General features: G+C 41.5%; 1 protein-coding gene across 2 annotated transcripts; it reads right to left on the bottom strand.

Annotated features, from left to right (window-relative positions):
- Positions 1–1,253: 1,253 nt before the first annotated feature.
- Positions 1,254–36,952, bottom strand: LOC114655876 (myosin regulatory light chain 2B, cardiac muscle isoform). Of its 2 annotated transcripts, none has more exons than XM_028807161.2 (7): positions 36,856–36,952; positions 31,619–31,708; positions 31,003–31,078; positions 25,887–25,991; positions 18,887–18,965; positions 10,309–10,357; positions 1,254–1,547 (listed from the first exon to the last, which is right to left on the bottom strand). In XM_028807161.2, exons 1-7 carry the CDS (start codon positions 36,856–36,858, stop codon positions 1,443–1,445), a joined length of 507 nt encoding a protein of 168 aa, XP_028662994.1. In that variant the 5' UTR covers positions 36,859–36,952; the 3' UTR covers positions 1,254–1,442. The 2 variants fall into 2 exon arrangements, with proteins under 2 accessions (XP_028662994.1, XP_051786760.1); XM_051930800.1 differs by lacking the exon at positions 36,856–36,952 and adding an exon at positions 36,807–36,830.
- Between the last annotated feature and the right edge of the window lie 35,137 nt (positions 36,953–72,089).

The following is a 72,089-nucleotide window of genomic DNA, read 5'->3' on the forward strand; positions in this document are numbered from 1 at the left end:
TTTTCTTTAAAAAGGAAGTAGAATGTCAGGCAAAGTTCACATAAAGTACCATATCTGACTCAAGTAGCAGTCTGGTATTGAATAATAAGTTCTTCATACTGTAGCCTGAAGAAACTTAATTATTCAACCCTGGAAAGTGATTCTTCGAGACCCGTTAAATATTTACAACATTAAAAAATTAATGAAGTAATTGTTGTTATGCTGAATGGATTCACATTGACATCAACTTTATTGTTTCATAGAGTACTAGGGTGTTGTACCGTGTTAGCTATTATGGATGTAGTGAGAAGTTAAGCACAATGACACCTTTTACTGGCTAAACTGAAAAGATTACAATATGCAAGGTCTTGGGGCAACTCAGGCTCATTCTTCAGGCAAAATGACTCCATCTTTCCTGAAGAAGGGGCCTGAGTTGCCTCGAAACCTTGCATATTGTAATCTTTTCAGTTTAGCCAGTAAAAGGTGTCATTTTGCTTGACTTCTTGTTTCACAGAGAAAATGGTGGAGTTAAATTAATCTGATTGTGTGTCTCTTTAAGGAGAATGGTGAGCCCTGTAGTGTATACTGTACATACAGAATAACATTGTTTCTTTTAAAACCTGGAATCAGTACAACATTTTACTCATCAAAAAGTCTAAATCCTCAGAACTTTGCCATAAATGTTGGAATTTAGTGAGGATAATGAAAAACTATTTAAAGAAAGAGCTGCTCACAGCACAAAAAAGGCAGATTAAAGAGAGAAGTAACAACCTGGGTAACAGAAGAATTTTAGGTGACTTTTGTGTCTGTTTCATGTAGTAAGTAGTACAGTGGAGAGTGAAGTTCTTACTTGAATGTCTAACCGACTTTCAACACATTGCCACCTCATGATAAACACATGGCATCGTTAAACGACAGACGGTACAGTCACTACCAGTGAACCCAGTCTCAAGTACAGCACTAGGAACATCAGACAAAGACAAAACTTGAAATGAACTGTCAGTCTCTCAGCATGCTTCACCACTTTATTCTGGCAGACAATTCTCCATTGACTGTGTGAGGGAGTCTTCTGCCAGAAAATACATTTAAAAGTTTTATGCCAAGAAAACAACCAGAGAAGTATTTTTTCTCAAAAAAAAAAACTTGTTCTGAAGAAATTATAGAGGTTGCAAATCAAAACAGATACAGATACGCAAGTAATTTGTTGTGTCTAGCAGTTTATATTGTCCACATCACCTCTTCAAAAGTGTTAATCATTTCAGTTTTACCTTGAAGAGCAAACTCATGTCTAATCTTTATAGTCTGATTTTATCACATACAGTACTGACAAAAAGTGCTTCTTGCAAAACATGGTTTATTTCCACAAGTTTCCTGTCACTACATTGACAAAGTGTTATAGTTTCTTAACACCTTCCCCCATGTGGTTTCCAAGAGAGCAGCTGGAACTTTGTATCCGTGTCTGTTCATTCTCGGTCCTTCTCCTCTCCATGGGTGATGACATAGCACAGATTCTTGTAGTCAAGATTACCCGAAACATCTGGAGGGAATGCTTCAAACATCTGCTTGATCTGCAGAGGAAGGAGAGTAAATAAGCAGTTCCAGGCTTGCTGGCTCCAACTCGCATGTATGTCTATCATTGTTTTTATTTGGGTTTGCTCACTTCCCAATGATACCTGGCAGACCAGAGTCTAAAAACATTTTTTGGCTTAGGACACACATTCTTAGTAATGGATGTCTTGATATATAATGCAGCATCGACAAGCAGAGGATTTAATGTGAAACACTGTATGCTGGTGGGATTTAATTTATTGGAAACTAAAAGGATTCCACCTGACATGAATTAAGTCTGAAATATCAAGTCTTATCTCCTCCGACATGGAAAGAGAGAGAGAGAGAGAGAGCCTCCTCTCCAGCCCAGAACAAGTAAAGCTGAGCAGGCCATTGATTATATTACTTGACAACTCTCAATTGTGTCAGAGTCTATGAGAGAGCAAGAAAGTGTGTGTGTGCCCTGCAAGGACCTGGCACATTCTGACCCGATGTGAGGGCCAAGACAGGTTGTCACATTCCACAGCCTGGCCATGGACAAGGCATGTTCAGAAAATGGATGGATGGGCTGAGTGCGTACTTCATCTGGAACACTTTCTCACCACAGCGGTAATGCCTTATCTTTAAAATGAGGACAAAAATGATATGTGCAAAAAGTATGAATATGAAAGGTGGGGTGCGGACCTGGCGGAATAGGACTTAGTGATGTTGCCCTATTACTAAAGGAAAGTAGGTATGAACTTTGGCTTGGGCATGTACTGCATGTGGTTTACATGTCTCCAATTTCTGTGCGAGTTTCAGTGCACCTTGAATTGATGGCCACAGGCATGCCCTGCACTAGGCCTTGGTCTCTTCTGGTGCCTTGCAACCCTAAAGTAGTTTAGGTGGGCTCCATGAACATAAAAATAATTAATGTGTATGTACAGAAGGCAGAATGTCAAGAGTCCACAGTGTTGTAAAGGATACATAGTAAGGTCAGTTGCAAGGGAGGAAATAACTATGTGGGTCTCCGTCAGCAGATAGAATAAGCCAGATCCTCCCAAAGTCAACAAGGTGAAAAGAAGAAAAGGTTGTGGTGGACTGGTTGTCTTCAGACAAGAAAGTAAAAGGTTATGCCTAGATAGAAGAATGTTTGATAGTTACCAGCATGCAGGTTAAGGGGGAGGGCCATTGCATTCAAGGTCTAAAGAAGAAAAAGGCCAGGGTGTCTGCCATTGTGGTTGGAAGAACCAGCCATAATGGCTCATGCTAAAAACTATTATGTTCAGGAAACTGTTTTGGTCCAAGAAAGAACATAACTTTATTTTTGCCACCGGACTCAAACTCATGTTGGTGCTCCATGCAAACTGTGAAGGACTACTGCTTTTATTTTAGAATCTCAATCCAGAAATGATTCTGGATCCCTGTCACCATATAGGAAGGCAGAAGAGCAATGCTTCCAGAACTTTGGTTATAAAACTGGGTAGAAGAAGATGGTATTATGCAGGAAAGATGATGATGACTAGGTGTTATCATGGCCAAGGAAAAATACACAGCTCCTTGACAGATGGCAAATGTGTCTAAATGGAAGCAACCTTCTACACAAGTTGTCAGAACATTCAGGAGATACAGCAGATGCAGCTTATATTGCACAGGAGAAATTGCATTGCTGTGAGTGTTGACATTTTGGTGCATGACCTACAGTGTCTGCGGCTAGAAACGATAGGAAGTTTTTATTGTCCTGGCTCTCCATAGACACAAAGAGTTTAACTCTTTCGACTATATGTAAAATGTGAAGAGTGACTTGTCGTAAAATCCCGAAACCTCTGCACACATCATAAACACGAGCAGTCTGATCCAATAATATCTCAAATGAGTAATCAAGTGACAAATGTATAAGCGAAAGATGAAAGTTGTCTCATAGTTTGGCATGTATTCCCACAGATGTATTGATCACTGTAGAGATGAGCCTTGTACTTAATGTAAGCCTTTTCTTGTGGGTGGTCTGTTCTCTTATTAGCGTCCATCCATTTTCAGAGGCAGCTGTACTAAAAATTGTGCCATCATTATTCCCTCTGTCATGGTGCTTCTGTTGTTGCCCTGGCTGAAGTTTAGTCGTTGTTTAATGGTTTTGTTGCTTTTCAGATATTATTTTACTTTTTTGTTGTTAATTCCGTTTTAGGTTTTGTTTTGTCTTTTTAAAATGTATTTAAAGTTATTGTTTGATCAGTGGCGTAGCTAGAGGCAGGCAGAGGGGGCGGTCCGCCTCAAGCGGCACATTTTTGGGGGGCGACATTATTGGCCGAAAGGCTCAGTACAATTCGTGTGTAAGCAGCAGGGTTTGGAAAAATATCACTCATGAATAAAAAAAGTAACATTTTCTGATTTTTATCCACCAATGGTTCAAAAATAATTTTCAGACTGTCCTTCTGTGATGGCATCAGACACAGCAGTTAAGATTTATGAGGCAATAACAAAAATAAACATTACATCGTTAATAATTTCTAACAATTTATAATTTTGTTTCGTTATCAATCCGAATGCATTCTTGCTCTGCGCAGAAAACATCCCCACCTATCACTTGTACACTACACTGGTTCTGGTTTTTGCAGCGTAATTATATTAAACTAATAATAAGAACACGGCTTATCAGTGCGTCTATACTATATTCTTGTCTAGTCGATGCTTATAAATAATTATATGTGAAATATTATTGCTGTTTCTCTATATATGAATAAATCTATGTAAAATGTATCTTAGTTTTTCTCTATACGTCATTTTAATTTTCTATTTAAACAGGTTAACATATTCAGATATGTTGGAGGGCGGCAAATTGAAGCATGAACTCTAGCTACGCCACTGGATTTGATCATGTTGTAATGTGCTGTTGATTTTTCTATGTTTACGTATCATATAAAGATCTTGTTTTGTATACTGTATATGCTGACTTGTAAGAGACAGTAAAAAGAAAATAAAAATCACGAGGAGGATTGTAAGTCAAAGAACGGGTAAAGGGTCAAAACCAGAAGTCAAGAAGATCTTTTGTCAAAGTAAAAACACGTTTGCAAAATACAGAGTCAAACACAATAACCGAGATTTTAAAAACCGGAAGGACTAAGTAATGGTCATTTAATACAGCAAAACAAGCTCGGATACCCTAGAAACACTAAAGGTGACCTTTGTTTCTGCAGAATTGACATTACAAATGAGTACACCCAGGGAAACTCTGGGAAGGATCTCCATGGAGATGGCAGAAAGAGAAACCTAACATAGTGGCGGCTAAATAGGAAACAAACTGGATTAAATAATTAACTGTCTCAAAAGAAGCCCTGGACAAAAAAAAAACCCATGTTGGAGTCTCACAACCATAAAATCCATTGGATTTTGATAGGAACTGCACAGGAATTTACACAAAAAATGATAAAGATCAGAGATCATAGCAACTTGAACTTCAGGAGGCATTCCCCCTGAGCGCCCTTCATTTTTTCATGCCCTGCCTGTTTAGTGCTTCTTCTTGTCCATCCATTATCCAACCTGCTATATCCTAAATACAGGGTCACGGGGTTCTGCTGGAGCCAATCCCAGCCAACACAGGGCGCAAGGCAGGAAACAAACCCTGGGCAGGGCGCACACACACACCACATACTAGGGACAATTTAGGATCACCAATGCACCTAACCTGCATGTCTTTGGACTGTGGGAGGAAACCCACGCAGACATGGGGAGAACATGCAAACTCCATGCAGGGAGGACCCGGGAAGCGAACCTGGGTCTTCTAACTGCAAGGCAGCAGCGCTACCCACTGCGCCACCGTGCTGCCCCCTTCTTCGTTTTGAATCCTATAATAAATTTATTGACTTCTCTGGCCTGACCTTTGCTCATTTTCTCTACTTTTTTTGTTTTTTCCCATAGCCTCCTTAAAATTATGTTTGCCCTATAAAACACTGAATTTTTTCCAACAAAAAAATAATGTTATTGCATGTAAATACCAACTCGTCAACATAAACACAGTAGGAAAGGTATGTCAGGTGTCCACTGCTGTACTGATGCAGACTTCCTGCACTTCCTTGAGTGTTATGTTTTGAAACAGTCACCAGTGCAGAGCCCGACACCACAATCGGGACAGCAGAAGCGTGTTTCTTTACACACTTTCAGATAATATTTTTTCTGTTGCTTGTGCATGAGAGGGTAGAATGTTGGTGCCTGAACCGCACAATACTGCCTTTGTTACTGCAGGCTACCAAAGCACAAGGTTTAGTGACTTCCACATTTCCTGTGACACAAAAACTGACAGTCACTGGATTGTGAACAGTGCTCAGGGGGCTAATGCATTTCTTGTCCTTCTAATTGGTCTCCATCATTTTGCCATTGTGTCATAACCCAACTGACACCATGGCGAATCTTCAGGCAATCAAATTCACCAGGCATATGATGGTGGTTTGGTCCTACATTGCCGTATTCATCAGTGTCACTATCCGTATCATCATCTGGTGAACAATTCAGTTTGTTCTACAGCTATTTGTTTATATGCCATTGTGTTTTTTGCCTGAATGCACTCGTGGTGGCGGTAGGTTCTCCTGTGTCTTGTGTTTTTTGATCATCTTTGTGAATTGCTTCCTTATACATAATATTTTGAGTAAACGTGGTCTTCATTGGAACTGTCCTGTCTCTCTTCCTGTTTACTCTCAGCACAACAGACTTCCAGCACAATACCAGTGCTTGTCATCTACAGAAGTTTTCAGATGAGTTGTCCATCTTGGGGTGTGTTGTGATGTGAAAATTTTGCATACAAGTTGATAAAAATTTTGTATGTCTTTATTTGTAACTTAGGCAAAGCAATGTAATATTAATGATACATTAGTGAGAAGCATTCATGTTTACCCCCCTTTTAAGAATGAATTTTACGACAGAGTTGGGGGAAGTGCCTCAAACCAGTTTGGCCAATATTTATCTCCTAAAGTCTCTCAGTCAACTCCCACAGGAAAGTCAGGCTGCCTGACTGCATGGTTTGGAGGGCAGGTGTGAAGGTGTTCTATCCCTCCATTGGTCTGAAGTATGGCTGTTTGGAACTGGCTTGTATCAGAAGCCTTTAAGTACCACGACGTCCTATTGGCTCTAGGGGTTGGACAGAAAACCTATACATTTTCTTGCTTTACCTCACCTTCTCTCTATTACCAAACTGATGAAAGACCATCTCACACCATGAACTGAAAAGGACAACACAATGAAGAGCACAGCTTGGCAGCCATATTGAGACAGGCATGCGGCCAGTTCTGAAAAAAGCTGACCACAAATAAACTAGAGACATTTTTAAGTAACTAACAAGTCTGTGTGCTGCCTGAAACTACACATAAACATTTATTAGGTTGTGTGGTTGCCAATATTCAAATGTACTTTCCATATTGTTATTATTTATTAATATTATCATCCATTTTCCAACCCGCTGAATCCGAACACAGGGTCATGGGGGTCTGCTGGAGCCAATCCCAGCCAACACAGGGCACAAGGCAGGGAACCAATCCTGGGCAGGGTGCCAATATTAATATTATCATTAATACATTATTTAATTGTAACTTAACTCCTGCTTGTCTTTTACTACACTTAATTGCCTGAGGTTATAAATGTAGAAGGGAAGGTGGGGAGAGGTTATATGGTACAATACCTTATAAACAGTGGTAAGTCTGTGAGATCTGAGGCATTCTGACAAAGGCTACAAATTAATAATACAAAAGGGGAAAGCAGAGTAATCTATTACTCTACCAAGACAAAACAGGGTGCATTAATAATGGAGATGAGGTAGAGAACTTTGTCTTGTGGTGCAGGGACAACAGCCTGCAGCTGAACATCAGTAAGACAAAAGAACTGGTGGTGGACTTTTGATGTGCTAAGAAGCTTCTGAGACCAGTCACCATTCTAGGGGAGTACATAGAAGTGGTGCAGAGCTACAAGTACCTTGGGGTTTACATAAACAACAAACTGTACTGGTCTGACAACACAGTAGTACTGTACCAGAAGGACCAGAGCAGACTGTACTTGCTAAAGAGACTCAGGTAGTTTGATGTGTGCAGCAAGCTGCTGAAAATGTTCTACCAGTCTATAGTAGCCAGTGTGATGGTCTATGCTGCAGTCTCCTGGGGAAGCAACCTGAGCACAAAATAAGCACAAAGCCTGAAAAAGCTTATCAAGAAAGCCTGCTCCATCACAGAGTGAACCTTGGACACACTGGAAGCTTTTGTGGAAAAGAGGATGGTGGCAAAAATGGATGTCATCATGAAAAATCCCCTCCAGGTGGTGCTCTCTTGAAGCACTTTTAGCCACAGCCTCATTCCACCATGTTGTGCCCACTGGTATCACCAATTAAGTGCTTCCACCCAATATACTTGTTAAGTTTATTTATTTATTGACTGACTGTATTATATGTCCTGTAAGTCTTCATTCTTGTTTGTTATGTTTCTGCTGCTGTATACATTTGAATCCCCCCGTGGAATTAATAAAGTTTATCTAATCTAATTTGAAGTGTAATTAAAGATACCTGAACTATATACTATAACCAGACCTGAGAAATAGTTAGTTGATATTTGTGATTTGCAAGACTAATTATGTTTAACATACATGCATAGAGCTGAAGCAAAGACAATTCCTTCAGGCAGGGACCTCAGCAGGTTATAACCGAGGTACTGTTCACAGATAGCCAAACCAATATGCTGTGTTAGGGTCCATATGCAGCAATTAGCTCGTACCTTGTGTTTGTCACAAAAAGCTCACTGAAACGCTAATCATGTGGGTATTTAAGACTAATCAGGGGACCTCTAGCCAGAAACCTTCTGCACAGATGTAACATCGACTGTGTGCCAAGAAGAACGCCTCATGCGCTCTGCCGAAACGGAACTGCAGTCGTCAATGACCCCCCAAAGTAAGAACCAAACTATGGTTATACTGTTTCAATGGCTTCTCTTTGACTGTTTTATAAGCATAAAGATTATACTGCAATGTATTTTCAGGAACAAAAGTTGCATTATAAAACAAGTTAAATATATACGTACAAACTGTATACAGAGGGGTGGACCAAAGTGGGTTTACAATTGTGAGAATGTGAGGCTGGCAAATTGAAGACTTATGAGATTATACCTAAGTGCACTGTGCAATTGTGACATTCTTTTGAGTTAATAAAGTTAAAGATACTGAGTTAATAAAGCTATTGTAATAACCATAACCTGCATATCTTTTTCCTCACGAACAACTGTAAACCTTCTTTTGCCCACCCCTGTATATCCATTCTTTTGTACCATATTTCTCTTGTCTTGATATTTCTGTCATGGTTGCTGAAGATTGCATATGCTGTCACGCATGTGCGCACAGGGCACAGCTTCAGGGCTCTGATGATTGTAATTCTCTGCCACACAAGGGGTTGGCACTGTGTCCTAATGTTTTCTCTCTTCCTCCCTCTGCAGACCGGAAGATTGGCGGCTGTAACACCACCAACATTACATCTGGTGTCCATCCACCAGGACCTGCCTCTTCCAACTGGTAGATTCGCCATCTTGAGTTCGGTTCAATTGAGGACTTGCATCTGAAAGAACGTCTTCGCAATTACTGCGTGTTTTTTCTTTGTTATTTAACTTCAATTATACAGGGTCGCTAGGGTGGTTCCCCAAGTCTTTTTCATGGTCTGTCTGATCTCTTACAATGCTTAGGTTCTGACTTTGAGTTACATCTCTAAAAACACATTCCCAGGGAACATGTACCCCCTGTTGGACACATATGCTTGTATATTTAGTTAAATATGGCTTTCCAAACAGTATTGCCTAACTCAGTTACTTGAGCAGATCCATCTCTCTGCCCCTGTAATATCACCATGGAAGTACACCTATGGAGTATTGAGCAGTGGCGGACCTTAATTCCTGGAGCCCTGAAGCTTGGACTGTTATGGGGTCCCTTCACAACCACCATTATCTTCTTCAATAGGGTTGTTCCACGACAGATGACCACAAATTTTATTTTTTTGATATGTTAATAACTTTTTTGTTTTTGACTTTCCTTTTAGCGTTGCTGCCTCGCAGTAAGGAGACTTGGGTTCGCTTCCTGGGTCCTCCATGCGTGGAGTTTGCATGTTCTCCCCGTGTCTGCGTGGGTTTCCTCCCACAGTCCAAAGACATGCAGGTTAGGTGGATTGGCTATCCTAAATTGGCCCTAGTGTGTGAGCCCTGCCCAGGGTTTGTTTCCTACCTTGCACCCTCTGCTGGCTGGGATTGGCTCCAGCAGACCCCCGTGACCCTGTATTAGGATATAGCAGGTTAGGAAAATGACTGACTTTCCTTTTGTATTGAATTACACTATGTTATTAATATTATTATTTTTTAAAAACCCCTTCTCGTGCAGCAGACACCCACAATTGTTAAGCAATGTGGAATTAATTCATTCAGGATTAGGGGCCATGAAGCTTAACCTTCATTAGTTTCATAGCAGATCCACCTCTGCTTCTGAATGAATTAATCTTCAGACGAATGTTCAGCAAGCACTAAGTCCAGAATTAAGGGTGCATGCATTGTAATAATCTGAACTAATATAAGGACTGATGCAAATGAAAGTGCATAGAAAGCAAACATTTATAAAATGCACCTCGTGTAACTCGCCCAAATCTTCTTTTCCTGCTTATTCAGTCCCAAGCATATGTGAAATGTGTATGGAAGCTACACAGCCTAAAAGGTGTAGAGCAGAACTGGTGATGTTTTGTTCTGGCAGATACCGATCAGAGTCACATTCTTCCAGGTTTGACCACACGCAGCACACAGAATGTCTTACCTCCTCTTCGTTGAATCTGTCGGCCTGTGTCATTAGCATCTGCTTGATGCTGTAATAAAATAAGAGAGAAGCTTCTTTCAGTTTCCTGTAATGTCTATGGACTGCAGCTGGGATTTGAATTGCACAACTCTTCGGCAGCTTGCTTGCTTTATTCCACATTATGCCTTTTACGATGAGTATAGCAGGTTAAAAGATAAAACAAATAAAAGTGATAATAAGATGCACAACATCCAAAGGTCTACCCTGGGAGCTAACCGGTATGTGAGCCTCATCCCCTCATCAGTTTGAAGGAGATATCAGGGTCACTTGTAATTACAGGTGCACTGAAAGCAGGGGCCGCTAGACAAAATGGGATGAGGGGCCTTTAGTACTTTATAGCGCAGAAATATTTATATGTTTATAGCGCTACGGTGGCTGAAGTGTTTCATTCCAACCAATTTCTTAATTATAAACCAAATCACACCTTCATCTCCTTGTTCCTGTTACTGCATTCCAAATTCTTATTAATGCACATTTTATGTTTTTAGAAAATCAGTTACATTCTGTAAGTAAGACTGTTCACATTTTGTCATCTCGTTTTCTGTTTTACTTTCCTTGTCCTAATATTTGATTGCTTTAGGACTGAACACATCCATGGGCGCATTTAGGTTAGCAGGCTAAATATAAGTTAGTTAGCTGTGCCTGGTAGTGATTCAGAATTGAAAACAAACAAAGAAATCAAAATGAAGAAGGCAATTAAGAAACTGAAAAGATGCCCACCCACTAAAAGCAGTGGCAGTAATACTGAGATTTCAAAGACAAACTACAGTTGCACTATTATTATCTTATAAAAAAAAAAGTTCAGTTAATCACATAAAATTACATGAAATTAAGAAACTGGCTGCAATGGAGGCCTGCAGGAAGAAAGCTGTCTTCGTGTTATTTTCTGTTTTCTAACTGCACCTTTGCAGTTTGGTTCATTTTTTTTTTTTTAGACCCTGAATCCATTTCCAACATTAATTATTTTGGGTCCAGTCGTTTTGGGCATCCTAAAAACATTTTGTTCAGTGGTGCAATTTTAGTTGTCTTTGGCATTGCCAGTTTCTATGGGTTTGTTGAGTGGTTCTCTGAGGCATTGCTACGGGTGACGCTTGGTGCCATACATTGTATGATGTTTGAGGTCTAAAGTTGTTTTTTTTCCATCTTAAAAATGTTGGAAGATTAAGATGTTTTCTAAATGTGAGAAAATGATTTGTGCCTTTATCTCTAGTAGGATTGACTACTGCAATGTATTATTCACTGGCTGTTCACATGGTTCTTTATGCAGCTCTCAGATAAATTTCAAAATGCTGCTGCAAGAATTATTACAAGAAGAAGAAAATGTAAACACATGACTCCAGTTGTTAGGTCCTTACACTGGATCTTGGGTTAACTCAAAACCCTCCTTTTAATTTACAAAGCCTTAAAAGACCAAGGTTGTGTATACTTATGTAATCTTATCATTACTTACAAACCACAGCGCACATGGAGATCTCCAGATGCTGGCCTACTTAAGATTCCAAGGATTGATAAAATTTACAGTGGAAGTTGAACCTTTAGTTAAAGGGCCCCAACGATCTGCCTGCCAATATAACAGATGCCCCTTCAGTCTCAGCTTTTAAATGGAGGCTGAGGACCCACAACATTTGAATACAATACCCTGACTAGAGCTGCTGATTAGCTCTGCATGCTGCATTTCTGTTTGTTAGTCATTTGTACAGAAATATAAGTAATACCATATTTATATCTATCTAACACTGGTGAGGGGACGCTGGCGCACGCATGTTGTTGCCGCTCCTCCCTGTAAACAACACTTCTCACAAAATTCGCCTAATTCTACACTTTCTTACGTTTGTTTTATTTCTTTTATTGTACGTATAGTTCGTGGATACAGCTGACTCGAATTGTATGGATTTGGCTTATATTTACAGATTTTATGGACTCTACTTTGACTGGGAATAGCTGAGTCTGTGGATCACGGGACGAGAACCTTCAAGCATTTCTTTGTGCCTGGCAATCTAGGACCTCGGGATGATCTGTCTCCGTGATTATATTTAATTCGCTTTGCTGATCTGCTCCCGTTTCATCTTATAGTACTATACGACTGGGAACTGATCTGATGTTCTTATTAACCTGGCTTTTGGCTCCGGGGCGATCACGCCTGAAATTACCAAGCGTTACATTTTGTGACTGTGTATTGGAACCTCCAACTCCTGCTACCTCCTCTTGCTATGCTTTCTGCTGATTGCTATGGCTGCTCACCTACGCTACCACACTCGCCTGTCCTACCGGTTCCACTCTGCTGTGCTGCTTCTCCACTGCTATTCAGATAAGTATTACTCAGCATCATGCTAAAATACTCTCATGACAAACTCCTTCTTATTAAACAGTTTGTCCAGAGCAAATGGTCTGACTGCAACATCCTAAAGGACGCCGGTATTTTGCAGCGCCCGAAATATATACATCGCGGGTCAGGTCGCCGCCACCGCCGGGCTGCGAATGAAAAGACTACCGGCAGCATTTGCTCAGGAATACGCCGTCCTTCTCATGACCCTGGAAATAGAATTGTCGGTGTGCCAAATTTGCATTATGTGGGAATAAACCCTGATTGCGGCTCTGTGCAGAAAGAAGCCTCATTATGTAATATTGCACTGTTTAACTCGAGGTCTCTTAATGGCAAAGCGTTGGTGTTGTCAGAACTCATCACTGACACCAAACTTGATATTCTGTGTCTAACGGAGACTTGGCAAAAACCAAACGAATTTGCGTCTCTCACAGAGGCGACTCCAATTGGTTTCACTTTCCACTCAGAGCCTCGAAGCTCCAAGACAAGGAGGCGGGCTGGCAGTAATTATCAGAGAAGACTTAAACGTTAAAAGAATCCCAATTGACTGCCCATTGTCTTTTGAGTGCCTGGCTCTTAAACTAATAATGGAATCAGGTCCTGTCTCACTCATTGTTCTCTATCGTCCCCCAAAATACAATGCATCCTTCTTATCCGATCTGATTGAACTTTTGACCCACCTAAGCTCTTACTCTCAGAGAATTATGCTTCTTGGTGATTTCAACATCCATATTGACACCCCCACATCTAAACTGAGAAATGAATTCCTGTCCTTACTGGACTGTTTTGACTTGACACAACATGTTGATTTTCCAACCCATTGTGGCGGTCATATATTGGACCTGATCTGCACTTCTGGACTATCTGTTGCCAACATTTACAGCACTGATTTGGGACTCTCTGACCATAAAGCAGTATTTTTCACTGTCTCATTACCTTTCCCACCTCTTACCTGTAAACGACAAATTTCTTACAGAAACTTTAAAAATATCTGTCCCTCTATCCTTTCTGGATCCATTTCTGATCTTTTACTGTCTGCACCTATTCCATCAACACTAGATAGTTTTGTTCACCACTATAACACAGCCCTTCACTCAGCATTAGATAAAACAGCTCCTTTAAAACATAAGGAGGTTTCCTTTAAACGTTCAGCTCCTTGGTATAACTCAGAATTGCGATCTATGAAAGCAGCTGGCCGACGCCTTGAGAGAATGTCACGTAAGACTGGCCTCACCGTGCACATCCAGGCTTTCTCTGACCACCAAAGAGCTTACAGAGAAGCACTAACTTCTGCCAAGAACACCCATTATGGCAGAATAATAGAAAGTGGCCATGATAACCCAAGGGTTTTGTTCTCTGTAGTTAATAAACTACTCGAACCCGCATCTGGTCCAACTACCTCTTCTACTGAAGTCTGTGAGGAATTCCTCCACTTTTTCCGTAACAAAATTAAAGATCTAAATAATTCAACCAACATAAATACATCATCTGTTTATATCTCTCCCTGTTTTCCCACTCCATCCAGCTCCTTCTCTAAGTTCTCACCAGTCACATCTGCGTTTGTTAATGACCTGCTTTATAAGATGAGGCAGACTACTTGTGTACTGGACCCCATCCCCACCACACTTCTTAAATCCTTCATGCCATAATCCCGACTGTTACAACAATAATAAACTCATCCCTTGACACTGGCTCTGTGCCGCTCACTTTTAAAATTGCTTCTGTAACCCCAACGTTAAAAAAGTCTGGCCTTGATGCTGACAATCTTAACAATTTCCGGCCTATTTCCCACTTACCTTTCCTGTCAAAAGTTCTTGAGCGTGTTGTAGCTTCCCAACTCACCAATTACCTAACCTCTAATAATTTGATGGAACCCTTTCAGTCTGGTTTCAGGGCGCGGCACAGCTGTGAAACTGCTCTGCTACGGGTAACCAATGATTTGCTTATGGCAGCAGACTCTGGACAAACCAGCATATTAATTCTGTTAGACCTCAGTGCAGCATTTGACACTGTCAGACATGACATCCTACTGTTCAGAATGGAGAACATGCTGGGTATCTCTGGCACTGCCCTCCAGTGGTTCAAGTCCTATCTGACTGATAGGCAAGAGTTTGTTAGTCTTGGCAACAGTAGATCCAGCTCAGCGCCAGTCACACAAGGAGTCCCTCAGGGCTCTGTCCTCGGTCCTCTGCTTTTCTGTATTTATATGCTTTCCCTTGGCCATATTATCCGTAGTTATGGATTGGGTTATCATTTTTATGCAGATGATACTCAGCTCTACTTCAATGTTAAAAGTGGAACTTCATCAGAGCTTTCTCAGCTCACAACCTGCCTTAGTGAAATTAAAACCTGGATGGAGCAGAACTCTTTAAAATTAAATTGCAATAAAACTGAACTCCTGCAAATTGGGACTAAAATGCAACTTAATAAAATGAGCTCCTTCCCAGTCAATCTTGGCAGTGATCTCATCAGACCTGCCTCTACTGTAAAAAATCTTGGTGTCATTTTTGATTCCTCCCTCACTTATTCCGCCCACATAAATCACATTAAGAAACTTTCTTACTTTCACCTCCGTAACATATCACGTGTTCGCTCCTTCCTCTCCTTCTCTAATGCTGAGAAACTTGTCCATGCTTTTATCACATCCCGCATCGATTATTGTAATTCCCTACTGGCAGGTGCCCCTTCTAATCTTATATCACAGCTCCAGCTTATTCAAAACTCAGCTGCAAGAGTCCTTACTCGAGCCAGCAGCAGCGAGCACATCACACCCATCCTGCTCCATCTTCACTGGCTCCCTGTGTCCTACAGAATCAAATATAAAATCCTACTAATAACCTACAAAGCCTTAAATAACCTCGCACCAAACTACATCAGTGACCTTCTCCATCACTATGTGCCTGCCCACCCACTAAGGTCCTCTGATTCTGGTAATCTTGTTGTGCCCGTCACTAATCTACACTCCATGGGTGACAGGGCCTTCAGCTGTATAGCGTCCAGACTCTGGAATGACCTACCGAAATTAATCAGGTCAGCTGACTCCATGAATTCTTTTAAAAAACAACTCAAAACTCATCTGTTCAGGAAGGCTTTTAGCTCTACTTGACTTTATTACCTTTCTCTTAGTTTACTTCTCTGTCAAGATGCTCATGTAACCTGTATGTGTGTGTGCTAGACCATCAATTATGTTGTCTGGTTTTTTTTGTTTTTTTTTCAGAATTTACTGTCTTAATCTTCTTTGTTTATTTATCTGGTTTGTACAATGCTATATACTGTATATTCTGCCGTTCTTTATTTATTCTGTAAGTGCCTTGAGCATGGGAAAGGCGCTATATAAATAAAATGTATTATTATTATTATTATAAAGTGTTAACTAACCCTCCTCTATTCTGTTTCTCTTTACAATATCCTGATGTGGCACTTGGTGCCAATGCACTACTGCCAGGCTGCTCTCCTGCATAAGGAAAAGTCATGCTGGATAAAGGAGCAATGGGATCATCCAATGGAAAGACTCTCTCATCAGACTGGACCCCCAGCAAAGACTCCACAATAGAATGCCCAGGATGGGTAGGTGGCCAGTTGGCCGCGATCTCCAGGACTGCGACTGTGTTTGACCGAGTCTTTGACTTTCTCTTTTACATTTTAATCTCCTCCCTTCTCAATTGGCCACAGTTAATCATTTAATTAATGGGCAGATGTCATTGGTTTCCATTCACAGCGTATCACTTTTTCCACATTTTGTTATGTTACAGCCTTATTCCAAAATGGATTAAATTCATTTTTTTCCTCAGAATTCTACACACAACACCCCATAATGACAATGTGAAAAAAGTTTACTTGAGATTTTTGCAAATTTATTAAAAATAAAAAAACTGAGAAAGCACATGTACATAAGTATTCACAGCCTTTGCCATGAAGCTCAAAATTGAGCTCAGGTGCATCCTGTTTCCCCTGATCATCCTTGAGATGTTTCTGCAGCTTAATTGGAGTCCACCTGTGGTAAATTCAGTTGATTGGACATGATTTGGAAAGGCACACACCTGTCTATATAAGGTCCCACAGTTGACAGTTCATGTCAGAGCACACACCAAGCATGAAGTCAAACGAATTGTCTGTAGACCTCCGAGACAGGATTGTCTTGAGGCACAAATCTGGGGAAGGTTACAGAAAAATTTCTGCTGCTTTGAAGGTCCCAATGAGCACAGTGGCCTCCATCATCCATAAGTGGAAGAAGGAGCTGGCTGGCCATCTAAACTGAGCGATCGGGGGAGAGGGGCCTTAGTCAGGGAGGTGACCAAGAACCCGATGGTCACTCTGTCAGAGCTCCAGAGGTCCTCTGTGGAGAGAGGAGAACCTTCCAGAAGGACAACCATCTCTGCAGCAATCCACCAATCAGGCCTGTATGGTAGAGTGGCCAGACGGAAGCCACTCCTTAGTAAAAGGCACATGGCAGCCCGCCTGGAGTTTGCCAAAAGGCACCTGAAGGACTCTCAGACCATGAGAAAAAAATTCTCTGGTCTGATGAGACAAAGATTGAACTCTTTTGTGTGAATGCCAGGCGTCACATTTGGGGGAAACCTGGCACCATCCCTACAGTTAACATAGTACAACGACCCTAAGCACACAGCCAAGATATCAAAGGAGTGGCTTCAGGACAACTCTGTGAATGTCCTTGAATGGCCCAGCCAGAGCCCAGACTTGAATCTGATTGAACATCTCTGGAGAGATCTTAAAATGGCTGTGCACCGACGCTTCCCATCCAACCTGATGGAGCTTGAGAGGTGCTGCAAAGAGGAATGGGCGAAACTGGCCAAGGATAGGTGTGCCAAGCTTGTGGCATCATATTCAAAAAGACTTGAGGTTGTAATTGCTGCCAAAGGTGCATCGACAAAGTATTGAGCAAAGGCTGGGAATACTTATGTACATGTGATTTCTCAGTTTTTTTATTTTTAATAAATTTGCAAAAATCTCATGTAAACTTTTTTCACGTTGTCATTATGGGGTGTTGTGTGTAGAATTCTGAGGAAAAAATTAATTTAATCCATTTTGAAATAAGGCTGTAACATAACAAAATGTGGAAAAAGTGATGCGCTGTGAATACTTTCCGGATGCACTGTATGTTAATCAGTTTCTACTTTGTGTTATGTGTGTTTTAACAAATCTACATGTATATGTTCTGTATTTAGTAATAATAATTAGTATAATCTAAACTTGGAGTTTAATGGGGAATTGTTCACAGCGCTCTGCACCAGTGAAGAGTGCGATACAAAAAATAAGTTGTATTATATTCTATTGTAACTATGTAAAGGGTGGTAGTGGTTAAGATTTCGAATTCTCCAAATTTATGGCTAAATCCTAAAAATTGTGAGAGTGTACTAAAATAATCTCGAGACCTCCACTATGTTATGGGGTCATTTTGAGACAGAATATGGAAGGTGAGTTGGGCCGAAGTCGTAAGGGTGAGGTGGTGAACAGCAGAAGAGATGTAAATTTGTGGTTTGATGTTTTCACAAGACACTTACAGACTAACTGTTTTATTGCTGGGCTCATTGTGGAAGATTGGATTTTGTTTTGTATTGGATTAATAATATTTCATATTTACCTATGCGTTCATCCCCTCCTTGAGCGTGTTTAATAAAACCCTAACTTGTTCATATTTTGAGATCCTTTATCCTTTTGTAAAGTTTGCATTTCCTCCCCCATGTCTACCTGAGGTTTCTCTGGGTCTCTGCTCACTTCTCACATTGTGTTGACAGCTCCAGGCTGGCACAGTATGGGTGACAGTGTCAGAGAGCCAGTGACGTTTGTCACTTTCCAATGGTGAGAACAGGCCCAGAAGATTATTTAAAATTTCAAACTCTGACTGAGTAAAACTAAAACCAAATGCCAGGTCACACAAGTGAGGAATTGTCCGGATGCATATTTATAATGTGGCATAAATTTTTGAAAAGTGCTCACATTGAAAGGTAAAAAATATGAAATTTCTTAAGTCAAAAAACAGCATGCTGTTTGATCCTTTGGAAGTGTAACAATAATAAATGTTTAAAATAAGGAAAAACATCTGAAATTAATTAAAAACCCAGAATGTGTGCTGGGAAATAAAAGTTCAGGTTTACTTCTCCAAAGGCCCCACACAACCCATTAGAGATTTGAAATGGAGATGATCAGTGAAGTTAAACAAAATGTTATACTTTAGGTTAAGGCCCCAATACTGACTAGTCTGCCTTGATGTGTCCACTGGCCTCAGGGTCAAAAATCTTGAAAGCATTCAGGATGGTCTCCTCTGGGTCAGTACCTGATGGATGTAAAAATAAAGAAGGTCAGCAAGACTAGTGACTCTTCACAACTGTTCAGAAATATTCCTTAGGTTTACTGTTCTTGGAGATGGGCTAATTGCAGGACGTTCTGCCTCATATCTTTTTCTTTCCTTTCATTGGACAGTCTCCTTATGTCAAGATACAGTATGTGCAGTTCATGTTTTCTATCATATAAAACAGTCAGCTTCACCTGCCAAAAATGTAATTAATAAAGAGTTGGTTGGGAAAACACACTCTTTGGAGGATCATGTTAGGAATCCAATAGCTGTTAGGTAAACTGAAAATTGGATTGACTCTGTTTGCTTAGACAATTCAGTCATTTCTGAATTGGCGTCAGTCTCTCCAGGTCTCACTGTAGTCTGTGCGGGGCCAAAATTACCATTACCAGTTTAGTCACAGGGCGAATGGATAACAGTGAGATGGGGTCTAAGAAGTCAAAATGTAGGCCTTCAGCCCCCAGGTCACCAATTCGGGCTCAAAATAGATTCTGTCAAGGCTGAGAATAACAAAGTGCTCATAATTGGTGACTCCATAGTGTGGGAATGTTAGTTTTCCAAACTATGTTAATCCAGCAGCTAAAGTTAAATGCCTCCTGGGGCAAAGGTATCTGACACAGAGGCTAAATTGGACCTTCTGGCCGACAATGAAGTGTCTAGCTTATTGTTGCACATCGGCACTAATGATATCTATATGCAGCAATCTGAGGTAATAAACAAGAATTTCATATCTTTATGCACCAAAACTAAAAGAAACTGCTGGAATTTAATTGTGTCTGGCCCCTTACCAAGATTATATAGAGGAGAGGTGATTTATAGCAAATTGTAGTCCCTTCACTGCTGGTTAGAGACCTGGTGTGCAAATAAAAGTATATTTTTTGTGAATAATTGGTATGATTTTTAGGATAGGCCTGGATTATTCAAGAGAGATGTGTGACAATGCGGGTTCTGCTCCATGCTCCTATTTCTCTTTCGGGAGCCTCTTGAACCCGACACCGTCAGTAATGTAACTGGATGAGCTGGACAATGAGGACACCAAACGAAGCAAGGGTAAGGTGCAAAGTGCAAACAGTATTTTAATTAAACAGACAGTGAAAACCAAAAAGTGTTCAAAACAATACTGCAGCGTTCAAAACAGTTCAATAAATGAATAATCCATAAAATCAGGTGTAATGTGGAGGTTAAAAAATAATTCAATAAATAAATCCAGTTTAAACAAGGTTAAAATCAACAGCAGGCTGGAGGCTGTCCTTTAGAAGCCCGGTGCCATCTTTTAGCTGGCGACTCCTCTATTTCTCCCATCCAGGCCCTGCAACAGTGGAGTCACTTACCTGCAGGTGCAGCTGCCTACTACATTGTTCCAGTAGCCTTCCATCCCCTAGCTCCATACAGCTGATCCCTCCGAACCAAGACTTGGGTTTCCCAACACCTCACACTTGGGCTCAACTTCCCAAGCCTCTGACTTCTGCTCCCTTCCATGGCGAGTCGTCCACTCAAAACCGATCAGCTGGCGCGACTGCTTCTTTCTGCCCCCACCCCAAGTGTTGGCCAAACACACCTTCAGGGTTCTCTTCTCAGCTGTCTGCCTTCACCGGCAAGCCTGTTCTCCCTACTTGCTCGCTCCTACCTTCTTCTCTCTTATCCCCTGTTCTTTTCTTTCCCTCCCCTCTGCAAATAATAGGGACATGGCACAGGTGCGGTGATTAGCAGTTCCCGACATCAATTACAAACGTTGTGCACTTCATTGTGGAAACACTCAAGCCCGTATCGCACCCGGGAACTGCTCTGCCCACACTACCATACCCCCTCTTTAAGCCGCGAATGCATTGATTATTTATTTAAAAACTGGTCTTTCCTTCTGAGCCGCGAACCCACTATATTACATGATGGTCTTCATCCTAACCGGACGGGATCCTTTATTTCCCAAAATATGGCAGCAAAAACGGCCTGGCCGACTGATCAAAGCACAATTCAGGTCGCAGCCTTGTGATCTTAAATCGCAGGCTGTTGTTTTTCCTACCTTTTACATTCCTGGAGCTGCTACTCAAAACATTTGTTGTGGGGTATCTCATAAATGTAGCCTGAAAGCAAAATCTAAATCACTTGATAACCAAAGGATAAAGAGCATAATTAGACTAAGAGTTAAAATGAGATCCTCCAATAGGTGTTGTGAAGTAGGAGTTTGAAAATACATAAGACCCAAAAGAACTTCCAAAAATGCCCAGTATAGAGGAAAATCCCATCAAAAAGCCAGATACACACAAAAAAACGCCTAAAAAATCTTTAGAAAATAAAAGATTTCTTCTTCACAAAAAAGTGTTGTAATGACAACAAAGCTCCATGGAGCACAAAGGCAAAAGGGAATTGGATGTAATATAAAAGCAATGCGAATCGAACAATTCCCAATACAGATTCCAATAGTGAGGTCAAAACACAGAGCAGAAAGTCAAAAATCCAGAAATCCAATAAACACAGAAAAACGATACACACAAGTAAACTCATAGACTCCCAAGCGCATTTACAATGAACTGACAGAACCTTCTGGATTTACAGAGCAGAAGGCAGTTCCTGGCGGTGATTGGCAGGTAGCCCCACATCTAGGGGGACCACCCACAAAACACATGGAACACAACACAGGCTTAAATACAGACACATAAAATGTAAAGAATACTGCAAATCATAAACAAAGGAAATAGTAACATATACAAATAAAGCAAAAACGGACAACAAAAAGACAAAACAAGCATTTGAATCCTAGCCAGGGCTGAGATATGACACTATGGGTACCTGTATAAGTAATTTAATTCAAAATAAAGCACCACTTAACACCAGTACAGAAACATCCTCGCACTTTAAAGTGCTGCTTACTAAACATTTGCTTTCTTAGAAGTAAAGCTGTTTGGTAAACTATATTATTTAAGTACATAATCTGATTTGTGTCTTCTCACTAAAACCTGGCTTAGTAAATCTGACACTATTCCTTTAGCTGAGGTGTCACCAAAAGATTAAACAGTCCTTCATAAATCAAGAAATACTGGTCATGGAGGTGGCCTTGGGATCATTCTGTGTAATGAACTGCAAACCAGTTCTAAAAATTTCCCCTTGGGATTAATAAAGTATCTATCTATCTATCTATCTATCTATCTATCTATCTATCTATCTATCTATCTATCTTAACATTAATATCTATCTATCTATCTATCTATCTATCTATCTATCTATCTATCTATCTATCTATCTATCTATCTATCTATCTATCTAAAAACGTAGGCAAATTTATTTTCTTTGAGATAATAAAAACAGACGCCAGCACGATTGTAGTACTGGTCTATAGACCACCAGGTCCTTATTCAATGTTCATGACTGAATTTGTCAGACTTTTATCCGATTTAGCCATACATTATGATCATGTAGTGCCGAAGAGGGATGTTAATATACACACTGATGTGGAAACTAACACTTTTAGCACATTTTTATTTATTTGTTAAACTCAGTAAGGTTTTGCCAGATTGTCAATGGCCTGACTCATAGTCACAACCACACATTAGATTTAATCATTACTTGTGAAGTTGATTTACAAAATGTTAATATTATGGCATTAAATGAAGTCATTTCTGATCTCTACTTAATTATGTTTGATTGGGTGTCGCCCTTACCAGCACACTCACAGATTAAAACAAGAACGGTGCAACATCTAGAGTGTAACTCTGCATTACAATTTGTAGATATTTCGAGAATCTCAAGCATGATTGTAGAAGGTAATTTGGATTGGCTAACATTAAATTATAATGTGACTTCGAAAGAGACTTTGGATACAGTGGCTCCTATTGAAACAACAGCGGTTTAATGAGAGTACTTAAGATCTTAAATTAGAATGTCAAAACCTGAAACACAGATGAAGAGCAAAAAGCTGCAGGACTTCCAAACCAAATAAGCAGATAAGTGTTTTAAAATATAAAAAGCTCTCTATAGCCCACTCAGACCGCTATTCAAGATTAATACACTGAACTCTAAAGTTATTGCCACCCTCCATGAAAATGAGGTAAAATTAATATACTGTATAAAAGGAACCACACATTGAATGAATGATATGCTGGGCTTAAACAAATGCATAAGTCTCATGTTGTTATTGTCAAACACCTTTTTCGAACAGAATAACATTTTCCTTTATTAACACAAATTTTCATAATAAGGCAAATTCTAAAAATATTAGCACCCCAAATGTCAGTATTTGGTGGAGCCTACCTTGGAGAAAATGACAGCATTCAGCCTCTTTCTGTAGTGTTGAACAAGGCTGGAAAACACTTGTGGAGGGATCTTGGACCGCTCTTCCATATAAAACATTTCCATCTCATAAGGATTCTTTGGTTTTCTCCTGTGAGCGGATCTCTTCAGTTGAGACCACAGATTTTCAATTGGGTTCAAATCTGGAGACTGAGAGGGCCATTAAAAAACGTAGATTCTGTGTTCCTATAACCAATTCTTTGTTGCTTTTGATGTGTGCATTGGATCATTGTCTTGCTGGAAGAGCCAACCACGGCCCAGTTTTAGCCTTCTCACAGAGGCAATCAGATTTTCAGCCAAGATGTTCTGGTATTTATTGGAATTGATTATGCCACTGACTTTAACAAGAGCTCCTAAACCACTGGCAGCAAAACAGACCCAAAGGACCAAAGAGTCACCACCAGATTTTACCGTGGGTATGAGATACCTTGCTTTATATGCAGTTCCCTTTTTACGTCAAATATGGCGATGTTGTGTGTGGCCAAAAAACTCAATTTTTGTCACATCAGACCACAACACATGATTCCAGTTGTATCTCCAATGTTACTTGGTAAAGCTGAGACACTGGGATTTATGTCTTGGACTCAGGAGAGGCTTCATTCGTGCCACTCGTCCATAAAACTTCTGGTCATGGTGGTGTCGTCTCACAGTTGACTTTGAAATAGTGAATCCCCAAGATTCAACTAAACTTTGCAGTTGTAAAACTGTGATCTATGGACTCCTTTTTGCCTCTCTTGGCATCCTTCTCACAGTTTGTGGTGGCAATATGAGGGTGTGTCCCCTATCTGGCAAATTTTCAATAGTTCCATGGTTTTCAAACTCCTTTAATATGGCCCTGTTTGTGTTTACAGATAATTTCATTTTAATACCTATTTTTGTAGAAATTCCACAATCTATGCAGCTCAACTTCTTCTCTCATTTGAGTTGACAGCCCCTTGGTTTGACCTACTGTATGTTGATGGATGACAAAAGGATTTTACCTGTGTGTTACCTCATATTTATACCCAATGAACCAGGAAATGGTCATAGACAGCAGTTCCTAGAGACCAAAAGTTCCTAGACATTAAATGCAACATTAAGAAATATTTTTCTCCATAGATGCAAATTTATTTGGTCTTATTTACAGTATTCTTCAAGGGTGCCAATAATTTTGTCACATAATTTTTGACAAGATAAACACTTTTTCAGAAATCGTTTTTATTAAATAAATAGTCAACAATTTCTCCAAACATTTGAAAAATATTAGAATCATTGTATGTCGTATCTATTTTATGTTAATGTTTTTGTTCAATTTTTGAGGGGGTGCCAATATTTTGGGAGTTGAGAGTGAATAACAACCGTAATAATTCCCATGTATGGTTTAGAACAGAGGCTGAACTACAATGCAAAATACATACAGACATTAGCAGTGCAGACTTTATGAACTTCTTTAATGAGAAATTTGACAGCATGAGATTCCAGAGTCACCTCACAGACTTATTACTAGATTAGCAAATCCTGTCTCATCTTGCAGACACTACTTAAGTAATTTAAATTTGGTAACAGAACAGGACGTCATAACTTCAGTTTCAAAAGTGAAACCTACTACTTGTCCCTTAGTTCTTGTCCCAACTAAACTAGTAAAAAGCTCAATAGATGTTCTGGCATCACCCATTCTTAGCACTTTCAATAATTCATTATTGAATGGCGCAGTTCCTGTTACATTAAAAATGTCAGCTATCAGACTATTACTTAAAAAGCCAGAGCAAAACCCACGTATACTTAATCATAGACCCACGTTTTAAATTTACACTTTCTTTCTTAAATAGTACAGAAACACCACTAACCCGTGTTGTACATGACTTTCTGAAGGAAATTCTGGAGTAATTATATTGTGACATTGTTTGATACCATTGACCATTCTGTTTTACTGTACATGATGCTATACCTCATTGAGCTTACAAGTGCTGAGCTTGCCTGGTTTAGTTCTAATTTATGAAATAAATGTGCTGACAGTACTCCATTATTATACTCGGGTGTTAAATATGGTGTCCCACAGGACTTAGTACTGGGGCCTTTACTCTTTTCGCTTTACATGCTTTCATTGCGAACTATCATTAGAAAACATAACATTAATTTTCACTCATATGCAGATGACACCCAGTTACAGTATATCCTTCCTTTAGACCAAATGATGTTTCTCCAACGTTGTCCTTTATTAGTTTTGTTATTTACTTAAAGGAGTGGATAGATGAGAACTACGAAATACAGAGAATACGGAAATGTTATTACTTGGTGTGAGTGATGTTGACAGCTATCACAATATGCCGTTTGTCCTTCATGTCACAGCGTTTGCCTCCAAGCACATCAGTCAGGATGTCACACTTTTTCTCAGTGCTCATTGCCATTCTGCCCCAAATCTCCTTACTAATCCTGCCTCCTTTCCATTTGAGTTCTCTCTTCACATCATCCATCATTGCATATTGGGCTTCATCAATGCAACCCTTCACATATTTTTCTCACATCATAAAAGTCAGTATCGATATTACTTTATGCTGACTTTTTTGCATGAGTACAGAGGTTAATATATTCAGACTCAATGTGGAGGTATTAAATGAAGTGTGGAGTACCGCAACTCACCTTTGAGCTTTTCACCAAACATGGTAAGAAAGACGGTGAAATTGATGGCACCAGGGGCTTCCTTCAGCATTGCCTCCAGTTCCTCACTCTTTACATTGATGCGTCCTACCAACACAAAACATTTAAGTGCTTTACTTTTTATGCTGTTACCAGAGCTGTAAAAAGCACTCAGAAGTTATATTTGAAAAAAGTTAAAGTACTTAGTTAAATTTGCACTTTCATCAAAGTAAGAAATGCTTCAGTTAAAAAATATTTGAGTTAAAGTAAAGAAGTGTCTGCTTTCAAAAGCACTCAAGTACCAAAAGTAAAAGTGCATTTTAAACAATGAAAAGGAGCAAGGCTTTGATACAGCACACAGTACATTTATTTTACTTTTAAACAGCCCTCGCACAATATTTTTGCTACAGAAATGCACTCCATAATGAAGAATCGAGGCAATAACTGTAGTTGGTGTCAAGTTGATGACCTGAAGTGTATTGCTAGTGAGGGTTTAAACGTGTTCCTCCTCCATTGGAATACGTGGCCATACGTTAGCATTAGCATTAAATGAGGCACCCCTACTGCAGGGAGAAGAATAAAATAAAATACAAAAATAAGAATACTAAATTAAGAGAAGAGCTCACAATCTTATCACTTGAATAGATACACAATATAAAAACTGAGTGAAACTCAACACAGATTGGGTTTATTATACATCACTAGCCATTAATAAAGTATCTATCTATCTATCTATCTATCTATGTGCACCCAACTACGTTGCGCGTGTTAAAGTTGTCTGTGAAGGGCTCCCTGTTTAAACGTGGCTGCCAGTCGTGAACTGGGCTCTTCGTCGCACAGCATTATGATTTTTTATAAGGGAAACAAAATTACAAAACAAAACCCTTGGACATTGATTCGATAGCAACGGCCTACTCTGAATCACTGTCCGAATAGTAATTATGTGGTGGTGGAGGAGCATTTCTGCTTCTCTCCGTTCACAGTCCGTCTCATTTTCACAACGCTGTCGTTTCCTCTCACAATCTCTTCTCAACCTTTCTCCAATCTCGCAAGTTGCTTTGTGGCAATCCAAAGAGTAAGGCAATATACACGGAGCAATGGTTATAAAAGGGGGACACATAGGTATCCAGGCTCTTTAAAGCATAAATAGGGATCACTTCACTGACATGTGAGCAAGCCAGGGTACAACTGTGAGACGCGCAGCACTCGCCGGATACAACGTAACAATAATAATTTCAGGAACGTGCTGTTACGTTGTCATTCATTTTACCTACTGTCTTTATTTCATTCATATGTTACGTAGGCACGTACCTTTTATCTTCGGCAATCTCATTCTCTAACCAGGCCTCAGGAGCTAACCAGCGTAACACTGTCCACCACCCCTTTCGTTATTCCGGCACATTGTTGACATCCGTGAGTAACAACAACGTACTAAACTGGAAGGTGGTCTACGCATGAGTGGAATTCGCGGACAAACAAAGATCAAGATCCAAATGAAGATTATATATAAAGATTAGTTCATTTAAAGCACAACAATTTGTTTAGTTTGAATGTCTGTGTTTTGAGGTGTGACTGGAGTACTACAGTCTTCAGTAGTATAAGCCTGGAGGAGATTCTTAATGCAATGCCTATGTTTTAGCTGTCTCTCTACTGCCATCTAGTGCTTCTTCTTCTAATTCATTCTCGGCCAAACAAAGATCAAGATCCAAATGAAGATTATATATAAAGATTGAACTAAAGACAGATTTTAGAAGGGCTACTATTACATTAAATTATAATACAACAATTTAAGAATTGCTGTTTATCTTTAACAATGATTCTTTTTGCTAAATTTGGTACCCAATTTTATCTTTAAGTTAAACCTTTTAACTACTCGGTACAGTAATCCCTCCTCCATCGCGGGGGTTGCGTTCCAGAGCCACCCGCGAAATAGGAAAATCCGCGAAGTAGAAACCATATGTTTATATGGTTATTTTTAGAATGTCATGCTTGGGTCACAGATTTGCGCAGAAACACAGGAGGTTGTAGAGAGACAGGAACGTTATTCAAACACTGCAAACAAACATTTGTCTCTTTTTCAAAAGTTTAAACTGTGCTCCATGACAAGACAGAGATGACAGTTCTGTCTCACAATTAAAAGAATGCAAACATATCTTCCTTTTCAAAGGAGTGCAAAGCAAGCAGTCAAAAAAAAAATCAATACGGCTTTTTGGCTTTTAAGTATGCGAAGCACCGCCGGTACAAAGCTGTTGAAGGCGGCAGCTCACACCCCCTCTGTCAGGAGCAGGAAGAGAGAGAGAGAGAGCCACAGAAAATCAATACGTGCCCTTTGAGCTTTTAAGTATGCGAAGCTCCGTGCAGCCTGTCCTTCAGGAAGCAGCTGCAAACAGCCCCCCTGCTCACACCCCCCTACGTCAGCGCAAGAGAGAGAGAGAGAGAGAGAGAAAGTAAGCTGGATAGCTTTTCAGCTATCTGCCAATAGCGTCCCTTGTATGAAATCAACTGGGCAAACCAACTGAGGAAGCATGTACCAGAAATTAAAAGACCTATTGTCCGCAGAAACCCGCGAAGCAGCGAAAAATCCGCGATATATATTTAAATATGCTTACATATAAAATCCGCGATGGAGTGAAGCCGCGAAAGGCGAAGCGCGATATAGCGAGGGATCACTGTACTCCTTTTTGTGTCAAGTATACAGGGTTGTGGTATTATGGGTCCACAGCTCTCCCAGCAAAGGCCAGCAGTTTTATTTAAATAAATAATCACTGCGCTCGCAGCTTAGGAGGGGACGTGGTGGCTGTAGCGAGCCGCAGGGCGATCTGCGGTGTGGGTGTTTCTCACCTAAGTGCACAGGTGAGAGACTGCCCACATCCGTGATTGTTCCTGTGGCTAATGTGCTGCAGCTGCTATGTCCTCTCTGCATAAAGGGAAGCGCGAGGCGGTTAGGAGGAGGAAGAGAAAAAGTAAATAAAGAAAGAGAGAACGGGAGGGAGAGAGAAGACAGGAAGCAGGTGGAGAGAGCCGGTGTGAGGAAGGAGAACGAGCGAGTTGGAGAAAAAAGGCAGCTGGGAGGAGAGCCCATGAGTGGAGTGTTTGGCTGACACTCAGTGGGGTTGAGAAAGTAGTCACTCCAGCTGAGTGATTTAGGAGCTGGAGTGACCAGTGGAGGAGTCGACTGACCGTAGAAGGCAGCAGGAGTCGATGAGGCTTTGGACTGGTTTAGCCTCAGTGTGAGCGCCTTGGCCGCTGGGGAAAGGACCAAAGTCTCGGTCCGGTTGGGAGCCCGACGAAGCCAAGGATCGGAGGGCTACTGGACCTGATTGAAAGGCAGCTGTTCCTGCAGGTAGGCGACTCTCCTGTAGAACAGCCCAGATGGGCGTAGCAGGGGAGCCGTCATGGTAACAGAAGACACCGGGCTTTTTGGTTTTAACATATTGCTTCCTGTGACATTTTACCTCGTGGTTTTTAGAAGAGTTTGTCTATTGATTTTAACCTCCACGTTTCATTTTATGGAGTATTTATTTATTTAAGACTTTTGAATGCACTACTGCACTTGATTTGGACACTGTTATGACTGTTTTAATAAAAGCACTGTTTGCACATTTGTTACATCATCCCCTTGTTCATTGTTATTGCCTCACTGTCTAGCTCATTGGTGACATTACTGACGGTGTTGGGTTCAAGGGCTCACTAACAGCCGATGGGAGCACGGAGCTGAACCCGCATTGTCACATTGGTGGAACCCCAAACCTTTTTTTTCGGTCCTTGTTATTACTATTTTTTTTTTTTTTTTTTTTTTTTTAATGCACTCCCGTAGAAAATTTAAATTCTACAAAATAACATTTTCCCCACACATAAGCATTAAACCAAGATGCATTAATATTACACTACAACAATTCAATTTAATAAGACTTTAATATAATAAAACAGCAATTACAAATTTGAAAGTCAAGTGTTCTAATGACAAATATTCTGGACAAGAGTCAGTTCTGTTAAATGTAAATGCTTTCCCCTGAATCATGTAAAAGACTAATAAAAAGGAAAGCTCAGAGTGAAAAAAGTCAGTTTTTGCAATTCAGTCGAATACAGAGTAACAGATGTGCATTATTACTGAATAATTGACCAAGACAAAATATATCACTACTGTATTCTAAGTTCACACTTGCACACAAAACTAGAATGTTCACTTATTAAGCCACCTACAAATGCTTTCATTACTCTTTGTGGCTCTAGTAGTTTCTGATCGGTAGCACAGGGCTCTGTTAGCTTTCCCTGAGCTCAGATTCCATAAGGTAGCAACAAAAATAGTGTACTGTACTGAGAAAGACCCCTTTTATTAATTTGCTCTCACATAACAAGGAACAGCAAGACTCCTCTCAAGCCACAAGATCTCATTGGAACTCATTGGAAGTCGGTCTTTTCCAGTTCACCCAGGACCTTTACAGCCAAACTCACTCTAACGTTTCAATAGTTGGTCTCTTAAGAATCCACCATAATATCTTGTGTATACAATAAATTTATATTTTTTGCACACTAACTTGTGGTCTCAAAATATTACTTGTGCCCATAAAATCACAAGATTAAAAAGGTGCTGCTTTTTGGAAATTCAGTGGCTCCATATAAAACAGCTTAAGAGGGGAAAAAAGCACATACAGTACTTCAACATACTTCTTTCAGTATGAAAGCAAATTCTTGAAAGCAGCAATTTCCTTGAAGGGGCTTTCCTTCAAATAAGACTGTGGGGAAAGTTCACATTCAGTTTCCATTTCTCAACAGTGGGTGAGAAGTATGGGACTGTTCTACCAATTAAGTAGTGGAAGGCACACTCGTGTGCTTTTATTTTTGAATGATAGGCAGCATTATATGGTCTGTGTCTGAGCAAAGCTGAACTATAATCTTTTATGAGTTTATAATAGCTTGTTCTGTGCAACAAGTAATGAGTGCTTACTGAAAAATGTAAAGAGGTAAAAAGTATGCTATTTGCCTAAAAATATAGTGGGGTATGCGTTAAAGTAGCCCTAAATAATATGTACTCAAGTAAAGTACAAATAGCTGAGAAATGTTACTTAAGTAAAGTAATGGCTACAGTCACAAAACTGCGTATGGCCTGGTGACCTACCTACTGCTGCAAAAGTGTCTCGTAGGTCCCCTTTGTCAATAAAGCCATCTCTGTTCTGGTCCATAATGGTGAAGGCCTGGAAGAAAAGAGCATACCAAGTCTGTTTGCAATTGAAAAGCCCATCTTCTTGTGCTTTGTATGTCTGTAGGGTAACTAAAGCAAAAGGCCATTCTACAGAGTTCAAACTCATATCTGCAATTCATTTTCATATTAGGCTAAGTCTCTGCTGAGGGAGAAGTAGCCCTTTAGATTACAGAAGAACTCTTTCAGCCAACTGGCACCATTGCTAACTACGAGGATGCCTCTTATGTAGCCATAGGCTCTTTCTCTTTCTCTCTCAGCTTTACTACGCTTGCCCTATTTGTTAGACTTTTTAAAATAAAATAGCACAAGAGTTGCTTGTAACATGGCAGTGCTACTCATAAACTGACTAAGGGAATCTCTTACAGGTTTTTCTTTATACTGTAGTTTTCCTCTTGACTTACAGACATATTTCATGTTCAAACAACACCTGGTAGTTCTGCTTTCCTACAATAAGGCCAGCGTAGATGCTGCATTTTCAATAACGCTGACAATCTGCCTTTCCATTCTGACATTAGAGGCTGGACACACTTACCTCTTTAAACTCCAGGATCTGTGACTGGTCAAACATAGAGAACACATTGGAGCCGGCTGTTTCCGTCTTCTTCTTTGCTTTTTTAGGAGGCTAATGGGAAAGTGAAGATTAGAAATGATGGCACAGGCTTTCTGAAGAAGAAAGGGAGCAACACACACCGTAGGCTTATTTCATTTTTCTAAATAGAACTGCATAAAGAGCACTTTCCAAATGTTAAAGTTAACAATAACTTTAAGACGACCGCACAATTTAACAAAATACAGCTTTTGTTTAATCTTCTCCAGGCAGCAGAGACTTAAAAGGGACAACAATCATGAATAATGAGGAGTAAATCAAGGTGGGTAGGACAGCCTAGAAACACAAGAAACCCATGTAGTCTTTGCTGAGGCTGTGATGTGTTTTATGGAGAACAGCAGCAACTCTCATTGTTCTTGGATTAGTTGGAAAATGTATTCCACTCTTTTTCGTTATGGGGTATTGACCAAAGTAACAATCTCCCTGTGGATAATAATTTAAAAAACTGAACTGAAGGAATTTAGACGGCAAAATGCACAATTTTTTTTTAGAAAACAAAACACAGAGAGAGATACAAAAAATATATGATAGGCCTGAGAATCATCTCTTTAGGTAGGAGGTGGCAGCGCTAAACGTTGATAAAATGTGCCACCGCACATTCTTGCCCGAGCATTTCTTCAAGACGATGCCATAGGGGAACCATTTTTGGTTTGTGAGGGTTCCAGAAATAACTTTTATTTATTTATAGCTGTTAGCAGACTCCACACAGTAAATAACCAGGAACAGATGGTAACAGATTTGTGAAATACCAATGGGTCATAATTTGAACTCTTGCTGCATACAATAACACAGGCCAAGTTCAGGTTTTCTTAGTCTGTTAGTGGCCTGCTAGGTCACCTACCGTAGAGTAAAGATTTCAGGATTTCTTTCTGCTTATTTGGAAGTTTTTCAAGAACCAACTTCAAAAGCAAAGAAACTTTTCCCAGAATGAAATGGTGCTTTGTCAAGTCAAGCAATGGTTCTAGAAGAAACTATGCAATCCAGTAAGGAACCAAGATTTTTAAGAGTGCAGGTGGTTAATTGCCAATTTAAAGAAATACTCTTGCTTCCATGAGCCTACATACGTTTATTTGTAATGGACTCTGAGCCACATTGCACATACACGAGTAAAGAGTGAAAATCCAACAAAACACGACAGGAACATTAACAGTCAGTCAGTCAGTCAGTGTCCAATCCTGTTATATGCTAACACAGGGTCACGGGGGTCTGCTGGAGCCAATCCCAGGGCGCAAGGCAGGAACAAACCCCGGGCAGGGTGCCAGCCCACCGCAGAGCACACACACACCAAGCACACACTAGGGACAATTTAAGATCGCCAATGCACCTTAGCGTCATGTCTTTGGACTGTGGGAGAAAACCCACACAGACACGGGGAGGACATGCAAACTCCATGGAGGGAGGACCCGGGAAGCGAACCCAGGTCTCCTTACTGCGAGGCAGAAATGCTACCACTGCGCCACCCTCAGTTAACAGTCACCTTTTCACAATAGCTTTCCTACCTTAGAAAATGTCTCATTATTTTCTTTATCATTATTTGACACATGAGCCCCAAAGGGTTGTTGTGCATCTCAGTGGTCCTCAGTGTTGGACACGGTGAACAGAACAACCAAAACTCCAAACTGCAGCTTCAAAACCAAGTTGTTGAGCATGAGCAGTTGTGCAGTTTAGTTAACTGAGGAACAATTAAATCATATTGAGTGTAGTTTGAATGTTCACTCAGGTCATGGCAGGTTTCCTTGTTTTGAAAAGAGAATATGTGGCTTCTAAATCATTTAAGTCATTTGAGGCATTTATAAGGAGTCTGTTGGTGATGATTGATTCACCTTCACACATTGCTGCTTCATCATCAAGTGTTTGTTGGTTAAGCATTGAGTTGTTATGTTTCTGGTTTTGAACAGCCTTCTAGAGTAAAACCAACTTAGTGGTTAGGATGGTACAAGAGCTGTGACGAGCCAAGGCCATTCAGCCCAACCAGCTCATCCGTCCTAGTCACCTAGACTGTCCAAAATAACATTAAGTTGAGATGTAAAGGTCCCTAAAGTCCTATGCCTCCTCTACACTGCCTGGCAGTTTATTCCATGTGTCTGTGGTTCCTTACATTAGACAGACGTTCTAACATTTATGTGAAATCTGCCCTTAATAAGTCTGCAACTGAGCCCTTGTGTGCTTCTTGAAGAGTTTATTTTAAGGTAACAACTGGAATCTCCTGCTCTAATTCATTTCATAATTTTAATGGAGTTAGTTTTGTGGATCAGTGTACTGCTATGCTGCTTTAAAACTGTAAGCACTTGCTGTAGAGGTTCAGGATATGAGATTTGAAAGCACTGAAGTGGTATTTTAAAATGTGCAAAAATAACTCACAAGCTCCATTGTCATTTATCACCCAACCACACATGCATCCATCCATCCATCCATTTTCCAACCTGCTGAATCCAAACACAGGGTCACGGGGGTCTGCTGGAGCCAATCCCAGCCAACACAGGGCACAAGGCAGGAACCAATCCCAGGCAGGGTGCCAACCCACCGCAGGACACACACAAACCAAGCACACCCTAGGGCCAATTTAGGATCGCCAATCCACCTAACCTGCATGTCTTTGGACTGTGGGAGGAAACCAGAGCGCCCGGAGGAAACCCACGCAGACACGGGGAGAACATGCAAACTCCACGCAGGGAGGACCCGGGAAGCTAACCCAGGTCCCCAGGTCTCCCAACTGCGAGGCAGCAGCGCTACCCACTGCGCCACCGTGCCGCCCATCCATCCATTTTCCAACCCGCTGAATCCGAACACAGGGTCACGGGGGTCTGCTGGAGCCAATCCCAGCCAACACAGGGCACAAAGCAGGAACCAATCCTGGGCAGGGTGCCAACCCACCACAGACCACACATTCAGGGAACTTGTTTACTGAAGTTTCAGGCTCGTAACCATTCTGATTTTGGGTTTGTGCAACGTGGCATGCATGAACTGCACCGAGGTTTTGTTGTTCTGTTCACAGCTCTCAGCTACGGACCGAATTCCATTATAATTTCAGAGTTCTGTACAAAATATTTAAGACTACTGTAAATAACTGGACAGAACATCACAAATTTTGCTCAGATAATTTCTTTCAAATAAGGAAACAAACAATCGAAATGCAAATAAATGAGGAACAAAACACTTGGTGCTGATTATCTGTAGCATCTACACAAAAATGAGAAGAGTGTCTGAGCCACAAAATGAACCCAAGTTATTCGAGTTGTGCGGCTGCAGTGCTCACGACTGCAAACAGAGAGTCACAAGTCATGTAAAAGAAAATACCGTAGCACACTACACAAGTGGACATGGAGTCCAGCGCAACCTTTAAAAAGGAATCAAAGTCTACAATAGGTGAGACTCACTCGTCACATTCAGATTAAGAAACAAAGCATCCCAACACCTACATGATGGCAACTGAAGTGTGGCTACCAGTGAAGCCAAGCAACAAGTCACAAAAGTGCACCGCATTGAAAGAAGTAAGCTCAGATACAGGAAGAACAGCAAAGACTAGAAAGGGAAGGAAACGTATAAAGACTGAAACATGCATTATGATGGACAAGGACCGGGAAAGACAAATGGGTGAGCAGCAGTGAGAGGCATGAGGGCAGAGGACGGGCACAACAGATACAGGAAAAGGGATGGTGATAGATGGAAAGCTGGAAGAGCAAAAAGGGAAGCCACGGTAACACTTTAGTTTAGGTAGTGCAAAAACGCATCTGTTGTACTACTCAAGTACTCTTAGGTAACAAGACCTTAACAAACACTTCTTTGGGTCGTCATAACGCTTACAAGGCATCAGTAAAGTGTTTATTCATCTCTCCAACTAACAAGACTGGTGGTCTGAGCTGACTTAATCAGCATTTCACTTGATATTACACATTTGGTATAAGACCTTCATATTAATAAGTCATTTTACCATCATGCCAATACGCCACACTGCACAGCGATGAATGACCCGTCTACTGATGATTTATAAGTGTCATGAAGACCAGAAGAAGCCTTTGTTAAGTTCTTGTTACATAAGAACAAACACGCCTTCTTCTTCCTCTTCATTTTTTCCAACTGCTATGTTGGTTCAATATGCTTCATCAACCTTCTCCAAACAGCTCAGTCCTGCACCTCCTTGCCAGTCAAGCCCTTTTCCTTCAGATCTTCTTTTACTTCATCCATCCACCTCTACTGTGTCCTCCCTCACTTTCTCTTACCCTGTACCTTCATTCCCATCACTCTTTTGCCCACATATTCATTGTCTCTCCTCACCATATGTCCATACCACTTCAGTCTACCTTCCTGTACTTTCTTAGATTTCTCTCCCACTTTTGTTGTACCTCTGATTGTTTCATTTCTTATTCTGTCCTTTTGTTGTAACTCCACACATCCATCTTAACATTCTCATTTCTGCCACATACAACTTCTTCTCTTGTGCTCCCTTTACTGCCCAGGTCTCAGCTCCATACATCAATGCTGGTCATACCACTTTCTTAAAAACTTTACCTTTAACCTTCACCTTAATTCTTCAATCACACAATACTCCTGATACCTTCTTCCAATTGTTTCATCCACATTGCACTTTATGGGTTATTTCTGCATCTAGTTTTCCACCTCAGGATACCACTGATACTAGATATTTAAATCCACTATTTTCAATAGCTCTCCCTGCAGGATCATTGTTAAACCTCATATATTCTGTCTTCTTCCTATTTATCTTCAGTCCTCTATCTTCCAAGGCCCTTCTCCATATAAATGCATTTTTACAATACCTAAAGTGTTACCTGAGTCACAAATGGAAAAGATCCGCCAGCACAGGAAGAAAGAGACATCAAGTCAGACATTTGGATGAAAAGAAAAATACAGACAAATTGACACGGAATAGAAGAAACAGAAAGTATCTTCAATTGAAAGGAAAAAGTCAAAGATCCTGGTAAGGAATAACAAAGGGATGAGCACAAACAGGGAACCACCAACAGATGAAATAAAGGAGGCTAAGAGATGGGGACACTGAAACAGCAGGCACAGACAACCAGACAGGGAAAGCAGACAGAAACTAAGACAAGACAGATGGACACGCAGATGGAATGAGTGAGACATCAAGACAGACCGTGAAAGAGACTGATGTACAACAGGGACACAGGCTAACAGCTCAGTACCATGGTCCTCGAGTCCTGCGTCTCGCTCCACACAGCTCCCTGTCAAACAGACAATGGCGATTGTCTCTCCCATATATATATTAATAGCACTGGTGTTAAAAATACACATCCACTAAGTTTAGATGATACTGTAAGTCAGTGGAAAAGTGTGGTAACTGCATATAATCCAGTATAAGCTCCCCAGGCAGCAGGTGGCTCTTTACAAAACAAGATGTGTAGGCCTGAGCCATGGGGCTGCCAGCAAACACTCCTCGACTACACCTGATGTGCAAAGCCATCTGAATTAATTGCTGCCACAGATTGGTACTTTGAATGGAATCTGGCTGGGGTCTCTTAGACACAATCTAGTGGGACGGGGGTCTCACCTCTGTTTTGACAGGTAGCTTGTTTGGCACTCAAAGGTCTGATTAATATATCTTTAACAGGTCATTGTTGAAATATGATTTTGGTCTACGACCGCAAATAGGTATATGACTCCAGTCAGATTGTATGGATAAAAAAAACTGCAATCATTTCTATACTGGTATTAAACAAAAATGAAGTACCTGAAATGGCATTTGCTGGAGCTGGGAATCTTGGAGCCTGACAGCAGCATGAAATCCTAACAAGGACTCCCACTGCATCAAGAATGGAAAGCAACTCTGGTATGTCACTCAGTAAAAGTAAACCGAGTTGGTGGGCTTCATCCAAAATAAAACCTACTTGTTGAGGGGTGCACGGATCGGAGGGTGACTGCTGTGTGGCACACAGGAAGGTATTTGACATGCTGTGCACTGCGGAATTATGAAGTGGTAAGTGTGCATTTAAAGTCGTTCTGCAGTCTTCAGATTTGTACGCTTTAATTTGGGCGTGATGTTACAAAGTTTTTATTCCTCAGATATCTACAGAAGCTAATCAGAATGACCATAAAGGATGTAAGCTTGTGGTTTTTAAATCTGTATCGGTATTTTCATTAAGCAGTAACTAATGTGAACAAAACAGAAAAAAAAACAATAAAAGATTTGTGGCTCCATTACAAAATTCCGCTTCATGCCATTATGGGAAGTCTAAAGTCTGAAATGGAATAAGTAGCCCTAATTTGGAGTGTTATAAAAAAAAAAAAAAAAAAACAGTTAACTTCATGAGGCAGAAGTACATGATAAATAAGAAGAGTTGTGTCAGATATCTGAAATACTAAAATGGGTGCTTCAGCTTAAACGTCTCAATTGTAATAGAACTTTGCCGTTTTTCACCCTCTGATTGAGGTCCTTAAAAGGGCTAAATCTCTAGGAAACAATCATAAATCAAAAATAACGTCATATCCATAATCACTGACCTTGAAATAGTCTAAAACAACACCCTGCATGATTATGTTTGAAATTTGTCATTTGAACTTTCTGGGAGTGGCTCTTAGACAGCTAGGACCACCAGTAAAGAATGAAATATCAAAATATTATCACATTTGTGATCAGTAACCTTGAAATAGCATAAAACGACACTCCACATGCCTATATTACTGATCTCCAGATTTTGAAGTTTTGTAAAAAAAGGAGTTACTTTGACCCCTAATATGCCATTATGTGGGGCGGTCGATGTGGTATGCACAAGTCCTTCTGACCATTTTTGCTGAAGACACCTATTAGTTTATTCTTTGTCATAAGGGTGTCATTTCCTGCACAGAATGTGGTCTACAATGGCCAAAAAATTAGTTTTTTGGGGTCTAGAGGTCCATAAACAAAAAAAATAACCAAGAAGCTTGATGTCTAGATGTCTAAACAGATTTCAAGATGAGTTGAATTGTATATCATATGCGTGAGTTTTCTCATACCAGTGAGTAAAAGAGGTGCCAGGAAAAAAAACTGAAGTGATTTTCCAAGCGCTTGTAAGTAATTGTTAACAATACTGCCAAGAAGAAAATGAGTGGAAAAATAAAGATCTTTTGCTATAGAAAAGCAAGACAACTTGTCTCATGTTCACCAACACTTAAATAGCTTCACTTGGTGTATTTACTCCTTAGATTTCTTGTTTGGATGTTGCACCATCTAGTCTTAAAAGCTCTTCTTTTTCTTATATTATAAGGACCTTGCCAATGTGTGAACAAAAGAGAGAGAAGTTTAAAGGAGCACCATAACTGTATTCCCCAGTTGGAACATTTGGAGGCTGCTTCTGTGATTTTATAACCATGTTTGTCCAGAGCTGTTTCCTTTCTTGAACCCAGTCCTGTGGCCACCCTGCAATCCTGAATGGGAAGATGTGAGTATTTGTAGAATAATATGGTGTTGTATTAGCATATTCAAGTAAGAATTTCACTATTCTTTGTGCCTGTGACAAAACTGACGCTATATATATATATATATATATATATATATATATATATATACACATTGTGAAGGCTAGCGGGTGCACAAACACACCAACACAGTTCCGAATTCCAAACACCTTGTAATAACAAGCACAAAACAAGTTGTTTCTTCTCCTCCTCTCTCTCTCTCTCCTCTCCTCCCTTTACTATACCTCTCTCCTCCAGTCAAGTGTTGCCTTCCTTCCTCCCAGCTCTGATTCACCTGGACAAGGCAGCACGGTCCCTTTTATTGAGGACCCAGGAGTACTTCTGGTGCCAGGGCTTTTGCCCATTTGAAGTACTTCCAGGTCATGCAGAAGTTCCCAGTAACAGGGAGTGTAACTCCCTGCAGCACCCTCTTGCGGCCATCACTGGACTACATTTCCCAGCATGCCCTACTGGTTTCTGACCAGGCACCTATATCCATGGCTGCTGCCATCTAGTGTCCTCAGGAAATAAAGAGTTCTCAGCGACAAGCCTTCCCTGTGCTTCACTTTTATCCTAGTCAAGGAAGGTACCCCAAATATATCTGACTAGGACACCTGTCCATCTGCCTGGGGCTTCAGTCTGGATAAGGAATATTCCTTACCTTCACCTGTAACGTCCATCTATCCGTCCATCTGAGGATTCTTGTTCAGGTACAGCACCTTTCTCTCTCTTGGCCAGGATGCCTGTACATCTACTTGGAGTCTTCCATCCAGGTAAAGAACCTTCCCTTATCCTGGTCAGGATGCCTATATATCCTGTGTGGCACTTACTATATATATATATATATATATATATATATATAAAACACCAAACACCCTCAAGTCCGGGCCTCTCAAAAGTCCTGCCTTCACCGCCTCCACTCCTTATATATATATAAGTGGAGGAGTTCAAGTATCTCGGGGTCTTGTTCACGAGTGAGGGAAGAATGGAGCGTGAGATCGACAGGCGGATCGGTGCGGCATCCGCAGTGATGCGGGCTCTGCATCGGTCTGTCGTGGTGAAAAAGGAGCTGAGCCGCAAGGCGAAGCTCTCAATTTACCAGTCGATCTATGTTCCTACCCTCACCTATGGTCATGAACTATGGGTAGTGACCGAAAGAACGAGATCGCGAATACAAGCGGCTGAAATGAGTTTCCTCCGCAGGGTGTCTGGGCTTTCCCTTAAAGATAGGGTGAGAAGCTCAGTCATCTGGAAGGGGCTCAGAGTAGAGCCGCTGCTCCTCCGCATCGAGAGGAGTCAGATGAGGTGGCTCGGGCATCTGATCAGGATGCCTCCTGGACGCCTCCCTGGTGAGGTGTTCCGGGCATGTCTAACCGGGAGGAGGCCCTGGGGAAGACCCAGAACACGTTGGAGGGACTATGTCTCTCAACTGGCCTGGAAACGCCTTGGGATTCTCCCGGAAGAGCTAGAAGAAGTGGCCGGGGAGAGGGAAGTCTGGGCATCTCTGCTCAAGCTGCTGCCCCCACGACCCGACCTCGGATAAGCGGGAGACAATGGATGGATGGATGGATATATATATATATATATATATATATATATATAGTGAGAAATGACCGGCAGCTTATCCCGGCCAATACATCCATGCCGCTAGATGGAGTCCTCCCTGCAACATGGAGGTGCCCTGGATTCCCGCAGGGCATCATGGAAAATGGAGTTCGGCTTCACAGCCCTGCTGGATACCATGGGTGCCGCCAGGGGACGCTGCAGGGAGACACAGTGATTTCTATTTTTCCTATAGCCCGGAAGTACTCCCAAGTCACAGGGAATGAAGAACAGAAGTACTTTCAGGCTGAAGAAAAATATGAATCTTCAACCGACCCGAAAGTGCTAGTGAATCACATGGACTGGAGGAAAGGAGCACTTCCGGGTCACAGACTATAAAAAGGACTATGGGAAACCCAGCAAGCTGAGCCAGATTTGGGAGGAAGTGTGACAGAGCTGCTGGGTGGAGAGGAGGATTTATTGTGATTATTGATTTGTGTATTGTGGAGGTGCTTTGTGCACATTATAGAAGAAATAAAAATTATTTCTGGGACTTTTACCTGGTGTCTGGACATGTTGTCTGTGGGTTACACGGGGCAACAGCGACCTCTAGTGTCACAATATATATATATATATATATCCATCCATCCATTTTCCAACCCGCTGAATCCGAACACAGGGTCACGGGGGTCTGCTGGAGCCAATCCCAGACAACACAGGGCACAAGGCAGGAACCAATCCTGGGCAGGGTGCCAACCCACCGCAGTATATATATATATATATATATATATATATATATATATATATATACAGTGGAACCTCTAGATACGAGTTTAATTCGTTCCAGCACTGAGCTTGTATAGCGAATTTCTCGAATCTAGAACAAACGTCCCCATTGAAAATAATGGAAATCCAGTTAATCCGTTCCGCATCCCAAATATATTAACATAAAAATCAATTTTCCTAACAAATAACACTGATAAATTATATATACTGTAGTCTACCTTTAATAAATAACACTGGTAAATAATATAACTGATTATTAAAAGAATCAAAACAGGTGTCCAAAGTGCAGTAGAGCATTCAATAAATCTTTAATCCTTAAAACAGTTGTGAAGTGGAGGTTTAAAGTACATAAGAATAACAATCCTTTAACATGAGGTTAAAACGTCAACAGGAAGCAGTCTTCAAAAAACAGATGACAATCCCCGGTGCTTCTTCTCTGTTAGCGTCTCACCTGCTTCTCCCATGCGGGCTCTGCAACAGGCGAGACACTCTTAATGCAGCTGACCTTCTCTACACCGTCCTGCTTCAGCTGTTTGGCTCGCCTGTTCAGCTACACGCGAGCCTGTACTCGCTCGCTCTCTCGCACCGACTTCCTACTGCTGCGGATTCCTGCCTCCTCCTGCAACCTCCGTTCTCTCTCCTCTCCTCTCCTCTCTTTTCTTTTACTTCTTCTCCCCCATAACCGGCTCGCGCTTCTCTATATATGCGGGGAAGACATGGCAGCTGCTAGGGTTACCACTTTTAATACAAAAAAATAAGGGACGCATACGTATTGATTCAAAACGGGACGCGCAATTTCATTCTAAAATACTGGACGATTCCGTATTTTAAAGGACGGGTGGCAACCCTGCCCAGCCCATCAGCCACAGGACAAATCATGGATGTGGGCAGTTTCCCACCTGTGCACTTAGGTGAGAAACGCAGACACCGCAGATCGCCCTGCGGCTCGCTACAGCTACCACGCCCCCTCGCTAAGCCGCGAGCTATACCCACAGCCTGGCTCGTGGCTCGTTACGTGAGCCAATGCTCGTATTTAGATCTGAATTTTTCGATCATACTTTCCTCGTATTTTGAATTTCTTGTATACAGAGGTGATCGTATCTCGAGGTTCCACTATATATATATATATATATATATATATATATATATATATATATATATATATATATATATATATATATACATTGCTTATGAAAGGTTTTCACCTCTTGCCAGTTTTCATATTTTATTATTATATAGCAGTGAATCACAGTGGATTTAATTTGACTTTCTTTACACTTATCAGAAGGAGTCTTTAATGAAAGCAGATCTCTGCAAAGTGCTCTAAATCCCTTACAAATACAACACAAAATAGCTGATCACATAAGTGTTCACCCCCTTCAAGACAGTGTTTAGTAGATGCAGCTTTTGCAGCCATGACAGCCTTCAGCCTGTGTGCACAGGTTCTATCAGCTTTGCACATCTAGGGTCTAATTTTTTAAATTTTGCACAGATTCAGGTACTAAATATATGTGAATACCAAAAACAAAGCAAATTTATAAAACTGGGCATACACACATTTCTATGCAATTTACCTTTACAAATAACAGTCCTGTTGTAAATGTGCATACATGAACGTGCCTTGAACTCCACCTGGTTGCTGTTTTGAAGGAACCGTACGTAGACCACGCTAAATCAACGTCATACATATGCAATCACGATGCTGCAGAATTTTATTGACTGTTAAGATGGTATCTCTCCTGATGCATCGAGACCCCACCACCTACACTCAGGAATATCTGGCTGTGCTCGGCAATTGAGCATTCAAGATCATTTATGGCATTTTAGTGCCTCTCCTCTGCATTCTGGGTGTCGGGAAAAGGCTTAAGGTGCCAGTATCTGAGTAGACAGCCACTATTACCTAGCACATGTAATGATGTGGTTTCTGCTATAATGAATTGTGAAGGCCACATGAAACACTGAAGGTTCAGCCAGTCACCTTACCAAAAAACCATCCACCATATACAGCATCATCACATCTGCCAAATCTACTTTAAAGAAATAAAAAGAAATGAATCATGGGTTGACACAGGCCACCAAGCCACAATGTATTCGGTTTCATCATGCCATCACAGATGACTTGTGTGTTAATGGAATGTCACTGCTCATGGTTAACGAAAGTAGCTTCATTCTTGCTAGATGTCCTAATGGTAATATGAGTGCAGTAAATTACATTAGGAGAACCAAACACTGATGCAAATCACATTTTTATATTGGCAAAATCATGTTCTGTTCTATGTATGTGTACCTACACCATGCAAAAACTGGTTGTAGCACCTCATTAGTCATTTAATGGCTTCCAGCGCAGCGGACATGATGGAGTGAAGCTTGGCTGAGACATTCCTGGCCTATCAATCAGTTTGACAACAAATACTCAAGATTCACTGACGAAACACCAAAAAGGTTCTTCAGTGAAAATATGCAGCAGTGGCTTTCTTAAAAGGGATCTAAAATAGACTCTTGTGGTATAGCAGGTCCACAGCTCTCAGCAAAGACCAGTTTTAAGTAAATAATCACCGTGCTCGCGGCTTAGCGAGGAGGCGTGGTGGTTGTGGCTGCAGCAGTTCTCAGGGCGATCTGTGGTGTGGCCGTTTCTCACCTAAGTGCACAGGTGAGAGACTGCCCGCATCCATGATTGTTCCTGGGCCTGCTAATTTGCCGCAGCTGCTATGCCCTCTCGATATATAGAAGCGCGAGTCGGCTAGGAGAGGGAGGAGAAAAAGAAAGGAAAGAGAGAAAGAAAGACAGAGATTGCTGGAGAGCACGAAGCAGGAGAGAGAGAGAGAGAGCGTTGGGCCGACACCCAGGAGTAGTAGTAGTGGTCGCTTCCGCTGAGTGATCATGTAGCGGGAGTGACCATTGAAGTAGGACGACTGGCCGGGAAGGCAGCAGGAGTCGGGAGGCTTGGTGGGTGAAGTCCTTGATGTGAGCGTCTTGGTCGTCAAGGATACCAAGTCTCAGGTCTGGGATGAGTGCACGACCGAAGCCAGGATCGGGAGGCCTCCAGACCGGCCGAGCGGAGTGAAGGTCAGCTGCAGAGAGAGCGTCTCGCCTGCTGCAGGGCCTAAACAGGAGAAGCAGGAGAGACGCTAGGGTAGAAGACACCGGGCTTTGTAAATGTTTTAAAGTACTGCTTCCTGCGTTATTTTAACCTCATTGTTTTTTAACCTCTATGTGTTTCACTCGCTTTTAATGAATTATTTATTTATTGAAGACTGTTTTTAAGACACTGCACTTGATTTAATTTGAACACTTGTTTTTGTTCTGTTTAATAAAAGCACTTGACACTTTTTTCACCATCCCCTTGCTATGTTGTTGCCTCACTGCTTAGCTCATCGGTATCATTACCGACGGTGACGGGTTCAAGGGCTCCCGAACAGCAGATGGGAGCATGGAGTCGAACCCGCATCGTCACAACTCTGTATCATATTTGTCACTTTTGAGATTTAATATGCTTGTCACGTCAACATACCTTATGATATAGTTCAATGATATGAATTATTATGTCATTTACCTGGTTTGGCTGCATTTCCCTGCTTGATCACGTCTGTCGTCATTTTCCACTTTCGCCCAAAGGTTGCGTAAGGGTGGATCAGAGATGTTGTAAATATTCATACGTTTCCCCATCAAGATTTCTTTTATAAATCCTGACATTTGTGTAGAAAGCTGTCTATTTGTGTGTTTGATAAACCTCGCCCCTAGACACTGCCACCCCCTGCCACCCCATTCTTCTTTGCTGAACTACTCAAGCTCTTCAGGTTGTATGGAGATCATAAATGAACAGCCTTCTTCAAGTCCAGACACAAATTGAGATTTAGGGCCCAATGTATCAAACTTGCTTACACTTGCAAATGCGTGTAAGTCATTTCTTAGCAAAAGCCAGGATTTATAAAAAAAACAAACTTGGTGTGAGAACTCGCCTAAAGCCATGGAAAGTTTTGACCATACGTACATCCTATGTAAAGTTTATTGGTGTTGGCATTTTAGTGACTCCAGGCAGCCGGACAATGAAGTGAACAGAAACGTTCATATCATTGATCTTTTCACTTATGCTCATTCAGATGTCCGTCTTCCTCTCCATTTTCTAAACCCATCGCTCTAAATCTGTACCAGAGCAGAGGCTGTGCAATTTCTGCATGATGGTCTCTGTAATGTTCACTGCAATTCAACACACATCTCTCAGAGGACGGCTCTAGGACGTCTAAACCTGTGTACAAGTCAGATTTCATCACCAAAAAGGACACCAATATTTAAATGACAGAAAATGTTATGTTTTTTTTTTTGTTTATCTATGTATTTTAATTGCGGCAAAATAAGTACTTTCTTATATCAAGAAGTTAAAAAAATCTATGCACAGTGTAACATTTGGGTGCGACTTGAAAGTTGGACCATATTCTGTTATTTACTTGATTAATCAAAGAGACAGTTTGAGCGCCATAATGAATGGACTGGCATCCCGACTGGGATGAAGTGTGAAACCTTAACTGGTTGGGAGGCCATAATGGATGGACTGCGTGGATGGATTGACCGCCTGGCCAAGATGTTTCCAGTTCTTGTCCCTGTTAGTGGAGACACAAACTAATGGATGGTCTGGGGGCAGACTGTATACCTGAGACAGGGCATCCCCCAGTACGATAGGTAACAGTACTTCTGTCCCAGTTTGGACACCTGCAAGGTTGCATAGGACTTGTAGTTCGAAAGAGCAGCCCTGTTGGGGTCCTTGTGTGCTATCAGGGGGTGTTGCTTGGAGAAGACCACCCTGTTTTGTGGAGCTTGTCTGGAAGTGCAGAGTATAAAAGGAGCCAGTCTGCCTCGTTCAGGGAGTTGGGAGTCAGTAGGCAAGGCTTGCCTGGAGGAGACTTGAGGAAGATCATTGGACTATGACTGGATCTGTGATTGCACTTCTGAAAGAAGAACCTGTAAAAGGTACTTTTATACAATAAAATAGTCTTTATTTGAACCGTGACGGTGTCTGACACATAAAAGAGGAGCATGAAATATATATACCAATTAAGTTGAAATAACCTTTCTCAAGCTAAATCTGAAGCAGTGAACTAACCTGTAATTAAAGAGTATTTCTCTATCTGTTTGGCGATATGCAAGTGAACGTTGCTTTGGGCAGGACAGATTAGAGGATTCATTGATCCATCCATCCTGTAAACCTGCTTATCCAGTGTAGGGAGGCAGCAGGAGTCATGCAAGCAACAGGTGCAGGCAGAAACAACTGTGAGACCGAACGCCAACCCATTGCAGGATGCCCGCGCACGCTCACACATTAGGAAACAATTTAGCATCACCAGTCCACATAACACGTCTTTGGACTGAATCAGGAAACTGGCACAAACACATGTGGACCACACGCAAACTCCGCACACACAAGACACGACTCCCAAACAAATTACTACGAGGCAGCAGCACTACCACTGCATCACTGTGCACCTAATCCATTTAATCCAATTAAACAATTTATCAGTTGATCAACACATTTATTTGCTACTGAAGTATTATGTTTTTGGGCTTACTTTTAGTCAGCTCATTTGTTATAATTCAGAGCCTTCAATTGAATATTTCGGCGGTGGGCCGGCACCCTGCCCAGGGATTTGTTCCTGCCTTGTACTATGTGTTGGCTGGGATTGGCTCCAGCGGACCCCCATGACCCTGTGTTAGGATATAGCGGGTTGGACTGACTAATTGAATATTTTAAGGTTTTAACTGTTGCTTGTTTTCATCACCAGCCATCAGTTAAGAATGAGAGGCAAATGACAAAGGAACCAGCAGCTCTACAGGTAATGTGCCTCATGCATCATCCATCATGAAGTATCCATGTTAATACAAATCTGTTCCAGACCACAAAACATAATGGATAAAGTTCTCAGAAAATGAAAAATCTACAATGTCTTGGAAGAATGAAAGCACTAACAAAGCCGTTAAGTTCTGCTAGGCCTGGCTTCTTATTATAAAACTGGTTGGAATGAAAATCTTCTCCCACTGCAGACCCCCAGGACTTGAGGTGAGTAACCCTATTATAGAGTGGTTTCATTAAAGCGTGTGTTAAATGAATAAGCAAATCTACATTGTTTCGTACACAATTTAAAAATATGAATATTAGACTTTTCAATAAACATAAGAAACTGCAGAGGACCATAAGGTTGCAGTGCTAGTGCCTGTGCCCCCTTTCTTCTACTAATCCCTGAACTCATAGATAAAGATCATTTTATTTAATCAGATGGATGTTTATGGCCCTGCTGAATAATAATGTGCAGAATGTGAAGCCTTTGGACAGATTGCCACTTGACCCGGCTGCACAACTCATGCACACAGACAAAGGCAGTGGGAAGCTGACCAGACTTTATATGAAGGTGTCTGAGGAGCTTGGACCAGATGCCAAGCTAATTTCATTGATTTCTATCTTTCTTCCTATGGGATGGGATCTCTGTGTCTTGTTTTGCCACATTTAAGTAAACGCTGGCTGTTCTCCATGCAGGACGCACTTGACCAGACTGTATTCCTGTTCCTGGCCTCTGAGTTCTTTAGTTCCTATTATAGACCCCCAAGCAGTAGCAGTGCCTGATTGTGGCTTGTGTATCTCATAATCCCTCTTGATGTAAACTTTTACATTTTCTTCTTTTCCTTTTTTTAAAAAGGATGTCTACATTACAGTTTTACACTTTTCTCCATGACCTGCAGCTTCTCTGCCCATTGTTGGGTGTATAAGTCTGCTGTTATAGACAGCGAACTCCACACCCTATGCCCTGAGCTTCTTCTGGAATCACATGAGTACAATCCTCAGGACTGGGCCTGGCAGTCTGAATAGTTGATATGGAATGAGGGATGTCTCATCGTTAAACCGTCCTGTCCTTCCAGGCTTAAAATTCTCCTAAGTCACAGCTGCTAAAAAGACAATAGGCCTTCATTCCACTGGGCTTCATTTCTGGCTTTCTGTATTGTGGGATTTAATTCCAATGGAAATTTTCCACTGCTGAAATGAATGGAGGGCAGCCAGTAAATGTGGGTGCTCAGATGTTGGTGCTTGAGGTAGCAGCTGACAGCCTTAGATCATGATGATCATGATGATGATGAGAGGATACTTACTCTTCTACTGCTCCATTAAGCTCCATGTTTGAAAACAACTTATACATATACAAATATACCATACAATGGTTCAAATATGAAGTCAAGTAGCTACAAGTGTGTGGGGCATCCTGTAACAAGCCCTTTTAGCAAACCCACTTCATCCTGTAGAGCAAAGAAATGAATGTGAACAGTCCAAGGGCTTGATCTCCGTCCAGTACAAGGTGGTCTCAAGAAGGTAAAAGAAAATCAGATGAACAGTACAGCAGCAAAAGCGGCACAGAGTGCTTAGGGTTACAAGGCCTGGCTCACAGATCATCAGACGCTTTTGACCTTTAGACAGACTGTCATACTGAGAAGAGGGCCTCCAAGAGCATTTCTTGCTCTGAATGCATCATATGTGGTCATTTTTTGCAGTGTTGAAGAAAGGAGTACAGTATCCTCAAGTGTGATAGGCTTACAGCAGTTTGGTAGAGTAACAAAGTACTACACTATCTTTGAGTAGGTTTGGAGTGTGGACTTACGTATACGGCCTACTTTCACTTTTACTGCACTACATTTGCAAATACAAATGGCTAGACACATTCACTACTGCAACATTAAACAGCAAACCAATGGCATATGCTCACTCCCTTTATATGAACAACCTGAGATAATTTTGTGCGCTGCAGTCATTCCGAGCACACCTGACAGAAAGGGGCGGGGATGGATGCTGGCGACGCCCAATCCCAGTCTCTTATTTCCACAGCTGGTACTGCTGTGTTCAGATGTGGTCCTCACTGCAGCCTGCCGAACGGGCCGGCACTTGACCTGTAAGGGGGCAGCAAGGGATATTTGTGCGTTCCCATGCTTTGGCTCGCTCACCCTGTCACTTGTGTTGCTCACATGTCTTCTCAGAGCGCCAGAGCAGATTGTGGAATAGTTGGAAAAGCCTAAGAAAAAATGAAAGGCCGTTAACTTGAAAGTGCAACTTAAGTCTAGGTAAGCGATATATTAAACATTGTTTAATGAAGGTTTGTTTGGATGACTATTATTATTAAACTAATTCTGTCATGTTGTTTGTTATTGCTTGAACAAAAATGGGGGGGGGGGGTATGGAATGCCTAAAAATGTGTTCCTTTTAAATTAATTGTAATTAGGTGCTCACGTTAGAAAATGTACCCCTTATGAAGGGGTTTTTCAGGAGCAGATGAAGCCTCCATGTCTCTCCTGCTCCACTGAATGACGGGACAGTCTTTAAGATGTCCGCTTGTGTTGAATGTCACTGCTGCAAGTTCCACACATAATTTGTAATGTGAGTGACACCAAAAAAGAAGACAGCCTCGATTACTTTACGTTTGTCAGAACTTTTTTGACTATATATAAAACAATGATACTGTATCAGATACTTCAAAAGGTCTAATGAGTAAATTTAACTTTTACTTGATTCATTTTCTTTCTACTTTTACTCAAGTATTTTATTTTATTTTATTTTACACAACACTGGCTTACAGAGGAGGTGGCTTTGCTTTGGTCTGTGTACTGCTTCATTGTGCTTGCTGGTGTGCTCATTATACCATAGTTTTTAATGTCTTTGTACAATTCTTTATTTCATTTGTTTTTTAGCTCTCACTAAGAAGCCATCCAGTGCATAACTAGTAGCGGCTGAATAGTGCAAAACAATAATCTTCTTCTTCTTCTTCTTTCGGCTGCTCCTGTTAGGGGTTGCCACAGCAGATCATCTTCTTCCATATCTTTCTGTCCTCTGCATCTTGTTCTGTTACACCCACCACCTGCATGTTCTCTCTCATCACATCCATAAACCTTCTCTTAGGCCTTAGTCTTTTCCTCTTACCTGGCAGCTCTATCCTTAACATCCTTCTCCCAATATACCCAGCATCTCTCCTCTGCACATGTCCAAACCAATGCAATCTCGTCTCTCTGACTTTGTCTCCCATCCGTCCAACTTGAGCTGACCCTCTCATGTACTCATTTCTAATCCTATCCATCCTTGTCACACCCAATGCATATCTTAGCATCTTTAACTCTGCCACCTCCAGCTCTGTCTCCTACTTTCTGGTCAGTGCCACCATCTCCAACCCATATAACATAGCTGGTCTCACTACTGTCCTGTAGACCTTCCCTTTCACTCTTGCTAATATCCATCTGTCACAAATTGCTCCTGACACTCTTCTCCACCCATTCCACCCTGCATGCACTGTCTTTTTCACCTCTCTTCCACAATCCCCATTACTCTGAACTGTTGATCCCAAGTATTTAAACTCATCCACCTTCGCCAACTCTACTCCCCGCATCCTCACCATTTCACTGACCCCCCTCTCATTTACACACATGTATTCTGTCTTGTTCCTACTGACCTTCATTCCTCTCCTCTCTAGAGCATATCTCCACCTCTCCAGAGTCTCCTCAACCTGCTCCCTACTATCGCTACAGATCACAATGTCATCAGCAAACATCACAGTCCGCGGGGACTCCTGTCTAATCTCGTCTGTCAACCTGTCCATCACCATTGCAAATAAGAAAGGGCTCAGAGCTGATCCCTGATGTAATCCCACCTCCACCTTGAATGCATCCATCACTCCCACCGCAGACCTCACGACGGTCACACTTCCCTCGTACATATCCTGTACAACTCTTACATACTTCTCTGCCACTCCTGACTTCCTCATACAATACCACAAATCCTCTTGAGGCACTCTGTCATATGTTTTCTCCAGGTCCACAAAGACGCAATGCAACTCCTTCTGGCCTTCTCTAAACTTCTCCATCAACATCCTCAGAGCAAATATCGGCACCAGTACACTTTTTCTCCACTCCTCAGGCATCCTCTCACTTTCCAAGATTCCATTAAACAATCATAATAATAATAAAATGTGGTACAGGGACAAGTGGCAGGAGGAGACTCTGATGGCAGCAGTGTCTCTAAAGGCTGTGAGTGAATTAATTCAGCGTTATTTAATTTCTTAGTAGTAGGAGCTCTTAAGGTCAGAATCACACAACTACAGCAAAGCAAACACATTAGGTGTACATTAAGTAAATAAATTAATTGAAATTCAGTGAGCCAAGAGCAAGCAAACCTCCTCCCAGTCAACAAGCTTAAGGTAGGCGTGAGCGATTGTGGGCTCTAACAAGAGTCACGTAGACAAGCGCTTATCACATGAAGCTGGACTCAGCCCAGAAGGCATCTCAAAGTTCAGCCAGTACGCAAGAGGGAATGATAACTTAGTACAGTCAAGACTGAGTGAAGTCCAAGGAGTTCAAGGCGGGAGAGCTACTGACGCAGGAAATGTTGAGAAACACCAACTCGGCACAGTTTTCTGCTGGTCTCTGGCATCTAGAAATAGAATGGGCCATTTTATTCTCTCATTGTGAATTACTAGCCCTCTGCAAACATGTGAGACACCTGAGATCATCTCCTACTAGCTTTTTGTGCTGTGTTTATGAACTGTGCGAATGATAATCCATATTTGGAGACCAAGTTCCTTATAGTGTTATGTAAGTGTGTGCAACCAAATTCAAAGCGTCTGAAGTTCTTATAATTACTAATTAAGTAAAAACACAACCAATGTAATAATATATACTGCATTCATATCTCAATTTACAAATGTAGGGAAAACTCAAGCAAAATGACACCTTTTATTGGCTAACTAAAAAGATTACAATATGCAAGCTTTTGAGGCAACTCAGGCCCCTTCTTCAGGGCATAAAGTGCCCACTTACCTGAACATGAAGAACCTGTACTTGAATAAATTTGGGGATCTGAGAGCTTGTAAGAACTAGGAGTTGACTCAATACACATGCATTACTGCTTTGGTTTTCCAGTAACACAACTAGGATAGAATACTAATACATCATTTAGAGAGTGGGGTTCAGTGTTGGTCAGAATTACACTGTAATTTGTACATGTGATAACACCAATATGGCTATTAAAACACCAATATTGACCTGTATGAAAGCTTCAACCTGTACTAAAAGAATTGTTGTGGAGAAGCACTAAACTCTGTGTTAATTTGGTAAAGTAACGCAAGCTTTGATGCACTGAATGATCTTGTCAAAATTGTTCTTTCATTTCATAATGTTTGTCAGAGTCCAGAATAGCCAGAAGTCTACCACAAGGTGAAAGCAGCACACATCAAAATGCATGTGATATTTTAATTAAAAGGACAAAAGGTGAAGAGAAAGGCCAACATGTAAAACAAATACATGATTTGCCTTGCTCTTCAATGGCAGCTTTGCTCACCAATGCACACACAGCTTTCCAGTACACCATCTGGTGCGCTCAACCACAGTCACCTTTTGATGACAGCTGCCCTGGCATGAAGTTTATGTCATTAGATGGCACAGAGCTTTCTTCAGGTGTATCAATCCTCAACCTCAACATCCCCTAGCTGGCATCCATTGGACTATGTAGTGGTGGAAGCATGTTCTTTGGAGTGATGAATCCCGCTTCACGATTTGACAGTCTGATGGATGAATCAGGGTTTGGCAGATGCCAGGATAAGACTGTCTTCTGGACTGCATAGTTCCTACTGTAAAGTTTGGTGGAGAAGGATTAATGGAGCTGTTTTTCAGAGTTTGGGGTGGACCCCATGGTTGCAATGAAAGTTATTATTATTGTTACACCATACCAGAACATTTTAACCAACTTAGCATTTCCAAGTTTGTGACAACTTTTTCAGTTCCAGCATGACTATGCCCCAGTGCACAAAGCCAGGTCCACAAAGGCATGGAGGAACTCACATGGTCAGCATAAAGCCCTGACCAACCACTGGGATGATTTTGAGCACAGAATGCATGCCAGGTCGTCTTATCCAACATTAATACCTGACCTCACCAATGCTCTTTTGGATACAGTGGGCACAAATTCCCACAGACACACTTCAAACTCTTGTGAAATGCCTTCCCAGAAGAGTGGAGGTTGATATTTTAAGAGAGTTCCAAATAACAAAATTTGAGGGGGCAGCTCCATTTTCATGTCCATGGTTTTGGAATAGGGTGTCTGTCCAGCTCATAGAGGTGTAATGGGCAGGTGTCCACAAACTTTTGGCTATATAGTGTATACAAACTATGCAGTTTGCAGATGACACAAAACTAGGTGGAAAGATAGATTATGCACAATCACCTAAATCATTAGAGAGGGACTTGGACAGCATACAGACTTGGGCAGATGTAATTTAATGTAAATAAATGTAAAGTATTACATGTAGGAAGTAAAAATGTTAGGTCTGAATACACAATGGGAGGTCTGAAACTTGGAAGCTGAGAAGGATTTAGCAGTCATTGTGGACTCATCCAGGCAGTGTACAGAAATGATCAAGAAGGCTAGTAGGGTGTTGTGATATCTATCACGATATGTGCAGTATAAGTCAAGGGAGGTTAGGTTGGTGTCATATAGCTCCCTAGTGCAGGCCTCATCTGCAGTGCCATGTATAATGTCAGCCTCCAAAAAAATATGCACTGAATTTTCATCGGTTGGCAGCATAGACAAACTTTTTTGTCCCCAGCGCCCCATGATGTTTTGCAAGGCCAGTGTGACATCAGTGAGCTATAGCAGCCATGTTGGATGGGGATGTCACTACCCGATTTGCGTCCTGTGTGACATTAATGCATGTGTACTGTAAGTGTACTCCACCTAACACTTTATTGAACCACTTTGAACGTGAACTGATAATTTACGGTGTATCCATGCATGCATGATGTCGCTATCGGACTCCAGCTGCGTGTGCAGCCTGCATGGGGTTAAAACAAAATTTTCATTTAAGGGGCACATTAGCTGACTGTAATAAGAATATTATGAAAATACTTTTTGGTTCTGCATAGATTCATTGTGTCTTCACTGCCTGGATCAAACATGCTATGCTCCTCACTATACAGTGCAGATCTAGTAGTAACAGAGACAGCTCCCTCACAGTATATAACGCTAATCCCTAACAGCACAGGCTCTGTGGGTGTTAGTAAGCTGTAGTGATAAGAGCTTGGGAGACGCTGAGAGAGGTAAAGGACTGGGAGTGCTGTGGAAAAGGTGTCTAATTTTATCTCAGGAGGCACAGCGGCGCAGTGGCTAACAGTTCTGCCTCAGAGCTCAGGTCATATTTTTCTCCACAATAATTGCTCCAGTATAGCTGACAGACGCTGCCCTAGCCTTCAGGGTCACTTAAAACACCATTGCATCATTATAATTCACTCCCCATTAACTTCAATGCATTTTAGACTTTGCCAAAATTCTTGAATATTTCGATGTTGTTGCTGAATTTGAGGTGAAGTGGATCTCACCTTGACTATCGCTTCAATGGAAACTGCTCATGCAGGGGAACAGTAGGAATGGTGGTGAGTCACCATCACAAGGTGCTTTACTAAAGAAGTATGACTGCAATATAATAAGGTCTAACACAATGCAATTCATTTACTGGAAACTTCTTCTTCTTCTTCTTCTTCTTTCAGCTGCTCCTGTTACGGGTTGCCACAGCGGATCATCTTCTTCCATATCTTTCTGTCCTCTACATCTTGTTCTGCTACACCCATCACCTGCATGTCCTCTCTCATCACATCCATAAACCTTCTCTTAGGCCTTCCTCTTTTCCTCTTACCTGGCAGCTCTATCCTTAACATCCTTCTCCCAATATACCCAGCATCTCTCCTCTGCACATGTCCAAACTCGTCTCTCTGACTTTGTTTCCCAACCATCCAACTTGAGCTGACTCTCTAACGTACTCATTTCTAATCCTATCCATCCTCGTCACACCCAGTGCAAATCTTAGCATCCTTAACACTGCTACCTCCAGCTCTGTCTTCTGCTTTCTGGTCAGTGCCACCGTCTCCAACCCATATAACATAGCTGGTCTCACTACCATCCTGTAGACCCTCCCTTTCACTCTTGCTGATATCCGTCTGTCACACATCACTCCTGACACTCTTTTCCACCCATTCCACCCTGCCTGCACTCTCTTTTTCACTTCTCTTCCACAATCCCCATTACTCTGTACTGTTGATCCCAAGTATTTAAACTCATCCACCTTCGCCAACTCTACTCCTTGTATCCTCACCATTCCACTGACCTCCCTCTCATTAACATGTACTAATACTAATGCAATAATACTACTACTAATCTATACTAACAAAAGGCAAAGCCCTCACTGACTCACTGATCACTAATTCTCCAACTTCCCGTGTAGGTAGAAGGCTGAAATTTGGCAGGCTCATTCCTTACAGCTTACTTACAAAAGTTAAGCAGGTTCCATTTCGAAATTCTATGCGTAACGGTCATAACAGTCGACAACGTCCGCCATGTAAAACTTTCTTATTTATGCCCCCATCTTCACGAAATTTGGTAGGCGGCTTCCCTGCGCTAACTGAAACCAATGTACGTACTTATTTTGGTGGTATGACACCACTGTCGGCCGCCATTTTGAACTTTCCAACAGTCTTTGTTACTTATGGGCCTATCTTCAAGAAATTTGGTACACGGGTTCCCAACGCTAACTGAATCCTACTTACGTACATATATACGTCCATAGCCTGCAGCTCGGTCGACGTGTGAGGCGGCGTTGGGTCCCCCATCCCCACGCCTCCCATTTAGTTGGCTGCCTGCCTATATAAGGCCGTCCGTCGCGCCGGTCTCTTCATTCCCTTCCTTGCTTCGCCACGGCATTCAAGTCTCCCTGCTGATAACTGCAGCCTTTTTATTTAATCCACGGCTTCTCCGCTGTTTTATTGTTCGTTTATTATGATTATAGTTATTGTGTAGATATTTTAGACTTAGTTTACATTGTTCAGGTACCCATTTCCTTTATCGTTCCAACCATACCCCCATTAACATGTCTATCGAGGTGATCACCATCGATCAAAGAACTGTCACTTACCGAGTGGTTTCCATGCCCGGAGATGGCGACTGCCTTTTCCATTCTCTGTGTTACATATTGCACGGCCATATCAAGCTCACTGTTGATATCCGGAGGAACATTGTGTCTTATGTATTGAATGACTGGGACAGGTTCAAGGTGTGGACTGATGACGGTACAGGAGATAATTATACTACACAGGAGCACTACAAAAGTGAAATGCTTAAGCCCTTCACCTTGGTTCTGCATGTGAGTTGATGGCTGCCGCTGAATTGTTTGGTTGTCGCTTTCAAGTGTACCGAAATGGCCAAATATTTTACACCTTTGGACAACCGCCAATGCCTCTTAAACATCTTAGATTCACAGGTGACGATTTGAGTAGTGGACACTTTGATGTTTATGAATGTTTAAACTCTCAAAAACTGGATGCGAAGTTATCGATGAAACCCATTTCAATTCAAACGCCTCCAATTTCCAGTAAGGCTCTGCTTCGCAATGACAATTAATACGTCTCAGGGACAAACCCTACAAAAGGTTGGCATTGATTTGAGGCAAGATTGCTTTTCACATTGCCAACTATACGTTGCATGCTCAAGAGTAAGCTCAGCGCACAGCTTGGTCATATTACAACCAGAGGGCCGAACTGACAACGTGGTATACAAAGAGATCCTTAACAAATAATTATTGGTATGTTTTCCCTCAGTTTAAAAAGGTTTACTTTTCTTCTTAATAAAAATTTTAAAGCAGTACTTCGCCGCTGCGAAGCGCGGGTATTTTGCTAGTAATGTAATATGAGAGAGAATTATGTATTGTAGTTATTATATAAAGATATAGGTAAGAGGGTGATTGGATTGGATGTTGAAGGGGGAGACCAAAGCTGAGGTGGATGGAATGTCTAAGGATTAAATGGGAACGAGTATCTAGTCAAAAACAGCAACTCCGTATTAAAAATGGGAAAAGCTAAGAAAGAAAAAGCAAAATCATTGCTTCCAAATAGCCATATTTCATAGAATAATGCACATTTCACTAGCCAAATATTCTTAAAGGCTACTAGCAGTTGAAGTAGTTGCATTTATTGGACCTTTTAACATTGAAAATGTTCATCTTGTGTTGCTAATAGATAAATACAATTGTGACTCTCCCTCGCTTGAATGGTTCCCGTTGCTCACTCACACTCTGTAAGCCAGCTAGGTGTATTTCAACTGTATTCATGAGTTAGTGTCACTGCCTCATAGTTGTTGTCGATGTGGAGACTGTATGTTCTCCTAATGACTGAGCTGGGCTTTTTTCTGTGTCCCCAGAACACTTCAGTCCAGTGTGAGAGTGAGTGTGTACTTGAGCAGGCTTTGTGTTGAAATGATGTCCTCACTTAGACCCAATGCACCGGCCCCCTGCTGTCCTGAACTGCTATAAGCCAGTTTAGAACTGTTCACTGTTATTTTTAAGTTTTGTTTTATTTAAATGTTGAAGACGATGGAGAGAATTGACAGATTTTACATTGTCTGGCCAACTTTCAGGCACAAACAATCTCGTAAATGAAAACTGAAATAAGTCACCTCAATGGTGAACTCAAGTAAAGGAGCAAAAATTGTCTTCTAAATAAAAAATGGAACCAAACGGAAGCCAGCTGGAGTTCCACAGCACCAGTTTTCTGAGGCACTGGGTTGAAACAGCTGTACTCAGTTGTGTCTGTGCTGACTCGTGACTTGTATCATATTGATAATAATTACAGTTAATAAGCCAGAGCTGCCAATTAGCATGCAGAGGACACCCTCAAGTCACTGAGAAAAAAAAATCCATTAGCAACAATCCAAATGTAGTAATTACTGTCTTTACATAGCTGGTAATATCTGCAGATCATTTAGCACATACGCAACATTTCTTTCTCTCTCTATTATAAAAAAAATCATGGAAGGTTGGAAGGAGACGAGACGTGACTTTCTCAGAGAGACACTTTCATGTTCTGCAAGACGAGACATTGTGCCAAGAGATTTAACCACACCAGGGGCCGGAAATAAAAGAAAAAGAGTAGATGACAAAGTAGAACGTCATAAAGAATTCAAAAACATTGGTTTGATACACATGCAGAGCAGGTTAGAGATAAAGGAAGTACGAAAATTCTAAAGTCTCAAAAAAATGATAGTAAAGATCACATTAGCGCAAACAAACAGAAATTATTACTCGGTGAAATAACGGAAGAGCGAAATGAGATTGAATATTTTGTTCAAATTTAAACTTTAAGTCGGAGACTTGTAAATCGTTTAACTCATGTTGCCATCAGGGAAAAAAAAGTAGTGTTTCTTCCCAATGAAGAGGTGTATCTGCGACAATTAAAAGATTCCAAAATCGCTGGCGCAATACACATGCAGAGCAGGTTAGAGATAATGAAAGTACGAAAATTTGAAAGTCTCAAAAAAAGGATAGTAAAGATCGCATTAGCGCAAACAAATGGAAATTATTACTCGGTGAAATAACAGAACAGCGAAAAGAGATTGAATATATTGTTCGGATTTAAACTTTAAGTCGGAGACTTGTAGATCGTCTAATTCGTGTTGTTGAGCGAAGTGAGCAGGGGGCAAACCCCCCTAGTCTTTTATAAGGGGATCATGGGGAACAAGGGCCTTCAACTCAGGGCCAGTTTTGAATGACCAGTCAATCTGACCGCTGTGTTTTTAGGATGTGGGAGGAATCAAAAACAGCCAAACAACACGGGGACAGAGTTCAAGTTCCAGAAGGCAAAATCAAAATCAAGTCACTGTGCCTTCCATTTTAAAAAGTGATCTGTCTGCTGACTCCTTAGTTCTTGTTTATATAGCAGCAAGTGTTCTGGCGTGCTATCACTATTGATTATATTCTTGATTGGCTTAAACTGTTGGACTTTCTTGCATTGACTTATAATCAAAAGTATTAACTTCATCTATTATAAAGGAATACAGATTCTTCTGACTGCCTCTGTTCACACTAACAAAAATATTTTATATGTTATAGTCAGTATTAAATTTAATATTTCTTGCATAATCTGCAAAATCATTACATTTTTCATTCAAAGAGTTGACCTCTTTTTAAGCAGACTCTAATGCAGTACAGCATTTGACCAGTAGATGGCGCTAGAGGGCCATGTGCCACTGTTTCCAGTGCTCTTTTCGTCTTCTTTTCAGTTGATTTTATTTTAATGGACTATGAAAGCCGGCAGCCTGCTTACAATCCGTAATCCAGCGGCTTTACTCAGCACAAGTCCTTCGCTTCAGTCTTACCTCTTCATCGTATACGTGTCAACTCAGTGGTAAGTTTTGATTTCTTTGATTTTTTGTGAAGTTTGCTCGATCCAATTCAGAAGAGGATAATGGTAATCTTTTGAATTTCCTGATTCATAAAAATGTTTTATTTGAATACACAATTGAGGTACAACAGAGCCTAGTCTTATAGTATTTGTCACAAGGCAGGAAGCTTTTCTGGATGTTGTGTCATTACAGCATGGGAAAGGCGCTATATAAATAAAATGTATCATTATTATAACACACACATTCACAGAGTGCTGCCAGTAACTGTATCCTGCATGTCAGTCAGATGGCCAATAAAAACATACGTGGAGAGAATGTAAAGGTTCCGAGGTGGGTTTCTAGAACTGTGAGGCAAAGGCTGTGATCACTGCGCCATTCTGCTCCCCCATTACAAATATGAGCAGAATTTTACACGAGTAAGAAAAGAATTTTCTTTATTTAAAAATCCCAAGAAGAATAAGTGCCTTCCAACAGGGAGCAATTGAGAATCTGGACCGATGACACCTGGGCTTTTCCTTGGACCCTTCTGCCGCTCTCTTGGTCCCTTTTACCACTAACGCTAAGCGATTCACTTGTACCCCTGAGCCTGGTCCTGTATTTGCCACGCAACACAAAACATTTCCAGCACATTTTTTTAACACTTGATATTTATTGTTTTTTTTTTTCTTTGTTTCTCTTTTTTTGTCATTTCAGGTAAAGCCAAGGCTGTGCGCGCCAGTCAAGTACCCTAGAGCTACCTGCTGATTGGTGGAGGTCGAAACTTAAGGGCTGTGTGTCCATGGACTTGTTGAGCTGAGGAAGTGGAAGCTGACCGTTCAAGGGGTTCATGATAGTAAGTCATAGTGGAGGGGGTCCTTTACCTGAGAGATGGGGGTATAACGGAGGACGTGCCTCACCATCGGGCGATGCAGGTAGGTGGTTGTTACGTGGCACTGGCTTATTTTGGGTGATTTCACTTAAGTTCAGGTTACAAGGAAAAGTGACGTCATCATGCCTGGTTCAATTCAGTTTATTGTCTCAAGAAAGAAATTTGGTTTATCAGCAGGTTTTACAAACATAACATTAAAAACACATCAACAAAGAACACAGTCATCAAATATAAACACAGTACAAATAAATAAAATCTAGCAGTGAGCACAATACGCATGGTGAAGCATCACATCAACACGAAACCACCGTTTAGACTTGACTGACGACTGATGCAAATGATGTTTATTACAACGGAACCTTTTTAGGAGATTAAAAGCAGTTGGAATGACCGAGTATTTGAAGCCGTTGCTTTGTATCCTTGAAGCGGTGGCCTGATGGCAGCAACTGGAATTGAGAGTCCTGTCTGACAAATGCACTCGACTTGCATGTTGAACAGTTCTGTCACATTGGACTGTTGGCACCTTGTTATTTTTATTTGCTCCATTTTACAGTTTGATTGGTTCTGTTTTTGTTGCTGACAATAAGATTTCCAAACCAGGCCAGCATAACACAAGTTAAGGCAAACTCGATATAAGATTTATAAAAGACTGACATAATGGAAGGACTCGCGTTAGGCAGACTTGGCTTCCTTAAACAGTCATTTTTTGCAAATGGCTTCTGTGTTCCTCCTAAAAATCACCTTTGAATCTATGATTATCCCCAGATATTTTTAGATATCAAAAATCTCCACGGCCTGGACTTTGATGATTGTTTCTTGTGGGTGAAGAACACTCTTTATTCTTAAATCAATTGTAGGTTTCTTAGTTTTTGTAAGGAAAGACTCATCATACCAGTTACCAAAGTCATCGACGACTGGACCAGGACTGGTGTCACTGTCATACAGTGGGCGCACATTCACTGAGTCATCAGCAGATTTTCAGATGAACTGTGACAACCATGAGTGTAGAGGATGTACAAAAGAGGTGAAAGAACAGAACCCGGCCTGAGGGGACCTGTGCGCGAGGACGGCGTGTCAGATCGACAACCACTGACTTTCCCGCTTTGAGTCTCTTCTGTTAAAAGACAATCAGCCACCCATCCAAACTAAAATCTTTTCTACGTCCGTCTCTCTGGGGCTGGATGGAGTTAAGAGCAGCAGAGAAGTCTACAAACAGGAGCCTCGTGCGAGTCTCGGTGCCCTCCAAGTGCCAGTGGCGTCCTCTGTGCCCCTATTAGACTGCGAGGCAAACTGAAATGGATTTAATAAACCCCAGCTTTTCTCTGTTCGCTTCCTCTTTATCAGTTCTTTCAAACGATTTCATAACCAGCGAGGTCAGAGCCCCTGGGCTGAGGGGTTTTGTTTTTTGGCTACTGGAATTATTGTAGTTCGGATCTTCTTCTGTCCTAACAACAACCTGAAAAGAAAGTAAAAAAAAAATGGAGCTGAGCTGCTCGGTACAAGATTTCAAGAGCCTTCCACTAAGATGTGCTGGTCCAGGACTTTTATTTGTTATTCGTTTTCTAAAAATGTTGTCTACATCCTTTTGAACAAAAAATCCCTCTCTCATAACCAAAACCATCTACTTGAAGCATCGCATTTGTTCAGTAAAATCAAACTGTTCAAATTTCAAGCAGTTTTCATGAAACCCATTAGCTAAATCAGCGCTGGAGCAGAAAGCCTTACATGGTTGTTATTTTTGGACGGACGATGGCCTGCTAATGTAACACCTTGCACTGCCAAGTCATACCAGTGCATGTTATGTGTGTGTGGCGATGCCAATATTGACATCACTCAGCGTCTGCGACATTTTGTGCAATTTAAAACTGCAACGCTTATTTCATGCTGAGCCGCTGCAGACTGTGGAGTCGGCCCCACTGTGGGTGGTACTCACGTCTGGCTGCAGTGATGAAGGCAGACCACTAGAGGGACCAGCGCTGCATCTGGGGGAGATTCTGAGGAATTTCTGGGCTGCATTCCTTCAGTTCTTTGAACACTTGTTCATGTTGTACAGCACACAATGACTTTATGCCATTGAACAGGGACAAAACATGCTCGAGGTCAGAATGTGAAAGCCACTTTGCATTTCATTACCCAAAGCTTTGTGGAGGGCACTGGTGATTGTAAGAATTGCCTTGATTTTGTATTTTATGTGCTTGTGATGAATTTTAACAATTATAAAAACTTTAAATTAGCTTGAAGGGCTCTGAAGATGTAAACCAAAGCTAAAAAGTAGCTAGCTGTTCGTGGCCCAAAACTGACAGAGTGAGAATTTAGGCCAGGCTTGTCCAAATCTGATCCTGGAGGGCTGCAGTGGCTGAAGGTTACCATTCTAACCATTTTTTTTTTAATTAGTGATCTTTTTCTACTAATTAACTCTTTTTGTTAATTTATTTAGCATAATATTTAAGACTGGGCGGCACGGTGGCGCAGTGGGTAGCGCTGCTGCCTCGCAGTCGGGAGACCTGGGGACCTGGGTTCGCTTCCCAGGTCCTCCCTGCGTGGAGTTTGCATGTTCTCCCCGTGTCTGCGTGGGTTTCCTCCCACAGTCCAAAGACATGCAGGTTAGGTGGATTGGCAATTCTAATTTGGCCCTAGTGTTTGTTTGTGTGTGTCCTGCGGTGGGTTGGCTCCCTGCCCGGGATTGGTTCCTGCCTTGTGCCCTGTGTTGGCTGGGATTGGCTCCAGCAGACCCCCGTGACCCTATGTTCAGATTCATCCATCCATCCATCCATTGTCCAACCCGCTGAATCCAAACACAGGGTCACGGGGGTCTGCTGGAGCCAATCCCAGCCAACACAGGGCACAAGGCAGGAAACAATCCTGGGCAGGGTGCCAACCCACCGCAGGTTCAGATTCAGTGGGTTGGAAAATGGATGGATGGATGGATAATATTTAAGACTCAGACCCCTTAATTATTTCTTTTTTCCTAGCCTACAAACAACAATGAGATACTAAAAGGAGTCAACATATGGCCAGCAACCTGTGTCGAATAAAATTAAAACATAAGAGAAGATCTCAGTAATGTTGATCTGCTCAGGTCCACAAAACATTTTGACTCTGTTTTAAGAAAATGTCTGCTGCGGTAGGATGAGAGCACCAAGAAGCCATGGAATTAAATGACAGGTTTAGTTAATAACAAGAAATGGCTTCGAATGACATTTTCATTTACATTTTTTTTGCGTAGCAGACACTTTTAATCCGAAGCAACTTACAAATGAGGTTAATATAACCGAGTAAACATCACTCTGGAGGACTGTTTGGGAACAAGTGTTACAGGACAAGGCTACGCAAAAGATCATCACATCTCAAGTGAAGAGCTCAGAATAAAATACAAGCTTACGATTCTAAGGTTACAAAACCGAATGGCTAATATAAGTTAGACAGGAAAGCACCAAATGTCTTTAAACGCTTCCTACACATGTTTTGAGGGAGTCAGTAGTTCAAATGGAGGTGGGCAGCTCGTTCTAGCAGCCAGGAGATACACATGAAAAGTCTGGATTGAGATTTGATGCCACCCAGAGGTGACATCACCAGTCACCACTTACCAGCAGACCTGAGTGGGCAAGTAGGACCTCTCAAGTGTCTCCATATGCACGGGTGCTGACCCACCGATTACTCTGCACACAAGCATCAAGGATTTACCACTGCAGGAGACCAATGTAGTGATGTGAAAATAGGAGTAACATGTGCCCACCATGGCTGGTTGAACAACAGCATTTTGAATCATCTGCATTGGCTTGGTGACACATGATGGTGCTCATGCCAGCAGAGAGTTGCTCAAGTCCAGACGTGAAAAAAAACCAAAGCCTGGACAAGGAATTGCTGTATACTTTGTCAGCTATGGTCTGATCTTGTGAATGTTGTACAGAGTGAATCAGCAAGACAGAGAGACCACAGCAACATGATCAGTGAAGGACAGCCAGTTATTAATCACCACCTCAAGGCTGGCTACTGACTTGGCTGGCGTTAGCAATAATGAGCGAAGCTGAACACAGATGGGGTGCTGAATACAATAAGAACTCTGGTTAATTACGAAACTGGTTGGAGTTTAAGGCCGCAACTTAGCTGGTCATCTGTTGCCTGACCTCACAACTCCTTTTAGTTTGGCTGTCATTTACAGAAAAAGGAAGAAATTCAGAGGACTGAGTCGTAAAAAACAAGGCCATGAAAATCAAGGGACAAGAAGTCAGTTAACAGCAGAAATTGGTCACTAATTAAGAAAGTGGCAAGAAGGAAAACCCCTGATTTGAACGTGGCTGTAGTTGAGGGCCACCAGGGGGTGACAATTCAACTATATCCATTTTGGCCCTCAAGGACCTCCCTTTATATTCCATTCCATTGAATCAAATTTTTTTTAGGGGCACAGGTAGCTAGACACTGTCATGGGTTAAGTTTTAGTTACTTTTTCTGGAATTATTGATTTAAAATGTGTATTTTTTTATGCCCCTGTTTGTTTTGGTGTTTTTTTCTAGTTACCGCAATGTTGCTGTTGGTTGCTGTGTAGGTTGCCATAATGTCATGGTCAGTGGCGTTGCACACTTGCGTCATCTTACCACTCCTATAAAATATGGCAGCATATACAACGTTTGCTGAACAATCTTTAGGCTTACCAGTTTTGACTTCAATCTGCCTTTTTGACCACAAGGTTTGCCAGTCCTTTAAAATGAAGTCTTTTATAGTCCCCTCATCACAAAGCCAAATCAGAGTTACAATTGACACAAGGCAGGAAATAACAGAACACCAGCCGATCTTGAGGTCCGCTCACTCACTTATGTCAGCTTAAGGCCACAAGAAGAAACGCGGAGTGTCCAGAGAAAAGCCCACATAGAGACAGGAGGAGTAAGTCCAAACTCAGCACTAGGGTGCTGGATGTGTGACGCAGCACACTGAGCACTCCAGACAATATGGGAATCACTCCAAAAATTGAAAAATTCAATTCTTTTCTTACTTTGAAAAATATCAGTAGAGTACATTATGTGAAATATGTCTGCACAGTTCAGTCTATTTATTCATTTTTCCAATATTTTGTTTTAAAAATTTGAAGCAGTTATAATGAATTTGAGTTGATACAGCAGTTGTTCACCATGAATGGTAACGTGCCTCACCATAGAGAAGTTGTTCATCGTCGTAAACCCAAGTTACAATAAAACAACAGTACAGGAATAGATTCAAAATGTAAAAATACATTTGAAACAAATCTAATTTCTCTTCTTGCACACTATCGAGACTTCCACGGTGTGGGGAGGTGGTCTGGTTTGTGGTGGACGTGTTTTTGAACAGTTCTTTAAATGATGTTGGTTAAGTAGTTTAAATATAAGCGGCAATGCCCTGCTCACACAAGCTCTGCATTTTAAAGGTGTTGCTCACACAAATTTTATTATGTTGCACAACTTTGAGTTTACAGGAACCCTAATGTCCTTAAAAAGATATGGAGTGAGCTGGATTGACTCCCACGTCCCAAGAGCCAGCTTCTGTAGCCGAGGATCGGACCGCCAAGGTCCTCGCCTTCGGCCACCACCCAACTCTTAGCAGGGTCCTGGAGGGTGCGTGGGAGTTTGCCCAACCAGTCTACATGTGTTTTGTGGACTTGGAAAAGGCATTCGACCGTGTCCCTCGGGGAATCCTGTGGGGGGTACTCCGAGAGTATGAGGTACCGGCCCCCCTGATAAGGGCTTTTCGGTCCCTGTACGATCGGTGCCAGAGCTTGGTCCGCATTGCCGGCAGTAAGTCGAACCTGTTTCCAGTGAGAGTTGGATTCCGCCAGGGCTGCCCTTTGTCACCGATTCTGTTCATAACTTTTATGGACAGAATTTCTAGGCGCAGCCAGGGCGTTGAGGGGGTCCGGTTTGGTGGACTCAGGATTGGGTCACTGCTTTTTGCAGATGATGTTGTCCTGTTTGCTTCATCAGGCCGTGATCTTCAGCTCTCTCTGGATCAGTTCGCAGCTGAGTGTGAAGCGGCTGGTATGGGAATCAGCACCTCCAAATCCAAGACCATGGTCCTCAGCTGGAAAAGGGTGGAGTGCCCTCTCAGGGTTGGTAGCGAGATCCTGCCCCAAGTGGAGGAGTTCAAGTATCTCGGGATCTTGTTCACGAGTGAGGGAAGAATGGAGCGTGAGATCGACAGGCGGATCGGTGCGGCATCCACAGTAATGCGGGCGCTGCATCGGTCTGTCGTGGTGAAAAAGGAGCTGAGCCGCAAGGCGAAGCTCTCAATTTACCAGTCGATCTATGTTCCTACCCTTACCTATGGTCATGAACTATGGGTAGTGACCGAAAGAACAAGATCGCGAATACAAGCGGCTGAATTGAGTTTCCTCCGCAGGGTGTCTGGGCTTTCCCTTAAAGATAGGGTGAGAAGCTCAGTCATCCAGGAGGGGCTCAGAGTAGAGCCGCTGCTCCTCCGCATCGAGAGGAGTCAGATGAGGTGGCTCGGGCATCTGATCAGGATGCCTCCTGGACGCCTCCCTGGTGAGGTGTTCCGGGCACGTCTAACCGGGAGGAGGCCCCGGGGAAGACCCAGGACATGCTGGAGGGACTATGTCTCTCGACTGGCCTGGGAACGCCTTGGGATTCTCCCGGAAGAGCTAGAAGAAGTGGCCGGGGAGAGGGAAGTCTGGACATCTCTGCTCAAGCTGCTGCCCCCCGCGACCCGACCTCGGATAAGCGGGAGACAATGGATGGATGGATGGATTGACTCCCCTAAACTAGCCCTAAACTGGTACGTGTGTCCTGCAATGCCATAAATTCTGCCTACCTAAAACTGAACACCCTTTTAGATGCCATCGTTCTGGAGGAAGCAGGTTTACAAAATAAATGACATGACATCTCCTTCTCAAACTGGAGTAATCCAACTCAGGGTCATGGTGGGCCTTAGCCTAACACCACCAGCAATGGGTATAAGGCAAGAACCAGTTCTGGAATTTACTCCAGTCTAAAGCTGTGTCCACACACACCAACATGGTGCCAGTATGGGGCTGTCTATTAACCAAGCCTGGATGTCTTTAGGGTGCGGGGAAAAAAATATGCAGATATGGGGTGGATGTGCTAACTCCTGGCAGACAATATCCAGGTGTGAGATTCAAGAACAGGATGTCGGATCCATGAGGTAACAACCACTTGGACACTGTGTCATCCTAGAAAAAGAATAGAAAGGTTAAAATAGAATTTATTATTACTGGATTAAAATGTTTGAAATATTTTACTCTGCTTTTACTTTCAGCAAGACAGAGAAAGATTAAGATAACTGCAACCAGGAATGAAGAGGCTTGGCTCTGAAAATGAATGCTCTTAAAATGGCTGAGGATGTCAAAAGAAACCTGGGAAACAAAAACCAAGGCCCTAAACAAAACTCATAGTCAAAAAAAAATTTCTAATAAGTTCAAAAGGCAAGCCAGAAATGTTACCTACTACAACAAAGAAGCACAAATTGAATTCTTTTGAAAATGGTTTGTATCCTAAGGCTAGGAGAGCATGTGCTGCCCATCGCCACCCTAAATAGTGTTGGTAGTTAGTGATGTCACCCGAGGTGTGGCACAAGGCGTGGCATGGCAACTGTGAAAAATGCAAAATAAATCAACGCTGGAAAACAATGAAAAAATATTCTACTGTACTACACAAGCAAAGTGTCTATCCACACTCTCTCGATCGCAGGCCGTGTGCATTTCGGATTGGGGTGCAATTACAGTAACAGGGCAAAAGCAAGTCAAATAATTTATAAACAATTTAAGAACAGAAGGTAAGAAATCTTGAGAAATGATCAAGCTCATCTGTTTAGCTAATTCATAAGCTGTGGAGTTGGCAAGCTTTATGTGGGCACTAGCAGGTCCCATGGACAGGTGTGGACATTGGCACTGCTGTTTGTCACCGCACACCAGAGGAAGGGGACTTCAGCAAGTGAGTCAGAACTGATGGGTAAACTTGACTGTGGAGCTTTCATTTTGCAGACTGTCCTTTGTTCACATAAACAGTTTTCTTGAACAGGTTAGGGTTAGGGTTGGAGTTAAGAAAATCTGGGAGTTAAGAAAATGTCATCTCTTGAGCACAGCTGTTATGTCTCTATTTGGATGTTTTGTAAGAGTGAAAGAAAACTGTGAGTTGGAGAAACCGTAGAAGAAAGCGAGCCAGAATCAGATACCAAAAAACCAAGCCATCGAAACCAGAATCAGCAACCAAAAATCAGAGTGAAAATAAATGAAGAAAAATGTCACACTAACCGTAGACCCCTCACTAACATTAATTCTTGTCTTCTCGATTTGAATTTGATCCACTCTCATATGCATGCTCCTTGGCACCACCATCTCTTTGTGTTGACTGCATGTGGTGGCAACAGCTTTGAGAAGAACTGGAATCAAAAGATGTTGCTTAGTCAAAAAGCCAGAAAAGGTAATAGTTAAACAAACAGTACTCAGAATGTGTTTCAAGATTCGTAGTCTGGAAACAGTGTGGAAAAGATGGTAATCAAAAAATAAGAAGGAACATGTGACCACAGCCAAAATCATAAATTGTAAACCATAATCAAAAAGTAGGGCAAAAAATATTTGTAACTAGGAATTGATAAACAACAAATGATGAATTCTAAGCTGTTTTGGTTGAATTCAATTAAAGACCACTAGATGTGCACAACGCAACTGGACATGTTACGCGCTGCACACATCTGGGTGACCTTGCCTAAGAAAAGCATAGGAACCATCCACAAATACTGCTCAAAATGGCAGCACCCACATGAAAACAAAATGGCGTCACAGGAGAACACTTCTTATTTACAACATTGTTTTAAAAGTACCAAGCAGATGCGACTATGGGACTTCTGAACCTATAAAACCCCTAAAACAAGATCAAAATAACTTTTTGAGGTCATGGAGGAGTTCTAATAAATAAAAAGCCTAATCATGACGCTTGTGTAGGTGGAACAAGACGTCATAGCATGTCAAACGGTCCCCATGTCATATGGTGAGCAAGAGACAGAGCAGCCATAAACAACAATGGTGGCAAAATGATGTCACCATTATAACAAGAGAAATAGCAAAAAATGAGAAGAATAATTTAAAAGTTTCTGAAAATGAGGCAGAGTCCAATGGAAAATACACTGCAGGGGTCATTTATAGCCACCTTAGCATTATGTATATCACCAGAAAAAAGTGAGCCAAAAACTTCACATTTTTTTCATCAAAAAAAGTGTTATTATGTGTAATAGAAACACCTATAATGTAAACACTAAAACATCAGTATAAATACAGTTGGAAAGGTAAGTCGAGTGTCCATTGCTGCACTGATGCAGATTTAGTACATGTCCTTCATGTGACATATTTTGAGACCAACACATCCTCTGATGTTGCAGTCAGGATGGTAGACATGTGTTTCTTTATACATTTTTCTTATAATATTTTTCCTGTTGCTTGTTCATGAGAGGGTACAATGTGAGTGCCTCAACTGCATAATGGACACAACCATTGTGTTATTGCAGGCTACCACAGCACAAGGCTTAGTAACCTCCACAACATCAACAGCATTGTGAACAGTGCTCAGGAGGCTAGCATCACGATCATTTTCCCTTTCTTATTCACAAGATGCTGCGCCCCAATCCAGCGGTATGCACCTGAGGTTGCCAGGCGTATTACAGCAGTACAGTCAAAGAGTGTTGTAGGCATCAGTTTCACTATCCATGTCAACATCTAATGGCCAATTCACACGGACATCGCTATCACTTGATTCAGCTAATGGTTCAGTTTCAGTTTGCTTTTGTTATGTTTCATCCCCAGTCTCCCCCAGCTTATAGGGTCACTCATTTGTGTAGTTTTCCCTTCTTCTCTTTATTATCTTAGGGAATCGTACTGCATAACCCATGTGAAGAAGTTTAGAGCCATATTTTGAAAATACCTGGTGACATTGATCAAATTACCTGCTATGTTATGTATCAATGTCAAGGCTGTGACTCCTTATCATTATACCCCACGTTAAATGAAAATTGCTCAGCTTCACTAGAATCTCCTCTACCTGCTGACAATCAATTGCTTTGCATCATTCTGTGGAATGGTACTGATAGTGCTCAAGTGGTCCTCAGTTAAAATCATGTTAACTGGTTATAATTTATTTTGGAAAATGAAAATAACCCCACCGCCATTATCATTAACATATGATGAACTTTGCAATGGTTTGCTTTGCTGAATGATTTGGTTTTGCTCGTGCTGCTGGGAATTTGGCTGACCACTAAGCTCATATGGAACCTCCTGACTAGAAAATAGCAGATTCCTCATGGCCACGAGCATCTCTGAGAGTAACAAAATGAATGTGAAATTTTGGGTTATTCTGTGTTTTCCATGACCATATACAGTAATTTAATTAAGTAAGTTTGAAAAAGGCTGATACTGAAGATTTTAGCACTGCTGCCCTCACTCCTCTGGCACTTGAGGTTTGACTCCCCATTGCTCACCATCTGCGTTTGAGTTTACTTGTTCTTCTCTTGCCCTTGTGGATTTTCTCTGAACGCTTCAGTGGATTTAGGTTGACTGGTGAATATCAAATGAGTGAGTGCCCCTTGCATTTGGACTGGGGTCCTATCCAGGAATGGCTCCTGCCTTATTTGCAACGCTCCAAGAACAGGCTCCAAAATTGGATGGATTAGGTCCAGAAAACACGTGGAGGATGGATAGTTATTCCTTCAAGGTCAATCAAGCATGAGTAGGGTCATGTCACCAGTGATGCCTGGCGGCCAAAGTAATTTTAAAGTTACTCTACAAGTAAACAAGATTTGTTCTCGAAGTGACACCCACTCTGATATAAAAACAATTGCTTCATACATGTAATGTTGGGAAACCAAGAAGATTTTTTGTAATAGCAAACTTTAAGAGGAAAACTGGGAGATTGAACAGTGCCAAAACAAAAATCAGAAATCGAAGTCAGAAGGACAAAACGAAAAGACACCAACCCAAGAGATCAATTCAGAAAAGAAGACATATTCGCGATAGAACTTTTAAAAAAAGTTTTTTATCCACAACTCGAATAAAGACACAATGAGGTGGGCAGCAGGAAGAACCCGAACACCATACTACTTCCCCCTGTCCCCCACAACAATGATGACATCTGGTGACTAGAAGAAGCTGTGGTGCATTCAAGGCACACGAGACACCGCCAGAAGAAATAAAAATCAAAAATAGGACACTTCCAGGGCGAAAGGAGCCAAAGAGCTACTGGATAAGAAGAGAGAATGCGGAGTAAGGGAAGTTAGCAAGGAAGAACTTAGTGGGAAGATGGCAGTGTGCGTATTAAGATCAGAGAAAGCAGCCTAGCTCTGGTGCTTCTGTTTTATTTGTCTTCTCTGTGTGCTATATTAGTGTTGCCCTTACCTCTAATATATTGTGCTCTAGTGGTATTTTTATCCTAGTTACTGCACAGCGCTTCATGGTGGTGGCACCACAATATGATTGAGTTAGAAGTTATTCTTGTATGCTCTTAAAATGAGGTGTTTCTTAAATTCATGCCAGATGCCAGTCCTGTTTCACATTTAATTCCCTCTTTTAT

This window comes from Erpetoichthys calabaricus, chromosome 8 (genome assembly GCF_900747795.2).
Source record: "Erpetoichthys calabaricus chromosome 8, fErpCal1.3, whole genome shotgun sequence".
Lineage (NCBI taxonomy): Eukaryota > Metazoa > Chordata > Cladistia > Polypteriformes > Polypteridae > Erpetoichthys > Erpetoichthys calabaricus.

Coding starts and splice junctions, on each gene's coding strand:
- LOC114655876 (XM_028807161.2), bottom strand. Junction 18,966..25,886: donor GTTTGGTGAAAAGCTCAAAG/GTGAGTTGCGGT, acceptor TACATCCATCAG/GTACTGACCCAGAGGAGACC. Junction 10,358..18,886: donor GGACACATCAAGGCAGACTA/GTCAGTATTGGG, acceptor ATTTTATTACAG/CATCAAGCAGATGCTAATGA.